A 71,552-nucleotide genomic window follows, 5' to 3' on the forward strand; every position below is an offset into this window, starting at 1 on the left:
TGGCAGACTTCGTGGCTGAATGGGTCGACACCCAGCTCCCAACAGCTCCGATCCAACCGGAACTCTGGACCATGTTCTTCGATGGGTCGCTGATGAAGACAGGAGCAGGCGTAGGCCTGCTCTTCATCTCGCCCCTCGGAAAGCACCTACGCTACGTGTTACGCCTCCATTTCCCAGCGTCCAACAATGTGGCTGAGTACGAGGCTCTGGTCAACGGGTTGCGCATCGCCATTGAGCTAGGGGTCCAACGCCTCGACGCTCGCGGTGACTCGCAACTCGTCATCGACCAAGTCATGAAGAACTCCCACTGCCGCGACCCGAAGATGGAAGCCTACTACGATGAGGTTCGGCGCCTGGAAGACAAGTTCTACGGGCTCGAGCTCAACCACATCGCCCGACGCTACAACGAGACTGCGGACGAGCTGGCTAAAATAGCCTCGGGGCGAACAACGGTTTCCCCGGACGTCTTCTCCCGAGACCTGCATCAACCCTCCGTCAAGACCGACGACACGCCCGAGCCCGAGAAGGCCTCGGCTGAGCCTGAGGCACCCTCGGCTCAGTCCGAGGTACCCTCGGTTCGGCCCGAGGCACCCTCGGCCCAACCCGAGGCACCCTCGGCCCAGCCCGAGGTACCCTCGGTTCGGCCCGAGGCACCCTCGGCCCAACCCGAGGCACCCTCGGCCCAGCCCGAGGCACCCTCGGTTCGGCCCGAGGTACCCTCGGCCCCCGAGGGTGAGACACTGCGCATCGAGGAGGAGCGAAGCGGGTCATGCCTAATCGAAACTGGCAGACCCCGTACCTGCAATATCTCCACCGAGGAGATCTACCCCTCGACCGAGCCGAAGCTCGGCGGTTGGCGCGGCGCGCCAAGTCGTTTGCCTTGCTGGGGGACGGGAAGGAACTCTACCACCGCAGCCCCTCAGGCATCCTCCAGCGATGCATTTCCATCACCGAAGGCCAGGAGCTCCTACAAGAGATACACTCGGAGGCTTGCGGCCATCACGCAGCACCTCGAGCCCTTGTTGGAAACGCCTTCTGACAAGGTTTCTACTGGCCGACGGTGGTGGCCGACGCCACTAGAATTGTCCGCACCTGCGAAGGGTGTCAGTTCTACGCAAGGCAGACCCACCTGCCCGCTCAGGCCCTGCAGACGATACCCATCACCTGGCCTTTTGCTGTGTGGGGTCTGGACCTCGTCGGCCCCTTACAGAAGGCACCCGGGGGCTATACGCACCTGTTGGTCGCCATCGACAAATTCTCCAAGTGGATCGAGGTCCGACCCCTAAACAGCATCAGGTCCGAACAGGCGGTGGCGTTCTTCACCAACATCATCCATCGCTTTGGGGTCCCGAACTCCATCATCACCAACAACGGCACCCAGTTCACCGGCAGAAAGTTCCTGGACTTCTGCAAGGATCACCACATCCGGGTGGACTGGGCCGTCGTGGCTCACCCCATGACGAATGGGCAAGTAGAGCGTGCCAACGACATGATTCTACAAGGACTCAAGCCTCGGATCTACAACGACCTCAACAAGTTCGGCAAGCGATGGGTGAAGGAACTCCCCTCGGTGGTCTGGAGTCTGAGGACAATGCCGAGCCGAGCCACGGGCTTCACGCCGTTCTTTCTAGTCTATGGGGCCGAGGCCATCTTGCCCACAGACTTAGAATACGGTTCCCCGAGGACGAGGGCCTACGCCGACCAAAGCAACCAAGCTAATCGAGAAGACTCGCTGGACCAGCTGGAAGAGGCTCGGGACATGGCCTTACTACACTCGGCGCGGTACCAGCAGTCCCTGTGACGCTACCACGCCCGAGGGGTTCGATCCCGAGACCTCCAGGTGGGCGACCTGGTGCTTCGGCTGCGACAAGACGCCCGGGGGCGGCACAAGCTCACGCCTCCCTGGGAAGGGTCGTTCGTCGTCGCCAAAGTTCTGAAGCCCGGAACATACAAGCTGGCCAACAGTCAAGGCGAGGTCTACAGCAACGCTTGGAACATCCAACAGCTACGTCGCTTCTACCCTTAAGATGCTTTCAAGTTGTTCGTATGACTCGTTCCCACGCAAAGTTTAGTCATCAAGGAAGGGTCAGCCTTGCCTCGGCAAAGCCCGACCCTCCCTCGGGGGCTAAAAGGGGGGAACCCCCTCTGCGTCGAAATTTTCCTCGAAAAAAGATCTTTTCTGCCAGAATGTCTTTCGTGCTTTTCGACTACTTCGAAAGTGGATCCTGAAAACGACGGAGTACACGTAAGCAGCCAAGGCTGACCGAGCCGAGGGACTCCTACGCCTCCGGGATACGGATACCTCACTCATCACCTTCTGCGATAAGTAACTCACGTTCGGATAGGTGATTCCGCGGACCGAACAAGTCTTTACGCTCGAAAGCTCCTCTGCCGAAACGATTCTTCGGGCCTTCTCGACTGCGTCGGTGACAGAACCCAATGGACGGGTAAGAGTGCGCGTAAGTGGCAAGGCCGACCGAGCCGAGGGATTCCTACGCCTCTGGGATACGGATACCTCACTCATCGCCTTCCGTGAAAAGCAACTCTCGCTCGCACAAACAATTCTGTTACCGACAAACAAGTCCAGATACTCGAAACAAGAGGAAAAGAACGCAGCTTTACAACACGACGATGGTGTGTTTGGGCCTCAGCGGCCACAGAAAACACACACACTACAAGATAATCCGATCCTGCAGGCTCGGATCCTGACTCTTGAAGGGAGCAGCAGCACCCTCGGCGTCAACTACACCTTCACCGAGGTCCGACCTAGCCTCGGACAGCGAAGCAGTCGGAGAATCCCCACTCTAAAGGACGACATCATCACCACGCCCAGGCCATCGCCGCCAGGGTCTTCTCCAGGAATCCGGCTCGAGCAGATGGCTCGGCCGGTCACCCCGAGGCCTCGGCCAGCTGTCCCCCGAAGACATCAGCCCGGCCCAAGGCCTCGACAACTCAATTCCGGCGTCGATCCCGCCAGTGGATGACTCGGCCAGGCTCTGGCCGACCAAGTCTTCTTTTCGAGCCAACTCTGCCTCTGTCTGTGCTGACACCGCTACCCCCGGCTTCGGCTCATCGAAGAGTGGCCGAGGGGTTCCTTTAACTAAGCAAGAGAAGCCTCAGACAGCAAGGCCGACCGAGCCGAGGGACTCCTACGCCTCCGGGATACGGATACCTCACTCGTCACCTTTGCACGGGGCGACTCACGCTTGGTGAAGCGGTTCTGTTAGCCGACAGACGAGTCTTAGTGCTCGAAATGAGGAAAAAACACGGCTCCATGCCAAAAATACACACATGTTCAGGCCTCGACAGCCACAATGAACAAAAAGACCGGCATTCAAGGTGCCATTACAAACGGAACTCCGGTTCTGTCCCCGCGGGTATGAACAACCTCCACACCGGGGAGCCTGCGGGGCGACAAGTTCCGGGCGACTCACCAGCGACCTCTGTAGCAGCAGCTATGGTCCCAGGATGGACGCGGCCACCGGAAGGCTCTCGTTCGTGTCCCCGCTCAAGGGACGCGAACCAGACATCAAAGCCAAAGAGCCGGAGGCCGACCCGTAGGCGGCACTGACGGCCTCGACGGTGGGGAAGCTTCCCCCGGCTGCCACCACGTCAGCACCAATGACGGCATCTGCCTCTCCACCAACGCCGCACCGGCGAACGCGGGCCGCTCCAAAGCGCACCGGCAGGTCCTCGCTCCCGTCCTCGCCACGAAAACGAGGAAGAGGGCGGAATGTTGCATCCTAGCTGGGCAGCAACAGTTCGCCTTCCCCGGCATGGCTGGAGGACGCCTCCTCCACAGAGCTGGGGGATGGTTTCCACCACCAGAAGCTGGAAGAGGAGGTGGCCAGCCGACCCGTGCGGGAGGTAGAGCCCTGGCTCGCCTCGCTCTCCGCCCCAGCAAGGATGGTAAGCATCCTTGAAGCTGAGGGAGGGGCGGGGGCCGCATCCCGGCTTGCTTCTCCCCATCCAGGGGCTGGTGGTCACCGTCTTAGGTGACCACCGACGAGGGGGTGTAGCCGGGCCGCGTGATGAAAATCCTTGAAGCCGAACGATGGCTGAAAGGTACCAACTTCCACGAAGTTGCGTTCCTCCAACGACGAGGCGGAAGTATTGCGGGTGTTCCCCATCTGGGGGCTCGGAAGGTGGAAAGACACGATGCATAAGGGAGCACGAAGACATGGTCGCCTTTCAAGGGGGTCACCCTCCTTTTAAAGGCGACTCTCCGTACTTGCGTCCCCAGCCGTCGTGGGCTGAGTCTTCTCCAACACGCTCCAAGGTCCTCCCCCTACGGCGCGGGGGCTGGGTCCCACGCGTCATGCAAACTGGCCCAGGGCGGAAGAAGCCAAACCGCCGCGCGCGGTGCATGCAACCGCCCAGCGGTTACAAGCATTCCTCCACTTTCGCCCAGACCAGCGGGTGAAAGGGCAGACAGCCGTGCAGGCGGCATGCAACCGCGCCAAGTGGGCGCGCCCCTCCGACTTCCAACGCACCCAGCATGGAAGCCCAGGCCCACGCGTCATGCAACCGGCGCGCCGGTTGCTACGTGCGAGCAACTGCACCGCCACTCGCGCCACTACCATGCCTCCTCGACTGCGGAACCAGTACCGCGACTCGAGGCAACCCTGCGTACGACCCAGCAGTGCCAGCCAGGCGCGACGGTCAATGCGGCCAAAAATGGGCCGGCAGTAATGGCGGTGGCAGGCAGGCAGGAGCAGCGGTCACGTCGTCAGCCAAGCTTACGTCCCATCCAGGGGCAGCGAGAGAACCCTCTCTCACGGCGTGAAGACGGCGCACCCGTGTTCCGTTCCTCGAACGGCTCGAGCACGCGCAACGGCCGCCTCGCGAACCACTCGCCCAGTCGCATTAACCCCGCGGCGGGACAGGCGGCGCCTCAGGCAGGAGAAGCGAGCGACGCTTCGCCTTCGCCATAATGACCGCGTCAAAAAAGGTACGCCACGTCATTCGATTTCATATCCTTTTCCTTTTCCTCTTTCTCTCTCTTACAACAAGGACCGGGAAAGGGGGATACCCCGAAAAGGATCCTTCTCCGTGAAGGAAACGGGCCCCGAGCCTCCCTACTGATCAGAGGTTCAAAGGCTGGCCCCTTGGAGGGGTTCAACAGCCGCCTCAGAGCGCTTGGGTTCTGCGCCCACTACTGGTCAGAGGTTCGAAGGTCGGCCCCCCGGAAGGGTTCAACGGCCGCCTCAGGCCACTCGGGATCCGTGCCCACTACTGATCAGGGGTTCGCAGGCTGGCCCTCGAAGGGTTCACAGTCGCCTCAGACACAGAGCGAGGGATGACCCTGGGTACGTTCGATACATAACCAAGGCTCGGGCTACGCTCCCGAGGTACCCTAGGACATTTTCGAGACTAGCGGGAACGATCTTGTAACGGAATCCCATCAGAGGGAGGCATCGAGCCCTCGGACCCCGTCGAAAGGGGACCGGGTCCGGCAGATCACCCGCAGGTACTTTTGAGCGCGCCTCCGGGCCTCTAGCCGACCCCTAACAAATGGGGCACGGGCGTCCACTCGGATTACCCGCCAGCAGCTCACCGGAGACACCATGTTCGGCGCCCTCTGAGGGCAACATGGCGCTTCCCCCCCTCCTCCTTGCGGAAAGGCGACACAGGGGCGTATGTAAAAAAGTCGAGTCTGTCCTTGACCGTCCTCTCGCCCTGTGCAGAGGCTTGGGGGCTGCTCTCGCAAACCCGGCTCTGGCCAAACCGTTGACAGCGTCAACATACCAGCCCGAGAACTTGGGACCCGACCGTGCACCCGGGCTACGGCCAGCTCGCAAGAGGGAACGACCAGACCAGCCGAAGCATTGCGCGAGGCATTAAGACCTCGGAGGAGACAAACCACTCCTCCGAGGCATCGGGGGCTACACCCGGCGGGTGCGCTCGCGCGCACCCACCGGAACAAAACGCAACCGAGAAAGGCTGGTCCCCTTGCAAAAAAGTGCGACAAAAGCCTCCAAGCGAGTATTAACACTCCCTTCGAGGCTCGGGGGCTACTATCGGGGACCATAATTAGGGGTACCCTCAAGGCTCCTAAATCTCAGCTGGTAACCCCTATCAGCACAAAGTTGCAAAGGCCTGATGGGTGCGACTAAGTCAAGGATCGGTCCATTCGAGGGACGCGATCACGCCTCGCCCGAGCCCAGCCTCGGGCAAGGGCAGCCGACCCCGGAGGATCTACGTCTCGCCCGAGGCCCCCCTCCAGCAACGGACACACCTTCAGCTCGCCCAAGCCCAGTCTTCACCAAGAAGCAACCTTGGCCAAATCGCCACGCCAACCGACCAAATCGTAGGGGCATTTAATGCAAAGGTGGCCTGACACCTTTATCCTGACGCACGCCCTCCAGTCGATAGAGCCAAAGTGACCGCAGTCACTTCGCCGCTCCACTGACCGGTCTGACAAAAGGACAACGCCACCTGCGCCGCTCTAACTGTTGTGCCACTCAACAGAGTGAGGCTGACAGCGGCCAAGCCCGGCCCTAGGCGCCATGGGAAACTCCGCTCCGCCCAACCCCAGGGCTCGGACTCGAGCTCAGCCCCGGAAGACGGCGAACTCCGTTTCGCCTGACCCCAGGGCTCGGACTCGGGCTCAGCCCCGGAAGACGGCGAACTCCGCTCCGCCCGACCCCAGGGCTCGGACTCAAGCTCAGCCCCGGAAGACGGCGAACTCCGCTCCGCTCGACCCCAGGGCTCGGACTCGGGCTCAGCCCCGGAAGACGGCGAACTCCGCTCCGCCCGACCCTAGGGCTCGGACTCGGGCTCAGCCCCGGAAGACGACGAACTCCGCTCCGCCCGACCCCAGGGCTCGGACTCGGGCTCAGCCCCGAAGAACGACGAACTCCGCTTCGCCCGACCCCAGGGCTCGGACTCAGCCCTAGCCTCAGCTGACGGTCTCCGCCTCGCCCGACCCGGGGGCTCGAACTTGACCTCGGCCTCGGAAGACAGACTCGACCTCGACCTCGGAGGAGCCTCCACATCGCCCAACCCAGGGGACGGACCGACCACGTCAACAGGAGGCGCCATCATTACCCTACCCCAAGCTGACTCAGGCTACGGGGAACAAGACCGGCGTCCCATCTGGCTCGCTCCGCCAGACAAGTAATGATGGCGCCCCGCACGCTCTATGACGACGGCGGCTCTCAGCCCCCTTACGGAAGCAAGAGGTTGTCAGCAAGGACTCGAACAGCCCCGACAACTGTCCTTCCGCCAGGCTCCAGCGCTCCTCCGACGGCCACGACACCACACGAACCGGGTGCCAAAACCTCTCCGGCTGCCATGATGGCATGTACTTAGGGCGCTAGCTCTCCTCCGCTAGACACGTTAGCACACTGCTACACCCCCTATTGTACACCTGGATCCTCTCCTTGCGCCTATAAAAGGAAGGACCAGGGCCCTCTTACAGAGGGTTGGCCGCGCGGGGAAGGACGGGACGACGCTCGCGTGAGGCCGATCGCTCCCTCCCGCGTGGACGCTTGTAACCCCCTACTGCAAGCGCACCCGACCTGGGCGCGGGACAAACACGAAGGCCACGAGATTCCACCTCTCACGCCCGTCTCCCTCCGGCTGCCTCCCCCCTTCGCGCTCCGTCTCGCGCCGACCCATCTGGGCTGGGGCACGCGGCGACAGTTTACTCGTCGGTCCAGGGACCCCCCGGGTTTCGAAACGCCGACAATTATGATTAATAAGAACATGAATGGGTAAAAGAAGTGATCAAGGGCATAACTTGCCTTCAACGAGCTCCTGCTCAGCAGTCTCTACCAGCTGAACCTCAGAATCATCTGTAGCTTGCTCCTGTACTCGCATCAATACAATACATACATAGTATAGCAAAAATTAACATTACACCAAACATATAAATAAAATACACAGTAATAATCTAGACATTAAAATAAGATCATAAGAACTGGAATTGTTAAATTTGGAGTTTTAGATTTTAAGTTATGAATTTCCGAAGGTTTTATGTATTTAATACAAGATTAAGTGATAGATAAATTTTAAATTGTCTTTCATGTCAAAACAGAGGCACTAATGGCTAGACAATAATATTACTAAAATTTAGGAACTGGAATGGATCAATTTGGAGTTCATATGCATTTTCTACAAATTAAACAAGTTCTAACATTTATTTATGCATTAAAAACTAATTTCTGATATTAATTTCTGATTTTCAATGCTCTCTCCATTGGGCCTCAAATTCTGGAAAGGTCAGGGGCTTCCGTGCAAGAATTTGTAAGACCCTGCGGACTGTTCCTGTGGACCGCCGGTTGGTTTCTGAGTTTCCCGAGGGCTCTTTAGCAAAGTGTACAACACGAAGGGGTATCGAAGGATCTCAACCGCACGATCACGCACTCGCGGTTGAGATTAGACCTTGAACCAGCTCTCAACCACGCCCCTCCGATCTACATCAACGGTCAAGATTTTATTTGGCCGAGATCAGCACGCATCCGTCCGATCTGGCGTCAACGGTTGGGATACAATACGTAAAGGGGTATTTCTACCTCTAATCGTGGTCGTTCGCTACATGATCGACGGCCGAGGGCCGTCCTTCTTCCTTGCTCTGTTCTCCTCTCCCCGACGGCGCATCCCGCTGCCAGAGGACTACTCCGGCGACGGCCACCGAGCTCGATACTACACCATAATGCAATTACGCGGTACTACACGCACACACTGCAAAGGCGATTAGGTCGGAAGCTCATTTACCAGGAATTAGGTGACGGTTGTGGCTGCCCACGCTACGCGCGACCACCCAGCTGGAAGCGAACGACGGCGATGAATTGTCGTCGAGCTGATGATCCCTCGAACCTCCGGTTGCTACCATGACGTGCGCAAATCCGCGGCGAACACCCAGAGCACGACACCGATGCCCAAGCCATGCCCAAACCCAGGATGGCAGAGAGGCCCTCCTTCCTCTATCGTGAGTGCTGGTGGCGACGAAATTTGGTTTAGCGGCTAGGGTTCGGTCGAGTGCGCTTTTATACGCGTGGACGGGGCCAACGCACGACGTTGATTCTCCGAAAACCCCGGCGAGATTAGCACGGCGCATGCGGGCAGCGACGACGCGCATCGGCTCCGGAGATGACGGTGGATTCGGTTGAAGACGCGCTGACAGCCCTGGCCCACAACCCAGCCAGCCAGGAAACGGTGGGTCTGGCTGCTCAGCGACAGCGTCGACGCGCGAGCGGCACGGACCGGCGCGCGGACACCCCCGTGGGCCGAGCGGAGCGTAGGGTTAGTGGGCCGAAAGTGGCATTCTGGCCCATTCAGGCGTTTTATTCATTTTTTTCATTTTGTTTTCTTTTCTCATTTTCTTCATTCAATCACCAATTTGAATTTAAATCGAATTCTGTGGCAAACTTGTCTCCAAATTAAATAACCCACTTAAATATGACCTGAGATGAATTGATATGTTTTTAATAATTTTATTTGGTGATGGCTAATGTTTTTTTCCTTTCTCCACATAAATTTAGAGTTTTGCTTTCTAATTTAAAGTTTAAATTCCATGTGTCCATTAATATATTAATATATTGTTAATGGCACCTTCATTTTTAATATCCACATATGCACAACCAAATAAAACTCAGCATGGTGCACAATTTAATGATTTTTATTAATTCTTTGTTTATTTTATGAGGTGTTCACATGCGATGACATTACAGGTACATACACATATATAAAGGGGAGCAAATTCTATTTTTATTCTTCCTTATAATTTGGGTATTACAAATAGGCAGAGACTTTAGAGCTAAGAGGAAAAAAAAATAGGAAAATGTGATAAAGCAGGTTATTGTGCATTACTGCAAAAAAAAGCAACCGTCGCTGCAAAGTAGCTCAAGCGAAGAGTCTCCGCTCAGCCAGCCACACGAGATAAAATCTCACATTACTAGAAAATAATTTAAAAGATTGGATCAAATCATTTCTCAAGAAGGATACCCCTAGCGACCATTTTAGCGGGGCTCTAAGAAAATGCCGCCTCCGGAAATCATTTACGGACGATCGACTTCAAGAATTATAAGAGATAAGACCTTGTTCGTTTGTGCCGGATTGGTGGATCAGAACGATTCCTAACCGGATTGCTTCTCTAATTTATATAAACTTTGATTAGCTGGAACAATTCTTGGTACAATCCGACACAAATGAACAAGGCCTAACCAATTATGGAGGCGATCTTCCTAGCATCATCTAGTAGTAATATGATGTCACCTCAGTAACTATTTCAGAGCACGTCCAATACATAAATATATGCATGATAGTCTTAAACAAAAAGTTTAGTTCCATGTAGGTGTTTGGTTCGTGGCTAACTGCGTTATACTTTGTCTAACCTTATACAGAAAAGTTAGATAAAGTGTGGTATGTTATGTAGCGAACTGTTAGCAACTCTAATCCATAAACTCAAACCAATAACTAGAGGAACACTACAAATCTGAGTACAACAGAAGGTGCTAGAGATAGAGGAACGGGGTACATATGAGGGAAGAGAGGAAGCAGATAAGAGTAATGAAGAAATAGAGACTTCAATTTGTAAATGGATTCTTTGATGATCCTCCATAGCTTAAACCGGTCTTCTTTTATAGCCGAACATGCCCATTTGTCACCTATTAAAGGCCCCACATGACAGTATGCTAACATTCCCCACTGTTTAAAATACGGCTTGCCCCCAAGCCGTGGATAATGTAGACTCCAGAGCAAGGAACCCATAAAGACCATGACCATCAGGTTCTCGGAGGCCATGCACAATTCCTGCTCTTGCAGCTTCCTCAGAAGTCTTGGGAACATTAAAAACAACACTACCATCAATGGATCTGAAAAGCTGAACATTCCGTGTATCTCTCTACTCAGAGTTGCAAAGAATATCAGTGTTGCGAGGACACAGAATACAGATGACATCCTTAAAAGCTTTAAAATCACCATGCACATTGATAACCACAACTAATTTACTCTATTTTTCTTTCTTGCTCCTTTTGAGGCCACAAGCTACGTGCCCACCGGCCACAGCTTTACCTCAACTATGGCAGCCAAACCTACCTGGCTAGTTGAGGCTACAAGCTATGTCGCCAGTTTCTACCATGGCATCCGAATCCTAGCTGGCTAGTTGAGGCCTGAGGGTACAAGACTACAAGCTACACCGCTGGTGCTGGACGCCAGATCGGTATATCAACTTCTAGAGCTCTACCAAACAGGCCTAGTATGCCAAATCCTGTTAAGGATCAAAAACTACCATCATCGCTCCGTAGGCAACTGACCATGCGGCTGTCAGCTGAACAGTTTGGTCCTGTTTGCAACGTCTTCAAGCACATCATCTTCGTCTTCATTCCTTAGGTAGCTGATCATGAGGCTGCGACACAAACAGTTTAGCGTTCTCCGCAACTTCCGCTTCAAGCACAGCCTCAAGGACTAGATCTGAGCCTGTTGGTTTATCTGCGGAGACAAAACAAAATGGAGATGATGTTGCTCTGCTTTGCTGTCGAGGTATAGTTGCAGTGAGGTAGCGTCACAAAATACACTTGATAAAATACATAGTTAATTAGATACTAGGGATTCCAAGTTGAGATCCAAAACTACCACATAATAAATTTGAATTTTGGTGGACTATTTTACGATGTATACTTGGGTTCACAATCTGGGATAAAATTGTGAAGAGAACTGCTTTTATGATACATTGGCAGAAATGTTAATCGAAACACAAAAGGTCATTACCGCAGTAATATGAAAGATGATGACTTGGGAAAAAATAGTAACAGAGAATCCACAAGCAGGTTTTATGTAATGCACCAAGAAATTTTAGCATTTGCTGGACCAACTCGTAGAAGTTTAATACATATAGTGAGTAGTATTACAAAAGAAATGTACAACCACACTAGAAATTATGCATAGGTTTTACATTATACATCAACCACAAGAATGGCAGTCCTATTTCTGTCATTACATGACGGCATCCCAGTTTTCGGGAAAAAAACTATGGTTTTAAGACATGCATGATTTGTTACATACCTGGGCGGCTTGGAAGTAATCCAGCACTTTCAGCTGATATTGGCAGTACAGTTAGCAGCCCATCCATCTCCTTAGATTGATCTTTGTAGTTCCCACTCAAGGAAGAATCCATCTTAAGTCCTGGGGCTTCAGATAGCCTTGCATACGTCATTGCTTGGTTGTGCAGATTTGTCAATCCTGAATTAGCCATCTTCATGTCCTACAGGAGTAAAAAGGCAGTGAATAGTAAACCAGCATTTGCTTAGAAATGTAAGAGACGATATAATCACACTTCACACCTTGGATTTCAGTGCCGTTGGTTCATCAGCCACATGAAGTTTTCTGTGTTCAGTTGTGCTCACTGAAATAGTTGTAAAGATCTAATTAGCCATGTATTGTCAAACAGTTGGTTCAGGGAAAAATATTGACAAACAGTGAGAAAAGAAATAAAACGATATCTATGAAGACAAATAGACATCAAAGTTACCAGAGTTTTGAATGGGCTGTGTTCTACAGTATTTTTCAAATTCATCGCGAATTATACTGCGAATTTCCTGACGAAATTCTTCTTGCTGCATTGCCATAAAAGCTCTATTAAGTATATCTCTTGACAAAGAAGTAAACCAAAAGTTAACAAGTAGAAGGAACCAATGTTTCAAGTGCAGTGCAAGCATTGAAATGAAAAGTTCCAACATCATGTAGCTATTGGCGACCACAACATGGTCAACACTCAGATCTATGATCTATCTACAAAAAAGTGAAAAAACATTGAACAACACATAACTTAAAAAAGCACATCCTTCGTGTGATTGTTTCTTGTGCATGTTTTAAGCCTTGGAATAATTTCAAAATGAATCATGGCCAGAATGCACAGAATAGGACTATATCAGCCTAAAATGTATCTGTACTGAAGTCACACAACAGACTGTATCTGTATGTCATAGTAGGCACATCAGGCTGCTACTTATAGCAAATTCACATTTAAGCATTTTAAATCTGTTGAAATATCAACCATTAGACCTCAAATACTCATATTAAAAGGGCAGACCCAGTGGCGGACAGACGGAGGCTCCCATATGAGTGGGGTTTGGGGAACGAATCAACCAAGACAAGCCTTCTCCGCAAATGAGGAGACTGCTTCGAACCCGCGACCTGCATTGCACCAGGCCCTTCAAGTACTTGGACTAAAACTGAAATAAAATGATATACCACCATACGTTGGTTGTAGGACCATCAGAGGAGTCAGATTTCCCTGCTTCAGCCATGCCTGCTCATGTGTAAATCAATGATGAACTTTGGAGCCAATTAACTTAAATAATGTAGTGAGAGGTACTAACCATAGAAAAATGTGACTTTATTGCCAAGTAAGATTATCATTACCAGCGTTATGTTGCTTCAACATAAACTGCCCAGGAGATAATCTTGATAAGTTCTGGACTTCATAACGGATCGAGTCTAATTGTGTCATAGCGTCTTTAAGCTCCTTATGAACCTGGATACAAGAGGAGAAATATGATTCTACCACATGGGTTTAACACACTTATATTGAATATCCATATTTCAGAAACAGTGCAAGGATCCACAATCCATGGTTATTAAAGCGGTAAAACGTTAAAACGTTATGAATCACCTTTTTAACATTTAAACGTTGAAACGTCTTTTCAGACTTGACATAGAACTTCAAATATAGAATAAGTTCATAGATAAGTTGAGTACTTGAGTTCACAAACCAAATAGCATAAAAGGAAACAGATCACGTTCAACACAAGTTCAACCACACAAGCTATAACTTGTATCTATGATCAGTAACCATCATCCAACTCATCAATATCAAGACCTAAAAGAATGATTCAGTGTGACTCAGTGACTGTGAGCAAAATCAAAATAGAGCCTAAAACATAGGAGCTGGCTGCTGGGGATGGACCGACTGGAAGGCTTAGGCGTTAGGAACTTAGGGTTTTTCCATCTTTTGGCCCAGGAAAGGAAAAGCCCACAACGAGTAGAACGTCCTAAACGCAAGTAAAACGTCTTAAAACGCACAGAGGACGTTTAAGCGTCGTTTAAATGCGTGAAACGGACGTTCTACTCCATTTTGGTAAAACGTTCGGACGTTTCAACTTTTAATCACGTTTTGTCGTTTAAACGACGCTTAAACGACGTTTAAGCGACGTTTTAATAACAATGCCACAATCAATCCATCAATTGAAATACTGATCGCAATTACAGAGGAGGAATCAGTCCACTAACAACATGTGCAGCAACAATGAATATTATTCATCAAAATAACTAGAAACTATACCGTGACTGATTATCCTAGGCTGTATTGGTGGCTATTGGCTAATGTTGAATTTCCTTTGCTTTCAGAACTACTGAAATCTATGTACAGATGAAACTATATGAACCCAATCAGAAAACTGGACGCTAAAACATTAATGCGCAAATGCTGTTTAAAATTCAGCAGATTGACGAGTGAAAAAAGAAAAAACATTACTATCCCTATAGGGACTAGAAGACGTGATTGCACGCTTGCACACAGGGTCTGCTCAGATATTAGTCAATGCCATCCCCATAAGGCCAATTAACCTATGTGAAATTCACCATCACCGCAACACATACAACTCACAGCATTTTCACAGGATCATGGCGAGAAAAGGGTGTACTCAGAATATACCTGGGTGGCTGCAGACTGGCCCAGAATCTCGTCCAGCTGCCGGCGAGCCACTATGAGCCGCCCAACCGCTCTTCCAGTCATCCGCCCGGCCGTCCTCGCAATCTTCACCATATCACTGGGCTCTGAACAAAAGCGAGGGAATCGGGGTCAGACCGAAACATCAGTTCCAAAACGTGCCGATCCCGCCATCGCCTTCCCGTCAGTCGCCGCCATCGACAGCCGCCGCCGAATGGCCGAAGCGGAAATAGCGCGCGGAGTTTGATTACTCACTCATCATGACGGAGCAGGCCCCGAGGACGACCAGCAGCTGTCCGGTCGAGAACCCCAGCATCTTCGCACGGACAAGTCGCCGCTGGGACGGGGCGGAGGATCCACGCGGCCGTTCCGGCACACGCGCACGACGGCGGCGGCTGTGCGTGACGCGGCGATGAGAGGGAGAGACAGAAAGATGACGTGGGCAAGGAATGGGCCGGGCCTCGGCTAATTGAGGCTGGAAATGGTTGAGCTGGGAGTGGGCTGGCGTCAAGAGGGCTCTCTGATGGGGAGTGTCAACCGGGCTTACATCTTTGCCTCAGTTCTCACGTACCCTTTTATATGTTTAAGGCAAAATTTGATACATACCATTAAAAGATCACATGTATAGAAATTTACCAGCAAAAGATTCACACTTAGATATTTACCATGGAAAGATTGCACGTTAGAGATTTATAGCATTCCGTTCCCTTCCGTCAATCGGATCAATGGGTTTTTTTTTATTTGGAACGATCAACAATTAGAGTATACCAATTTTACCCCTGGCTTTAGTTTTTCCCCTCCGTTCCTTGGCCCCAGGCCAGAATACGACTCCCTCGCGTGAGGCGAGAAAGGAGCAGAGGCCCGATAGGCGACGAGCTGCTCGCGGCCTTCCAGGCGGCGCGCTCGCCCGCGGCCACCCAAGTTTTTGCTGCAGCGGCGTCCTCCACCCCACGCAGTATGCACCTTTCTCCCGTTCTCCCTCATCTTCCTTCCTTGCTTTGGGAGTTCTAAATCCTAGGATTTTCTTCTCTCTTGTAGTGCTCAGGAATCGATCTGAAATTGAGGCGCATGGATACTTCTGAGGTTCCTGAAGGATAATATCCTTTTCCTCTTTGTTGAATCTTTGCAATTTCTTGTAAATTGTACAAAAGTTACTGTTTGTGAGGGGGAATAAATTTGTACAGAATAAATTGATTCATTTAGGACTGGAATTGTCATCAGTTGCTACTTACATTTGTTCTCCCTTCTATGTGTTTGCCATTGCTATTGCAGGATTGATCCGACTAGTGCATGTAGAGTTGAGGTCACTGTCAATTCTTACTTCAGTGTACGAGATGGTAGAAAGGAGTATAACCGGGGTAGGCCAGTAAGCTATGTTGTTGATTCAGAAACATATTCTATCATTGATCTAGAGAAAGATATTGCTTCAGAATTTAAATGGGCCAGTGAACAGCAGGCAAATTTCTGGGTTCTAACAGGAGAGGGTAGTCTGACATGCAAGTTGGCTTCAGATGCACAACTACTTGACTTGTTAAGGACATCCAGAGTAGTGAAGTTGTTCATGGTAGTCGGTAGCCGTGAGCAAAATGTAAGAGAGGAGGAGATGGCTGCTGCTGCAGTGAATATAGGAGACGAGGAGATGCCTACTGCAGTAAATATAGGAGAGGAGGAGATGCTTACTATAGTGAACATGGAAGAGGAGGCGATGCCTATTGCAATGGACCATAATTTGGAGGTACATGATAGAGGATTTACATGGGCAGAAGTACCTGAATATGGGGAAACAATTGGAGGGCCACCAATACTTGAGGAGGAGGAGGAGGAGCATTTCAGAACTATTGGGTGTGATCCTGATGGAGACGAGCCTGTAGGAGTAGATGAAGAGTGGAGGTACTTTAAACGTACGGAACATGTAGTCATTGATCCAGTCGATGTACACAAAAGAAAGAGGGCTGCTCTAGAATTCAGAGACTTTGATATCCAACAGAATGGAAGGGCGTATCCTAGCAAGTGTGTTGCATGAGTTGAACATGAAGAGCCGAGGGCTGCAGTATGGAATCATGAGGACTGGTGCAATGTCTGCTGAGATATCTGGAATAACAAAAGAAGGTAAGAATTGGAGAGTTCCTGTTGACATTGAGAAAAGAACTTGTGGTTGTGGACAATGGCAGATTTCTGGAAAACCATGCACTCATGCAATAGCTCTATTTTGTCAGCTTAAAAAACTTAACATTGAGAACTTTGTAGATGACTACTATTCTGTAGAGAGGTTCAAATTAACTTACCAGTATACAGCTGCTCCATTGGGTGATTAGACTCATTGGCCAAAATTTGACCTCGGGTTTAAAATGATTCCTCCAAAGCTAGAAAGACCTGCTGGTAGACCAAGAAAGAAGAGAATCAAGGCTAGTGGTGAGGCTGGGAAAAGAGGACCATATCAGTGCAAAAGGTGCTTTCAGTTTGGACACATAGAGAAGGGTTGTGCAGCTACTCAAGCTGAATTAGAACAAGAGCTTCCCCAACCACGTCCAAAAAAATCAAAAAGACAAAGGTAATTAACCTTGCCTCATGCCTCATGTGTAATTTAATGTATTATCCATCTGACCCATGTTGTGCCTCCTAGGAAATATGTATCTGAAGGTGTTGAAGCCTCTGCTATTGATGCTAAGCCATCCCATGCAGATCCAAATCTGACCTCTAGTCCAGGTGTAAAAACAAGAAGCATGTCTTCTCTTTCTCCAACTAGCCCAGGTCCTACAACAAGGAGGATGGCATCAATCTCACCTGGGGGAATTAATCGAAGGCTCATTATTAGCTAGATATGTTACATGTCCTTCTCTATTTTGTGTGAGCATGGCTGTGCAAGAGTGGGCGCTTTTGTGTGTAAATATTTTGCCGCTGTGCAACACTGATAGATTGTGTCTGTGGTACTTCTGTTGTCAAAATTGCAAGAACTAAGCTGCAATTTAGGTACTGAAATGACAACAAAGTTCAGTTATATATGTACTGAAATGTTATGTTATATCCTGGGCATATCCTGTTGAAATCATGTCCTCTTTATTTCTGTAATGTTGCTGAAATGAGAGTTGCAACGCATCTATATTACTGCTGGAATGATTATGGATTGTAGCTATATTTACTTTTTCTCACCAAGGACATAATGGTCACAGATAACTGAGAGATAACAGAGATGGTAAACAGCTATGAAGTGCTATCTTTTAATGGTATATTTCAATACATCAATCTTTTGATGGTACATAGCTATAGATGGGATCTTTTAATGGTATGGATCCAATTTTACCTATGTTTAATATATAGTCAGTTGTCCATCCGTGTATTACGACAGTTCACAATAATATTCACATAAATTATACATCAAAAAGATTTCAAGATTTTTTTATTGATTGTCTCCTCTCTCTCCACATATTTTTTATTTGATTAACTGATGTTGTTGTTTACTCCATTCAATATGTCTTGATACAACATGATCAATGAAGGGAGCGATTAGAAAAGAGTTCACAACGACTGACTGAACGAATAGAGGTAATAGAATGGCATAATTACACTATATAGAGACCAAATAAGAGGAAGTTTTTGAGCTCAAGTTTCTAAAATAAGTCACATGGACTCAAACTTATAAAAAAGATTGATCAAAATATAGAGTGGTTGTTAAAGTCAGACATCAATAAAAACTACATGTGCTTCATACAAATTATGGTACTTCGTAGCAATTACTGACGTTTAAAAATAACATTTCCTTTTATTGTTAGCGTGACAAATCATTGCTGCTACATCCAATTCAACAACCTCAAACATCATGGAGTCCATTACACCAATGTGGTCTCAGAAACGATCTAATGCATGCAAGAGCCAAGAACACAATGGACGAGCACCCTGTGGTAGTGCCCGCATGGATCTCCAAATCCTAACACGTATTTTGCAGGATACATGAGCCATCATCAAAAGAACACAAACCACATGCATACAATAAATAAAGTATTAATACACCCAAATTATGTTCAGTCCTTAGCACAACAAAAAACTAACACCCAAAACAACATAGAAACAAAACAATAATTTTTGCAATGACAGAAGGATGGGTGACAAGTACATAGAAGTGGTAGAATCATACCGAGTCGACATCGTGGTAAGGGAAAGGCCATGTAGACAGGTGATGCCGAGCCATCGAATAGGTACCATAAGCAGCAAATCAGGGACCCCCATCCCTCGCCTCCCCCACTTCTAAGGTTTCGTAGAGCGTGAAGGGAAGAGGCGGGCATACCTGTTTGTTGCCGGAGAAGGACACGATGAAGACCTAGGCATCTGGAGGCGACATAGGTAGTTGTCGGCGTTTCGACCTCGGGGGGTCCCTGGACCGACGAGTAAATTTGTCGCTGCGTGTCCCAGCCCAGATGGGTTGGCGCGAGATGGAACACAAGGGGAGAAAACACGGCTCGTGTTATCCTGCGCCAGGGGGATGCGCTTGTAGTAGGGGTTACAAGCGTTCGCGAGGGAGAGAGAGAGTGAGTCTGTTCGTCAGCCCGTCCTCCCGCGCGACCCTCTCGCATGAGGGCCCTGGACCTTCCTTTTATAGATGCAAGGAGAGGGTCCAGGTGTACAATGGGGGTGTAGCTATGCGCTAACGTGTCCGGCAGAGAGGTGCCAGCGCCCTGTGTACATGCCAATGTGGCTGTCGGAGAGGTGCTAGAGCCCTGTGCACGCGGTATCGTGGCCGTCGGAGGAGCGCTTGAGCCCTGTAGAAGCACAGCTATCGGGGCTGCTGGGACCTTGCTGACGTCTCCTTGCTTCCGTAGGGGGCTGAGAACCGCCATCGTCATGGACGCACGCGGGGAGCCATCATTACTTGTTACCGGGGCGAGCCTAGATGGGACGCCGGTCTTGTTCCCCCGTAGCCTAAGCTAGCTAGGGGTAGGGTAATGATGTATCCCCTGTGGCGTGGTCGGTCCGAGCCTAAGGTTGGGCGAGGCGGAGACTCCTCCTGAGGCCGAGGCCGGGGTCGGGCGAGGACGCGATTCCTCCCGAGGTAGAGGTTGAGGCCGAGCCCACGGGTCGGGCGAGACGGAGACCACCTTCTGAGGCCGAGGTTGAGGCCGAGCCCTGGGGTCGGGCGAGGCGGAGTCCTCCTTCCGAGGCCGAGGTTGAGGCCGAGCCCTGGGGTCGGGCGAGGCAGAGACCACCTTCCGAGGCTGAGGTTGAGGCCGAGCCCTGCGGTCGGGCGAGGCGAAGACCTCCTCCTGAGGTCAAGGCCCAAGGTCGGGCGAGGCGAAGCTTCCTATTGCACCTGAGGCTGAACTTAGCTGTTGTCAGCCTTACCCTGGCGGGTGGCACAGCAGTCGGAGAGGGGTGAGCTGCGCTATTTTCCTGTCAGGTCGGTCAGTGGAAGAGCGAAGTGACTGCGGTCACTTCGACCTTGCCGACTGAGGCACGTGTGTCAGGATAAGGTGTCAGGCGATCCTCGCATTGAATGCGCCTGCGATACGGTCGGTTGGTGAGGCGATTTGGCCAAGGTTGCTTCACTATGAAGCCTGTCCGAGCTAGGCTTCGGGCGAGTCGAGGGTGCGCCCGTTGCTTGAGGAGGCCCTCGGGCGAGGCGTGAATCCATCTGGGACTACAGTTCCCGCCTGAGGCTGGGCTCAGGCGAGGCGAGATGACGTCCCTTGAGTAGACGAAGCCTTGACCTGAATCATGCCCATCAGTTTCTGCAGCTTGTGCTGATGGTGGTTACCAGCCGTGTTTAGGACTGTTGGGGGTACCCCTAATTACGGTACCCGACAGTAGCCCCCGAGCCTCAAAGGGAGTGTTGGTACTCACTTGGAGGCTTTCTCGCACTTTTTTGCAAGGGGACCAGCCTTTCTCGGTTACACTTTGTTCCGGTGGGTGCGCGCGAGCGCACCCGCCGGGTGTAGCCCCCGAGGCCTCGGAGGAGTGGTTTGACTCCTCTGAGGTCTTAATGCCTTTCGTGACGCCTTGGCCGGCCTGGTTGTTCCCTCATGCGACCTGATCGTAGCCGGGGTGCATGGTCAGGTTCCGAGTTTTTAGGCTGGTTTGTTGACGCTGTCAACGGTTTGGCCGTAGCCGGGTTTGCGAGAGCAGCCCCCGAGCCTCTGTACGGAGCGAGAGGACGATCAAGGACTGTCCCGACTTTTATCATACGCCCCTTCGTCGCCTTTCCGCAAGGAGGAAGGGGGGAAAAGCGCCATGTTGTCCTCGGAGGGCACCGAACATGGTGTCTCTAGTGAGTTGCTAACGAGTGATCCGAGTGGACGCCTGTGCCCCGTTCGATAAGGGTCGGCTAGTGGCCCAGAGGCGCGCTCCAAAAGTACCTGCAGGTGATTTGCTGGACCCGATCCCGTTTGATAGGGTCCGAGGGCTCGATGCCTCCCTCTGATGGGATTCCGTAACAAAATCACTCCTGCTGGTCTCGAAAATGTCCTAGGGTACCTCGGGAGCGTAGCCCGAGCCTCGGCCATGTATCGGACGTACCTAGAGTCATCCCTCGCTATGCGTGCTCTGGGGCGGCTGTCGAACTCTTCCGAGGGGCCAGCCTTCGAACCCCAGATCAGTAGTGGGCGCGGAGCCCGAGTGCTCTGGGGCGGCTGCCGAACCCTTTCGAGGGGCTAGCCTTCGAACCCCTGATTAGTAATGAGCTCGAAGCCCGTGTGCTCTGGGGCAGCCGTGGAACCCTTCCGAGGGGCCAGCCTTCGAACCCCTGATCAGTAGGAGGGCTCAGGGCCCGCTTCCTTCGCGGAGAAGGATCCCTTTCGGAATATTCCCTTTCCCGGTCCCTGTAGCAAGAGAGAGAAAGGGGAGGAGGAAAAGGATATGAATTTAAATGGTGTGGCGCACCTTTTTTGACGCGGTCATCATGGAGGAGGTGAAACAACGCCTGCTTCGCCTGCCAAGGGCGTCGCTTGCCCTGCCGAGGAGTTAATGCGACGGGACGGGCGATTCGCGTGGCGACCGTTGCGCGTGCGTGAGTCGTTCGAGGAACGGGCGTTTCGCCTTCGAGTTTGAATTTCACGGCAGGTTCGGGTGAAGTGTTGAACGGACCTCGCCCGGGCCTTTATATATCCGGAAGAGGGGCCAGCTGTGGTTCTTTACTCTGCTGCTTGCCTTCTGCTTTGGTTTCCGCAACCTAAGAGAATAGCCAGAGAAAAGAAAACGCGCACCTTGTCCCCTCCGCCTCCACCCCCTTTGTTTGGCAATGGCCGACAGGGTGACCGTCATTCCGCCGCGCGATCCGTGGCCTTTCTCCACCGTCACGGTGGACGATCTGGAGGCCCTTGTCGCCGATGGTTTCTCTGTCCCCTCTCCGGTGACCCGCAGCCGGAGTGGATGGTCCCTGCGAGCGTGGCCATCCCGACTCCGCCATCGGGGTATGTGGTTAGTTTCATCTCCTTCCACGAGCGGGGGTTCGGAGTGCCAGCGAGCCGTTTCATGCGGGCGCTCCTGCACTACTACGGGGTGGAGCTGCACAACCTCAACCCCAACTCCATTGCGCAAGCGGCCATCTTCGCGGCGGTTTGCGAGGGTTTTTTGGGGATTGACCCCCACTAGGATCTGTGGACCCATCTCTTCTTCGTAGTGCTTTTTGCCTTGACGACAGGGGAAAAGAAGGTCCGCATGGCGGTGCGGGCCGGTGGCTGCACCCTCCAGTTGAGGTAGGGGCGCGCGCAGCAGTACATCCCTGCCATCCTTGTGTCTTCGAACAAGGGGTGGCAGTGTCGGTGGTTTTACCTCCGAAACGACGACGGAAGGCTCCCGTCATTTTCTCAACGAGTGGTGACTGCCGCCAGCAGCAACTGGCGCTGGGGGGCCACGCGCGAGAAACAGGAGAAACTCCAGCCCCTTCTGGAGGCCTTGCGGAAGTTACGAGATGGGCGGCTCATCGCCGCGGGGGTGGTTGCCGCCATCCATCGTCGGAGGGTGCTTCCTTTGGCAGAGCAGCGGTTGCCGCTTTCGGAGATGAAGCGGGGGGTTGACTTGGAGGGTTCATAGACGTCCTCGGCCTCCCTCTCCACCGACAACCTCCGCAGGCGGGTAGCGGGCACGGTAGGGAGGCTGGATGCCGGTGCCCTTACCCAGCCCGTGATGCGTCCCGAGTGTGGGTACGTGTCCCTGGTGAGTGTCCGCTCCTTCTCCTATTTTGCGCCGAGTTGCCTTTGATTCTTACCGTTGGGATTTCCGTTCGTCTCCAGGGGTTGGGGTTTTACAAGCCCTCCCTGCCACCGGTCCTGGAGGACGCGGTGGACCGAGCCGCGTGGAGGGTCGCCGCGGAGAAGAAGAAGGAGAGGAAGGACGCGGAAAAGGCCCGGGCCCACGAGCGGATGCAGGCTCGGGATGCCTTGGAGAGGCGCCGTCGGAGGCAGGAGAGGGACGGGCTCCCGAGGGAGCCGTCGCCGGAGACGCCTGACGACGACGACGACGATGATGATGATGATGATGATGATGCCGAGGACGACGACATGGCAGCCCGTCTTAGCCTTAGCTCGGATCTAAGGCTGGGCCAGGGGTCGTCGAGCCAGCCTCCAAATGGGCTGGCGCCGTCGGTATCTGGGGCCGAGACGTCAAGGTCCCGGTCCGAGGAGCGGGGACAGGCCGAGGAGGTACTTGACCCCTTGGTCGAGGTAGTTGAGGTGACTCCGGGGAGTCAAGCTGATCCGCCTGTCCCCCAAGAGCAGCTGCCCGTGCCGGCTGTACAGGAGGTGGATCCTCGGGCCGTCGTGACGGCGCCTGGGCAGGCCGTCCCTTCGGTGCCTCGGGCGCCCGAGGCGGGAACGACGCCGAAGCTAGCAGCGGGGCAATCCTCGGTAGCGCCTGCGGGGACCGAGGCCCGAGGGGCCTCCCCGCAGGCACAATTGGCCTTGGTCCAGAGTGGGTAAGTATATGAGGATACCCCTGTTTTGGCTCTTTCTTCGTGTGCCCTGATCCTGCTTTATCTCTTCTTTTCAGCAAACGGAGGCAAGGCTCGGCCGGTCTGGCCCCCGGAAGGCCCTTAAGACAGTGTCGGCTTCTGTAGCCGGTGCCGCAGCATGCCACGCCGGTTGGCTGGCCTCCGCACAAGACGCCCTCGAGCGGGGGGCTCAGGCGGCACGAGTTGCCATGGGGCAAGCCTCCCAGGCTGACCCCTCCATTGAGGCGGCCATCGTGCCGGGGGAGGCTGCTGGCGTGTCCGCTGCCTCGAGCCCACCTGACGTGTTGCCGGCGCCGGCACCAGCTCCTGCCGAGGTCGTCGCTGTTTTGCCCATGGAGCCACCCGTCGCCGCTGATGTTGGGATGGCTGAGGTGCCGCTGCTCGAGTCGGTGATCGGAAGTCCGCCTCCTTAGCCGAGAGGAGGCCTAGTACGTCGCCAGCGATGGTACCCGATGCGTCGACTGCAGGGGGTCCCGACGCCTTGGTGGAGGGGCGTGCAGAACCGCGACCCATCTTGGGGAGCGGCGACCTTATCCCCGTGCGGCGTGATCCCAATGAGTGGCGTGGGCAGGCGCTCCAGTTCTAGACCCACGGCGCCTCGAAACCCCTCTTCGTCCTTGACGATGAGCGGGAGGAGCAGTCTCGGGATGAGCTCCGTGAGTATGCCGAGGCGGCAATGGGGTCGCTTCGGTCGACCATGGAGATCCTTTCCAGGGACATTCCCAGGGTCCTCCAGGTAAGGATTCCAGGCATACCTTTCGCGTGACCAGGGCATTCTTTGTAACACCCTGCTTCCCTTCCTCAGGAACTGACGGATGTGAGCACCGCCAAGTCGTTGTTCATCCGCCGCGAGACCGACGTCTGGGGTTCGCTGCGGTTCCTAAGGGCCGCGCTTGCCGAGGCTAATGAACGCCTCGCCAAACGGAGCACCGAGGTGGCGGACCTTCGGCTGCTCTGTGATGAGCTGGAGTTGGAGGCAGCGGCGGCGCGGGCAGAGGCGGCGTCGGCACGGACGGAGGCGCAACAGCGGCAGCTGGAGCTTGGCTAGGTCATTGGCGAGCGGGACCAATCTCGGAGCTAGGCTGCCGAGGCTGTAGGCCGGGCTGAGGCCCTTGGGGGCCAGCTAGCCGAGGTGTCTGCTCGGGCCGGAGCCCTTGCAGAGGACCTGGCCGTGGCCGTCGGGTCTGCTCAGTCCGCCCAAGCCACAGCTTCAGAGCAGCGTGCCCGGGCTGAAGGTATGTTTCGGCCGCTTCGTGACTTTTATTCAGCTTCATTCTTCGACTCGTGTCTGAAGAATTATGTTCGGCTGTCTGCAGAGTTCGAGACAGCTCTTAATGAGTCTGTCAAGGCACTTGCCCAGGTGGCTGAGCAGAAGGAGGCCAACCGCGTGGCCATGTCCGAGGCTATCTCGGCCTTCTGCTAGGTCTTTGGCCTCGATGATGTCTCCTCGGGTAGCTCCCCCTAGAGTCGCCTGCGGGCCTTGGGCGGCCATGTGCGCAGCAGACTCTGTGGGGCGCTGCATCACGGCGTTAGGCGGGCCTTCGCCGTGCTCGCTTCCCACTATGACGTGGATCTGGAGCGGGTCAGCGAGGGGTACTATCTACCCGACAAAGATGAGGCTGCCTTAGCCGAGGTTCAGAGGCTCGACGCGGCCGTCGCGGGCCCAAGCGCGGTGCTAGCGTCCTCCTTCGAGGTGGAGATCCTTCCGCTCGCGTCGCCGTCTGGGGCCGGGCCAGATCTCGTCGAGGGTGGAGACGGCGCTGAGGGTGGAGACGATGCCGAGGGTGCCGCTCCTCCCCCGGGCGATGTCTGATTCTGCCGGAGCAGTCTGTTTGGAGCATGCATGTGTTTTTCGCGGCCGCCGAGGCCTAAACACTTATTGTCGTGTTATAAAGCTGCGTTTCTTTTCTTCTCATTTCGAGTATCCGGACTTGTTCGTCAGTAGCAGGATTGCTTATCCGAGCAAGAGTTACTTTTCGCGAAAGGTGACGAGTGAGGTGTCCGTATCCCGGAGGCGTAGGAGTCCCTCGGCTCGGTTGGCCTTGCCGCTTACGTGCGCTCTTACTCGTTTTGTAGGATTCTGCTATCGATATAGTCGGAAAGCACAAACGTCGTTTTGGTAGAAAACTTTTACGAGGAAAATTTTGACGCAGAGGGGGTTCCCCCCTTCTAGCCCCTGAGGGAGGGTCGGGCTTCGCCGAGGCAAGGCTGACCCTTCCTTGATGGTTAGACTCTATTTGTGTATGTAAAGAGAACAGGGTATATGAACGACTTGAAACATCGTAAGGGTAGAAGCGACGTAGTTGTTGGATGTTCCAAGCGTTGTTGTAGACCTCGCCTTGATCATTGGACAGCTTGTATGTCCTGGGCTTCAAGATCTTAGCAATGATGAATGGCCCTTCCCAGGGAGGAGTAAGCTTGTGGCGCCCTTGGGCGTCTTGCCGCAGCCGAAGTACCAAGTCTCCCACCTGGAAGCCTCAGGGCTGAACCCCTCGGGCGTGGTAGCGTCGTAGAGACTACTGATACCGTGCCAAGTGTAGTAAGGCCACGTCCCGAGCCTCTTCGAGCTGGTCCAGTGAGTCTTCTCGGCTGGTCTGGTTTCTTCGGTTGTCGTACGCCTTTGTCCTCGGGGAACCGTATTCTAAGTCTGTGGGCAAGATAGCCTCGGCCCCATAGACTAGAAAGAACGGCGAGAAACCCGTGGCCCGGCTCGGCGTCGTCCTTAGACTCCAGACTACCGAGGGTAGCTCCTTCATCCACCGCTTGCCGAACTTGTTGAGGTCGTTGTAGATCCTCGGTTTAAGCCCCTGCAGAAGCATGCCGTTGGCACGCTCTACCTGCCCATTCGTCATGGGGTGAGCTACGACGGCCCAGTCCACACGGATGTGGTGGTCCTCGCAGAAGTCCAGGAACTTCTTCCCAGTGAACTGGGTGTCATTGTTAGTGATGATGGAGTTCGGGACCCCAAAGCGATGGATGATGTTGGTGAAGAACGCCACCGCCTGCTCAGACCTGATGCTGGTTAGGGGTCGGACCTCGATCCACTTGGAGAATTTGTCGATGGTGACCAGCAGGTGCGAGAAGCCCCGGGCGCCTTCTGCAAGGGACCGACGAGGTCCAGACCCCACACAGCAAACGACCAGGTGATGGGTATTGTCTGCATAGCCTGAGCGGGCAGGTGTGTCTGTCTCGCGTAGAATTGACACCCTTGGCAAGAGCGCACAATCCTAGTGGCGTCGGCCACCGCGGTCGGCCAGTAGAAGCCTTGTCGGAAGGTGTTCCCAACGAGGGCTCGAGGTGCTGCATGGTGACCGCAAGCCCCCGAGTGTATCTCTTGCAATAGCTCCTGTCCTTCGGCGATGGATATGCATCGTTGGAGAATGCCCGAGGGGCTGCGGTGGTAGAGCTCCTTTTCATCACCTAGTAAGACGAACGACTTGGCGCGCTGCGCCAGTCGCCGAGCTTCGGCTTTGTCGAGGGGTAGCTCTCCTCGGTGGAGATATTGCAGGTATGGGGTCTACCAGTTTCGATTGGGCGTGACCCCATTCCGCTCTCCCTCGACGTGCAGTGCCTCACCCTCGGCGGCCGAGGATGCCTCGGGTTGGGCCGAGGCCTCCTCGGGCTCGGGCGAGGCGTCGGTCTTGACGGAGGGTTGATGTATGTCTCTGGAGAAGACGTCCGAGGGAACCGTTGTCCGCCCCGAGGCTATTTTAGCCAGCTCATCCGCAGTCTCATTGTACCGCCGAGCGATGTGGTTGAGCTCGAGCCCGTAGAACTTGTCTTCCAGGCGCCGAACCTCGTCGCAGTAGGCCTCCATCTTTCGATCGCGACAGTGGGAGTTCTTCATGACTTGGTTAATGACAAGCTACGAGTCACCACGAGCGTCGAGGCGCCGAACCCCTAGCTCGATGGTGATGCACAACCCATTAACTAGTGCCTCGTACTCGGCCACGTTGTTTGACGCCGGGAAATGGAGGCGCAGCACGTAGCGGAGATGTTTCCCGAGGGGTGAGATGAAGAGCAGGCCAGCACCTGCTCCTGTTTTCATCAGCGACCCATCGAAGTACATGGTCCAGAGTTTCGGTCGGATCGGAGCTGTTGGCAATTGGGTGTCGACCCATTCAGCCATGAAGTCCGCCAAGACTTGGGACTTGATGGCCTTCCGAGGAGCGAACGGGATTGTTTCGCCCATGATCTCCACCGCCCACTTTGCTATCCTACCCGAAGCCTCTCGGCACTGGATGATCTCCCCCAGGGGGAAGGACGACACCACAGTCACCGGATGAGACTCGAAGTAGTGTCGCAACTTTCGTCGTGTCAGAATTACTGCGTACAGTAGCTTCTGAACTTGCGGTTAGCGGACCTTGGTCTCGGATAGCACTTCACTGATGAAGTAGACTGGCCTCTGGACGAGCAGTGCATGCCCTTCTTCTCGTCTCTCGACTACGATCGCGACGCTGGCCACCTGAGTGGTTGCGGCTACGTAGATCAAGAGGGCTTCTCCCGCAGCGGGGGGCACCAAGATGGGCGCATTTGTAAGGAGCGCCTTTAAGTTTCCGAGGGCTTCCTCGGCCTCGATGGTCCAAGTGAAGCGCTCGGTCTTCCTTAAGAGGCGGTACAAGGGTAGGCCTTTTTCGCCAAGGCGCAAGATGAAGAGGCTCAGAGCCGCAAGGCATCCCATGACCCTTTGTACTCCTTTCAAGTCTTTGATAGGCCCCATGTTGGTGATGGCCGCGATTTTCTCCGGGTTGGCCTCGATGCCCCGCTCGGAGACGATGAACCCCAGGAGCATGCCTCGGGGGACTTCGAAGACACACTTCTCGGGATTGAGTTTCACGCCCTTCGCTCTCAGACACTTGAATGTCGTTTCAAGGTCAAAGAGGAGGTCAGAGGCTTTCCTCGTCTTGACTACAATGTCATCGACGTAAGCCTCGACCGTTCGGCCGATGTGCTCTCCGAACACGTGGTTCATGCACCTTTGGTATGTCGCGTCGGCATTCCTCAAACCAAATGGCATAGTAGTATAGCAGTACATGCCAAAAGGTGTGATGAAAGAAGTCGCGAGCTGGTCAGACTCTTTCATCTTGATTTGGTGATACCCTGAGTAGGCATCGAGGAATGAAAGGGTTTCGCACCCAGCAGTGGAATCCACAATTTGATCGATGCGAGGCAGAGGGTAGGGAACCTTCGGACATGCTTTGTTTAGACTAGTGTAGTCTACGCACATCCTCCATTTCCCACCTTTCTTTTTCACAAGGACAGGGTTGGCTAACCATTCAGGATGGAATACCTCTTTGATGAACCCTGCAGCCATCAGCTTGTGGATCTCCTCACCTATGGCTCTGCGCTTCTCTTCGTCAAAGCGGCGCAGGTGCTGCTTCACGGGTCGGGCTCCAGCTCGGATATCCAGCGAGTGCTCGGCGACATCCCTCGATATGCCCGGCATGTCCGAGGGACTCCACACAAAAACTTCGGCGTTTGCGCGGAGAAAGTCGACGAGCACTGCTTCCTATTTGGGGTCGAGCTCGGAGCCGATCCAGACTTGCTTGCAGGCGTCGTTGCTGGGGTCGAGAGGGATGGACTTAACCGCCTCTACTGGCTCGAAGTTGCCGGCGTGGCGCTTCGCATCAGGCACCTCCTTGGAGAGGCACTCCAGGTCAGTGATGAGGGCCTCGGACTCGGTGAGGGCCTCAGCATACTCCACGCACTCCACATCGCATTCGTACGCGTGTCGGTACGTGGATCCGACGGTGATGACCCCGTTGGGGTCCGACATCTTGAGCTTGAGGTAGGTGTAGTTGGGGACGACCATGAACTTGGCGTAGCACGGTCTCCCCAGCACCGCGTGGTAGGTTCCTCGGAACCCGACCACCTCGAACGTGAGAGTTTCCTTTCAGAAGTTGGAGGGAGTTCCGAAGCAGACGGGCAGATCGAGTTGTCCAAGGGGCAGGACGCGCTTCCCGGGGATGATCCCGTGAAAGGGCGCCTCACCGGCCCGGATCGTGGACAGATCGATCTCCAAGAGCCCGAGGGTCTCGGCGTAGATGATGTTGAGGCTGCTGCATCCGTCCATGAGGACCTTGGTGAGCCTGGTGTTGCCGATGACGGGGTTGACGACGAGCGGGTACTTTCCTGGGCTCGGCACGCAGTCGGGGTGGTCGCCTTGGTCGAAGGTGATGGGCTTGTCGGACCAGTCTAAGTAGACTGGTGCCGCCACCTTTACCGAGCAGACCTCCCGGCGCTCTTGCTTGCGGTGCCGAGCCGAGGCGTTCGCCACTCGCCCACCGTAGATCATGAAACAGCCGTGGACCTCGGGGAACTCTTCTGCCTTGTCACCCTCCTTCTTGTCGTTGTCTTGGCCTTTGCCACCTTCCGCCAGGGGCCCGGTCTTATGGAAGTAGCGTCGAAGCATGACGCATTCCTCAAGGGTGTGCTCGACGGGGCCCTGGTGATAGGGGCACGACTCCTTGAGCATCTTGTCGAACAGGTTGGCCCCTCCGGGAGGCTTCCGAGGGTTCCTGTGCTCGGCAGCAGCGACGAGATCCGCGTCAGCGGCGTCGCGTTTCGCTTGCGCCTTCTTCTTGGCCTTCTTCTTCGTGCCGCGCTGGGCGGACGCCTCGGGGACATCTTCCTGCTGACGTCCCTGAGGCTGCTTGTCCTTCCGGAAGATGGCTTCGATCGCCTCCTGACCAGAGGCGAACTTGGTGGCGATGTCCATCAACTCGCTCGCCTTGGTGGGAGTCTTGCGACCCAGTTTGCTCACCAGGTCGCGGCAAGTGGTGCCGGCGAGGAACGCCCCGATGACATCCGAGTCGGTGATGTTGGGCAGCTCGGTGCGCTGCTTCGAAAACCACCGGATGTACTCTCGCAGGGATTCCCCTGGCTGCTGGCGGCAGCTTCGGAGATCCCAAGAGTTCCTAGGGCGCACGTACGTGCCCTGGAAGTTTCCAACGAAAGCCTTGACCAGGTCGTCCCAGTTTGAGATCTGCGCAGGAGGCAGATGCTCCAGCCAGGCTCGGGCGGCGTCGGAGAGGAATAGGGGGAGGTTGCGGATGATGAGATTGTCATCGTCCGTTCCACCCAGCTGGCAGGCCAGCCGGTAGTCCGCAAGCCACAGTTCCGGCCTAGTTTCCCCCGAGTACTTGGCGATAGTAGTCGGGGCTCGGAACCGGGTCGGGAACGGCACCCGTCGTATGGCCCGGCTGAAGGCTTGCGGAACAGGTGGTTCAGGCGAGGGGCTCTGATCCTCCTCGCTGTCGTAGCGTCCCCCACGCCTGGGGTGGTAGCCTTGGCGCACCTTCTCGTCGAGGCGGGCTCGACGGTCGCGGCGGTGGTGCTCGTTGTCGAGGCGACCCGGGGCTACAGACGTTGCGTCCCGCGTGCGCCCAGTGTGGACCGAGGCTTCCCGCATGAATCGGGAAGTCGTTGCGCGATGCTCCGGGGGGCACCCTTGCCTTCGGAAGGCAGAGCTCTTGGCCCGTCGGACCGTGGCATCCTCCAGGAGATTCTTGAGTTCTCCCTGGATACGCCGCCCCTCGGTGGTGGATGGCTCCGACATCGCTCGGAGTAGTATTGCCGCTGCAGCCAGATTCTGGCCGACCCCACTCGAGGCCGGGGGCAGCCTTGCCCTGGCATCGTTAGCGATATGACGCTAGACATCCCGGGCCTAATGACGCGCTTCTCTAGCGAGTGCTCGGCCTGCCCACTCCTGCTCGATGTTTTGCTGGAGCTGCACAAGTTGTCCTGCTTCCTCATCGAGCTTGGCCTGCATCTCGCGGATTTGCTCGAGCTGTGTGTCCTGACCCCCCGCAAGGACTGGGACCACAGCTAGCTCCCACAGGATGTCAACGTGAGGCGCAGGCCCAGGGGGATCGTCATCCTCCGGCATACCAAGGTGGTTGCCTTCGTCGTGACCCCCTAGATCGATGTGGAAACATTCGCGACTTGGGCCACAACCCTCGTCGTCAAGGCTGTGGCCATCATCGGAGCAATCAGAGAGGCAGTAGTCACATGTGGTCATGAAGTCTTGCATGGCACTGGGATTACCGAGCCTGGAGAAATCCCAACCAGAGTCGGGCTCGTCTTCTTCCTCGGAACTCGGGGGCCCGTAGGTCGAGACGGTCGTCAGTCGGTCCTAGGTTGACCACATATGGTACCCCGGAAGGTTAGGATATGCCTTTATGAAAGCGCTCACCGAAGCGGGGTCGCTTGGTGGATTGAAGCTGAATCTAAAAGGCACAGGGTGGAAAACGGACGGTACCTCTCAATCGATGGATGGTGTCGAAGTCGCGTCGGGGACGGACTGCACCGTTATCTCAAGTACGAGGCTAACGCCCAGCAAGCCCTTCGCGAGTGTGCTGGCGTCATCTGTCCGCTTTGGGGCTGCCATGTTGCGGGGAAACGACACTCGTCATCGTCTCAGGCGCGAGGACAACGCCCGACATGTCCCCCCGCTGGGGTGCCAGCGTCGTCGACTCGCTCGACAGCCGACGAGGTGCCGCCTCCTACCTAGCCACGGTTGCCCCGCCTCCTCCTCCTGCGGCGAGGAAGGCGACGGGACAAACCCGGATGCTGCTCTTCCGCCACGGGGGGAAGACGTCGTCGAGTCCGCCGCCGTCGGGCGAGCTGACAGCCGCCGTTGTCGCTGTCGCGCTGCGGGGGAAGGAGTACCATGTCGTAGCTGCTGTCGAGGGACATGAACTCGAGACTCCCGAAACGGAGCAGCGTCCCGTGCTGAAGAGGTTGCTGGAGACTACCCATCTGGAACTCAATGGGAAGTTGTTCGTCAACATGCAACAGGCCCCTACCTGGCGCGCCAACTGTCGGCATTTCGACCCCGGGGGGTCCCTGGACCGACGAGTAAAATTGTCGCTGCGTGTCCCAGCCCAGATGGGTTGGCGCGAGATGGAACACAAGGGGGGAAAACGCGGCTCGTGTTATCCTGCGCCAGGGGGGATGCGCTTGTAGTAGGGGTTACAAGCGTTCGCGAGGGAGAGAGAGAGAGAGTGAGCCTGTTCGTCAGCCTGTCCTCCCGCGCGACCCTCTCGCATGAGGGCCCTGGACCTTCCTTTTATAGATGCAAGGAGAGGGTCCAGGTGTACAATGGGGGTGTAGCTATGCGCTAACGCGTCCGGCAGAGAGGTGCCAGCGCCCTGTGTACATGCCAACGTGGCTGTCGGAGAGGTGCTAGAGCCCTATGCATGTGGTATCGTGGTCGTCAGAGGAGTGCTTGAGCCCTATAGAAGCACAGCTGTCAGGGCTGCTGGGACCTTGTTGACGTTTCCTTGCTTCCGTAGGGGGCTGAGAACCGCCGTCGTCATGGACGCACGCGGGGAGCCATCATTACTTGTTACCGGGGCGAGCCTGGATGGGACACCGGTCTTGTTCCCCCGTAGTCTGAGCTAGCTAGGGGTAGGGTAATGATGTATCCCCTGTGGTGCGGTCGGTCCGAGCCCAAGGTTTGGCGAGGCGGAGACTCCTCCTAAGGCCGAGGCTGGGGTCGGGCGAGGACACGATTCCTCCCGAGGTCGAGGTTGAGGCCGAGCCCACGGGTCGGGCGAGGCGGAGACCACCTTCCGAGGCTGAGGTTGAGGCTGAGCCCTGGGGTCGAGCGAGGCGGAGTCCTCCTTTCGAGGCTGAGGTTGAGGCCGAGCCCTGGGGTCGGGCGAGGCGGAGACCACCTTCCGAGGCCGAGGTTGAGGCCGAGCCCTAGGGTCGAGCGAGGCGGAGACCTCCTCCTGAGGTCGAGGCCCAAGGTCGGGCGAGACGGAGCTTGCTGTTGCGCCTGAGGCTGAACTTAGCTGTTGTCAGCCTTACCCTGGCGGGTGGCACAGCAGTCGGAGAGGGGCGAGCGGTGCTGTTTTCCTGTCAGGTCGGTCAGTGGAAGAGCGAAGTGACTGCGGTCACTTCGACCTTGCCGACTGAGGCACGTGTGTCAGGATAAGGTGTCAGGCGATCCTCGCATTGAATGCGCCTGCGATACGGTCGGTTGGTGAGGCGATTTGGCCAAGGTTGCTTCACTACGAAGCCTGTCCGAGCTAGGCTTCGGGCGAGTCGAGGGTGCGCCTATTGCTTGAGGAGGCCCTCGGGCGAGGCGTGAATCCGTCTGGGACTACAGTTCCCACCCGAGGCTGGGCTCGGGCGAGGCGAGATCACGTCCCTTGAGTAGACAAAGCCTTGACCTGAATCATGCCCATCAGTTTCTGCAGCTTGTGCTGATGGTGGTTACCAGCCGTGTTTAGGACTGTTGGGGGTACCCCTAATTACGGTACCCGACAGTAGTATACCGCTAGATACATATAGGGAGAGAACACGCAAGCGAAGAAAGAAGCACAACGGAGCAGCTCCAACCCGAGAGGCACCCGCAACAGGCATCAGTTCGAGAAGGGCGAGAGCCTTCCTAGCCCTGGACCCGCCGAGGCGATACGACACCACCACCAACTTCTTAGCATATGTCAATTGTTGTCACGCTACGGGCCTTGGTTGTCTAATATCTCAGACCTGGACTTCTCATCGCCAAGATAACCTAAGCGTGGCAGGCACCACCGTGTCCTCCTCGGTGACATGCAAGGAGAAAGGCCAAGAGAAAGACTGGTTCGCCCGTACCCGCGTCGACGAGTGCCGGTCGGCTCGTGGTTGTGACCGTGGGCGGGGGCAGCAGTGATCATGGTTTGTTTTTCTGCCAAATAAATTTGAAAGCATCAGTTTCTTGTATCCCGGAATCTCCGGATGTAATTATTAATTGATTCGTCTTTCCCTTGTCGCAAGGCCACTAAGTCTACCAAATCTAACTCATAGTCACTGGAAAAGAAGTGATCATGGAATTTTTGTTCTAAATCCCCCCATGATAAAATAAAATTCGGAGGTAATGTGGCATACCATGCGAATGCGGTTCCTGTTAAAGATAATGAAAATAAACACACACAGAACGTCTCTATGTCGACCAATTCTCTTAATTGCGCTAGGAACTGGCCTATGTGCTCACGCGTGCTCTTTCCTTGGTCACCCGAAATTTTCGTGAATTCAGGTATCCTGGTTCCCTGTGGGTAAGGGCGATGGTCAAATCGACTATCATAAGGCCTTTGATATGACTGTCCCCAGGGACCATGCTTACTCCGAGCTTATCTCGTAACGCCCCGGCTATCTCTTCCCTCACTATATCAATGGCAGCTGGTGGGAGACCACCGACTCTTTGGTCAAACATGGGTGATGTTGTTTGGATATTAGTATGTTGTCTTCCTCCTGATTGTTTTGGGTTTTGTGGCGTGTTAATATTGGACTTATGTGGCTCATAGGAACGACCGTCTCTTCCCGGCCTTCCATGGGCCGGAAAAGTACTCAGCCCCGTGTGTTTGGAATGTTGTATTATGGTGCTGGTGTGCTGTAGGAAATGACAGGACGTTTAGCCAGGATGGATGAGAATTTGGGTAACAGTACTCATCGAAAAACTTTGTGTCGGACCATCCGGTTAGATACGCAGACCGTCCGACTGTGTGCACGGACTATACTACCATATGGCCAGACCGTTCGTTGTTGTATGCAGACCGTCCATCGCTATATGTGGACGGTCCGACTGGGTAGTTTATAGTTTGCGCAGTACGTGGCGGCTCGGATGCATGTCTCGGTAATTCATTAAAAATAGGATCGGTCGCCTGTGGTCCGGACGGTCCATGCTCACGTGAGGACGGTCCGGACATGTGCAGATCGGCGAATTTATCGCCGATGCGCGTGGGAGGCTGTGGTTGCCCATGGCACGTGTCTATCGGCATCCCATAAAGGGGTTGTGAATGGCCATGACAACCTGTAGCCGATGAATCACACGTGTTTTCCCCCAATTCAACCTTGTGCGAAGGAAAATTTGCAATAGTAGATTTATCAAACGCAAGTACTAGCCTTCTATAATCTTTTTGCATACCCCTATGATATTTTGCATTTGGTCTCGCTCTCATCTATATAATTTTTAAGAGATTGGAGCTTGTTTGTGTCGATCACCTCAGGGGTAGTCGTAGTAGGTCGGAGCGAAGCCAGATCTGTCGCCCGTTGCCGAACGACTTTGTTGTTCCTGTCCACCTTGAAGTTGGCCAGGAATTTTGCTTTCGCTTCTTGGATCAGCTGCTCCTTGTGCTCCTCGAACTAGAGTTGTTCTTCAGCCGGCAAAGTTTCCCAAGTCGGCTCGATGATATTGCTGGGGGAGACATCAGAGTTATCCCTTGAACCGGCCATTGAGGGTTGATCTTGATAGGTCTATATGTGATTTCCCCAGCGGAGTCGCCAAAAAGTGTGTTGGTGCCGATCTGAGCATCAATCACTGCGTTGAGAACCGGGCGGCAGTGCTCTCTGCGTAGGCATGAACGGTCCATGGGCAGGGGCCGGACGGTCCGCGACCTGGCACAGAGGCTGGCGTTCCCTGCCTGACGGGCCAGACGGTCCGCGCCTGGTGGCCGGACGGTCCGCGCGTGCGCAGGGGCGACAGAATTCGCTGGCAGTGCCTGAATCTCACTCCTAGGAGGGACCCCGTCGGGGAGGAGAGGTCCTAGGCTTTGTCTATGGTCGGCAAGCCGAACTAGACACCTCTAATCGACGTAGAGCCGAAGAGAAGCGGGGAATTTGGGGATTGAGAGACTAAACTAGAACTACCTCTAATGCCTAAGGTAAAAACGAGATGTAAACTGATTATTTATTCGATTGCTGATGTACAAATCGGCCGTAGCCCTAATTTATATAGAGGGGAGGTCTGGACCCATTACAAAGGATCTCCCGAGTTAATTCCGTGAATGTAGCTAACAAAACCCGCGAGAAACTCGGAACCCTAACTGGTTCTGCGCACGCGCAGACCGTCCACGCCGCCAGTACGGACCGTCCAGATCGTGGACCGTCCGGCTTTGGGACCGGACCGTCCGGGCGGTCATTTTGGTGCCCAACAATTTCAAGACCTATATTAAAAATCACTATTTCGGCGCGTATTCAGGCATCGTCCGCCCCTTCTCCACGGCACGCTGCACGTAGAAGCGGCTCGGCATGGAGACGCTGCGTCGCCACCGCGCGTACAGCCGCACCATCTCCCTGGTGTCGCCTGTGGACAATATGGGGACCAAGACCTATAGATGGCTAATAAGCACGAGACCCGCGAGCCCGGCACGAAGCCCGCTGTTTGGGTCCGGTCCGAGCCCGCTGTTTGGGCCCGGCAAGAATAAGCGGTCTGGGCTCGGACAGGAAACTAGGCACGGTGGGCTAGCCCAGCACGACCCTTTTACCTCTAAGCCCGTTAAACCCGCTTTTTGCATTAAAACGTGCTTACCGGCCCGCTTAACTCGCTTTTGGGCCTCTTTTTTGTGCTAGGCCCGTTTAGACCCGCTGCGGGTCGGGCTCGGACAGAAAATCAAGCCCGCGGGCTTAGACGGTCCGACCTGGTCCAGACCCAAAACAGACCGGACCGGACGGCCCGTTTGGCCAGACGAGGCGGGGCATGGCCCTCAGCCGAGTACATCCATGCCCGGTCCCCCGGCTGGCGCGTCAGGCCATGCGCGTCGCAATCGTGTTGTGCCACCTCCTTAGACGGTGCCGGTGCCGGAGCCGGGCCGCACGGGCAGCAGGCAGCAACACGTTTGCGCCTGCTTCTGCTCTTCGGTTTCGTTCTTGCCTTCTTGGTAGGAGGTGGGGGATGCTCGTCGTCGTCATCTGCTATGCAAGACGGCCACGGCGGGGACGGCATCCGCCTTTTCTTGCCGGCCTGCTGGTCGTCCGAGCGTGGCCACGAGGAGAACTGCGTCGATGCCTGCTTCTGCGCAAGCCGCTCCATGTGCTGCTCACCAGAGATTGGCTCCTCGACGTCGAGGCCGTCGTCAAAGGTGAACGGCGGCGGCGTCTCCTGAAACCGGCCAGGCGTTGTCGTCCCTGCACAGCATATTCGCTTGCAACTGGAGGGACACTAATGGTGACGGCGGCTGGAGACTGTTCGGGGAGAAGGACAGCAACTCGCGCTGGCTGCTCGGTACGGCTTGGGATTCCTCCTCCGTGAACAGCGTGTCTTGTGCACCTTTAATTTCTTCGCGAGCACCGGCAGCGGCAGCATGGCACCTGATGATCGATGCTCGTGATAGGCGGGAACAGCCGTGGAGGAGCGGCGTGCGGTTCAGGGCCACGGCAGAGATTACCACGGCCTTTGCCCGCAAGGCTAGCTGGCCGTGTTATACGATGCCCTGGATGTGGATGGGCACTATTGAAACTAGCCCCCATTAAAGCTGGACGAAATACTCGTAACTCGATAACTCGCTCGACTCGGTTCATTAGTAGCTCGACTCGTTTTGATTTTGTAGCGAGCCAAGCTAACATTCTAGCTCGATTCTCTAATGAGCCAGCTCGGGTTAACTCGTGAGCTAGCTCACGAGCCAAACGAGTCAAGCCACAACACAAGTTTGTTTAGTCGTTAGTGTCGTTTCATCTCCCATAGTCTTGTTTTCTCGTAGTTATGATCTATGATATGGACATGTGTAGATGTGTCATGTGCTTAACTATTTGCATTATTGCATGGCTACATACCTACATTACATATTTAATATTTGATTATTGGTTATGTTTTTTGAACTTTATTTCTAGCAACATATGATGTTAGTGTTGTGCAATAAAATGTTACATGTTTGTGGAATAGATGATGAATTGCTTTATAATAATGCTTGTTGCTGTCTTATTATAATAAGGGTTTGTAAATATGTAAGTTAATACATATTTGGTTATTTAATTTAATATTAAAAGTTAGAAGCTAGTACGATGATATGATAATAATATTATAAATGTTTTGGGTTTGTAGTGTTAAACACTTAAAATATGTTTTTTTGTTTATATATATATCTATCTATGTACATAAATTTTTATATTTAGTTGTGTGGCTCGCGAGCCTAACGAGCTGGCTCAAGCTTCCTAACGAGCCGAGCCGAGTCAGATGTTTATCTCGCTAGTATAACGAGCCGAGCCGAGCTGGCTTGTTACAGCAACGAGCCATAACGAGCCGAGCTGGCTCGATATCCACCCCTAGCCCCCATCCAGTCCGTTCTTGGCAGGACCGGAAGTTAAGTTGATCTAATCTAAAAAGCAACAATGAGAAAAAAGATCAATATCTCAAACCTTGTAGATCACCAAAAAGATGCCTTAGTAATGATCTATATCTATCAAAACATCAGAAATAATTGAAACAAAAATCCAACCAAGAATCAAAACTAAGAATACAATTAATTAATCAAGAAATAGAAGAATATTATTGTTATTATCATACTAAACTTATGTGCTCCTTTGAGGCGGCAAGGCAGCCCATGCAGTGGCCTGTGGCGCCTTGGCGGTGAGTCGGCCTATGCATCGTAAGCTCCTTTTCCTTTCTTCTTTTTTTTTCTTTAATTCATGCACGCATAAAACGCCGCGCTACACTCGCTCATGTTTCTTCCTCATGTGACGTATCTTTCTCAGGCTTAAACATCTGCGTGATATCCTTGGCTAATAGGACATCAGTTCGGCTCTAAACGTAGTCCCGAAACTTCAGTTCCTCATGCATGAACCTAGTCTCAACAGTCCCTCACCGACCACATTTTATCTCAAGCAACACCTACACCGCGTACGAGCATAAGTCCTTTGCTTGACTCAAGGTTAATCCACGCAACATCACTCTATACCAAATATGTTACAACAATATCAAAACGCTTGTGAACACACATGCAGAATGCAACATTAATATATTTGTATGCCAAAAACATGTAAATCATTTTTGTTAATATAAAATGTTGTCAATTTTTACCATAGCCTTCATATATGTTATCATGATATCTTACTAAGTTTCATAATTTTTTGAGTTCGTTTGCTTTTTATACAATTTAAAAACACCTAGACTGCTAGCTCGTGGTCATGTTTTGTGAACAAGATGTTTGAAATTTCTGGCCTGTCAATGGATACGTCCTCAACTTATACTCAATAACATGAATATCATTTTTTTCTATTATTCAAATGGCTTGTAGTTTAAAATTTAAATTATTCAAAGAAATTAAATTAAATAAAATAAATTTCCAAATATAGCAAACAATTCGAGAAATATGCCAAAACTGAACGTATATGTAGTTCCAGAGCTTGTAGTAGCTAGCGTGATGCAATTTCACTATGACAAAATGGAGATCCACAAGGTTTCCCTTACTAATTAAGATTCTATTACAAAGCAAAAGTACATCAAGGTTTCCCTTACTTAATTAATAAGATTCTATTACAAAGCAAAAGTACGAGATACAATAGGACAATAAAACGTGCTTCGAGCCATAATTATACATGTGATACTTGTTTGCATCTTCACATATGAATCAAGCTGCAGGATCTATAATCTCGTCATATATATATTGCTGGTACGGTGGCGGCTCTCATATCAGCACAATAAGCAGGGACGCGCTTGAAGCCCACCGCCCGGCCTCTCCTCCAGCACGTACGGCATATGCGTGCCGAAGAGCTTGTCCCAGGTGACAAAGAAGGGCTGCGAAAAGTTGAACCTGCTGCCGCGCAGCTGGTGGTGCACGTCGTGGTACGCCGTGTTGTTCCAGAAGAAGAGATGGAACAGGTTCCCCGGCAGCCAGAGGCCGCAGTGGTCGTCGACGCCCTTGACGGTGCAGAGCGAGAAGAAGAAGATGGAGGCGCGCGGCGACATGCCGGAGACGACGAAGGCCAGCGCCCCGCCGAGCGTGTCGAGCAGCAGGCCCTCGACGGGGTGGTTGTACTGCGAGCCGAACGCGTAGGGCACGACGAGGCGGTGGTGCCACGAGTGGATGTGCCGGTAGAGGAAGCGGTTCAGGTGCATGTACCTATGCCACGCGTACTGCCACCCGTCTAGCACGACCATGGCCACCCCGAACTGCCGTGCCACCGTCAGCAGCAGGTAGTAGGATGCCTGATGTGCTGCTTCTTTATTATCGTATGATGATGAAACCCTGCTGCTATCTCCCGTGACCTGCTTGTGTTCATGTGTGTTCAAAAACTTCAGATATATGCATGGTAGGTACCAATGCATACGATATATACAGAACGTAAGGAGACGTACGTACCGTGAAGACGACGGCCGCCACTCCCGCCTGCACAAGCTGCTGCAAGAGAACGCCCTTGATGACTTCCCGCTTGGACACCAGGTTCTTGCTGTCCTCCTCCTTCCTCGGGTGCAGCCTGTACCTGTCCATGGACTGCCCAAGCGCCATGTACATGCCCGAGTAGACCCAGTACACCAGGATGGGCACAAAGATGGCCAATGCTTCGTCGGAGATGAACTCCATGGACGTGAGGCTAATGGAGGAATTATGACTAGCTAGCTAGCTACACAGCTTTTGCATACTAGCTGCATGCATGGTGGAAACAAACTCCGGAGTGAGGCTTGTTTAAATACAGCTAGCAGCTCGCTGCAGCTTCTAGCTGGGATGTTGGTTCCAGGGACCGATAACGTAAATGGAAATAGAAAACACCGCCTGCCTGCTATTCAGGGACAGCTAAAGGATGATAGTTCCTAAGCAGCAGCTAGCTAGCGTTATCAGTTATAACAACTGGAGTCATCAGCCGGGGGGATCACACAAGTACATAGACCGTCGTTATCGGATTATTACAGGGTATTATTTGATTATTCCAGGTTGAGCCAAACCAAACATCTGTATAATATTTGTATTTAGTAGCTAATCAACTTTGAACAAGCACGCATTGATCTGCCATGCATGCATACAATACAGGATGGACCGTACGTGCAGTAAATTAGTAATAATAAGTGGCCGGCCGGCGCGCACGCATAACTTGACAAATTTGCATGTTTTTATTCTGAAAGGACCATCATCCTTTCGGGACTGCATATATGTCGTCGTTTCAGTCTTTAAAAAGTTTAGAGACGACTCATATGCATTTAACATAAAATCTTATGTCTAGGTTAATTAGGTTAAATAATATTATAATAAATTGGTGTTTCTGTGAAGACATTTGTTATTACCGAGTAATTGATACATAAGGGTTTTATTACTTACTTGTACCAAAATGTGATGCACACAATTGTCTCAGATATTAATTTAAATTTCTCTTAAATGCTGGCGCCTTTTGCAGTTTCCACCGCGCGCATGACAGAGACATGGCCCTCGAAGCCACTAGCATTAGAAGAGAGAGACGTCGTCGTCCACACACGGTCAGTGATAACGATATAATTTTTACGTAAAGAGTACGAGTAGATTAATGTTGCTGGACGGCGGCGACTCTTACCCCACCATCTACGTCTAGCTAGCATTTGGGGAACGAGTCCAGTTCGCAGCGCTGCATCACTAGGGGGACTGCTGCTGTCACTACCGAAAACGTGTTATTTACAAAGTGTTCGGAGCTTTGCCGAGTACAAAATCGTAGGCACTCGAGCAGAGTGTTACTCTCGGCAAAAAATGACACTTAGCAAAAAAAAACCACCTTTACTGAGTGTAAAACACTCGGTATATAAAAACGCTCGACAAAAACGGATTTATCGAGTGTCCAGCTTTCAGCATAATGTAGCCCTCGACAAAGTGTCGTCAGCAGCCGTCTACAGTTGATAGTCTTAACTATGCCGAGCAGTGGCGGATCTAGAATTTTATCTAAGGGTATGCCGTTCAAATTTTTCATACATAATCTCGGTAAATTTATTTTTTAATTGTATAATAATTATAGAATTTGCATCGTGATTCATTATTGATGCACTAAGTAATGCAATAAGATCTAAATTCAAGGATTAAGTTAAATCATCCATTAAATACAATATAAATGGTTTAAAATTCATATTGATAGTTCAAATACAACCATAAAGGAGTATTAGAGATTTACACATTATTTGTTGACTGCCTTTCAAAGGAACATAAATGTTTTAGATCTCATGAGTGTCACGTGGATCCCACGAGTGTTTATGTCCAGTGGCATGTCAATATGTATTGATAACACACCAAGCTACACACTGCACACAAGGCCTCTACCGTCAGCTGCCCGGCCACAAGGTCGCCGTGGCCACACCAACTTGGGAGGGGCAGGCCGGGCAGGCAGCAGACCGCAGGTAGCAGACCACAAGTAGCAGGCCGGACACAGGCTCAGCGGCAAGCCACAGGTAGCAGATGCCCGCAGCCATACCAAAGGGACCGAGGGAGAACATCCGCTCACAGGGTATGCCGTGGCATATACGGCATACCATGTAGCTCCGCCACTGATGCCGAGTGCCAGGGAGGACACTCGATAAAGTTATATCTTTGCCGAGTGTCACCAACATACACTCGACAAAGAAGATATTTACCGAGTGTCTTTTTTTGACACTCGACAAAGTATATTTGTTTTTTTCTTTTTTCCTAAACTTTTATAATGTCTTTAAACAATCACCGGATACATGTTTAATTTTGACAGTACAATTATTAAAGTGTTTGCTATACATATTAGATTTAATTCATTTAATTGAATTTCTTCAGATAATTAATATTTAAACTGCAAGTCACTCGAAAAATAGAAAACAACGAATGCAAAAATGATATTCATGTTATTGAGCACTGTCACACCCGTTTCCCAAGGGCAGAACCGGGTGCATCGCATATGTGTGCCAGGATCTATTTCCACACATACGTTGACGTCACAAGTGTAATATATCAAAAAAAAACAATGCATAAAAGCGTAAATAACGATTATATTAACATATTACACTTCGAACAGACATAATGTCTTAACCTTTATTCATCAAAGTACAGCGAAACAAGGACACCCATCCATAGGAAGATGACCGGGGGTATCACTAGACTAGCATCCATGGAGTTCAGCATCATATCTTCATCTGCAACTTCTGATCACAATTAAGCAAGGGTGAGCTCACTTATGGTCGGGGCTCAGCAAGTGGGGGAAAAACTAATGCAAGTCTAACAAGGTGAGGCTGAGGTTGAGCAGTAAGCATTTTAGTTGGTCAACATTTTATTAACAACACATATCTTACTAATAAGTGTGGATCCCAAGTATTCCCATTAAGCAAAGGTACAAGAGTATTTCAAAAACACTTAAGTGAAACCACTTAAGCAAACCATTGGCAGATCATCGTATCTAGATTTATTTCCATCTTCAAGTTCAATTATCATGTGAGGAGTCCAGGCTGCTCATAACCGTGAGCACGGCTGATATATCAGTTTTACACTCTGCAGAGGTGGCGCATCTTTACCCATGAGTCGCGATTCCCTTCTAGCCCGGGTTAGCCAGACCCGTATTCACTTCCGAGGTGAATGGCTAGGGTCTCACTACGAGGCTTCTCCCTAGAGTCCTCATTACGTAGATGCTGGAGATGGTCAAACTTCATAAGGCACACCTACCGTAACCAACTTATAGTCCAGACTACAGGGTAAAGCTTTGGGAACTATGCACGTATCCAATCTGCCTGAGCCGGTACTGTAAGCGCTTGCCAGATGCCCCCGTTTCGGTCGACCACGACCAACACCCAACATAAGACTTCCCTAGTTATTTAGCCAAGACCAGAGCCATGATAGTTCTCATGGTAGCACTGTTTTCCCGGGTGGTCACTCCATGTTCCAATTAATATGCAATAATCTTGTTTAACCATCGGGTTAACAACAATAATGTAAACTTACCATTTTGGAACATTAATATCATAAGCGGGAGTGACTGCATAAAGTTAAGTTGTAGCAATAGCATAGCTACTTGATTAAATCATAATCCCAGGTTAAACAAGGAGTAAGGTTGAAAAGGTTATCTAAATAGGTAACCCGTCAAATTATGCATATATATCCAAAAGAATAAACTTTATTAAATGTATTGTTTGGGATCAAACAGAATATGCAGAGGGAGAAGTCCACTTGCCTTGCTTATTGAAAACTTGAGGTTCTTCCACGGATCGGAATATATCTTGATTCTTAACTACTAGATCAACCACTGAATATCACACAAACAAACAAGAAGAACAAACACCACTCAATAACATACAACATTCACCATACGTAAAGCTAAAAGAAAGCCTAACGAAAAGAGCATTCGCTTTTAAAGAACATCGCAAGTAATGGTTATAATAAGAGGGTATTCTTTTCAAAAATATGTGATCTATACTTTATAAAACAAGACATGAGCTTAAAAATATCTTAATTAAAATATACAAATATTGGGTTCATCAATTCCAATCTTTTATAAAACGACATACGTGATATGTCTAGATTAAGGGTTTATAACGCGATAAAACATGTTATAACAATATTAAACTTTTTTTAACCTTTTAGAAAAGATATATGTTATATATCTAAGGTTAATGGACGACTAATCACGTTATAAATTTTAGAAGCATTATGGAACATATAATTCATTGTTAAACCTATCACTTATGATAAATTAAGATATAAGTCTAAATAGGTTTTATGTGAAAAGGTCATTATTATTATTAAACACCTATTTATGGAAAGTTATGGTATATGCCTTAAATGAACTTTTATGTAAAAGACAATGAACAAACAACTATCTTTTAATTTCATTTAAAAACACATAGCCTATATTATTATATTCGAAGTATATATATAAAGTAACCTTTTAGTTATTACTTTATTTTACCCTTTAGGAAAAACTAAATGATTTATATAACATGGACTAAATGTGATAAAATAATTAATCAAGCCCATATAACTAGTTTTGAACAAGTTGACAATAGGTGTGACTAATAAATTATGATGATGGGTAATTAATCTATTAATTATCTTTAATTCTATTATAGGAACAAATGATCTAGATAATTAAAATGAATACTATATTTATTGGTATTAACTATCATTTAAGTTAAGACGGTGTGAGCACTTAATTAAGCCATTATATCATTATTAGAAAAGTTATATGACATATTACTATTTAGTACGACTATACTTAAACATCTATAACGAATCTTATTAAATCAAAATCATGATGTCTATTAAAAGTCATTTTAACATTAGAACAAAGTATTTACTTCATTAGCAAGAAACCTATGTTTATCAACGTAACTATCAACTGTATTAGAAAAGTATGAGCGTCTAATTAGGTTATTTTAATATTATTATAAATTCTACTATTTCGTTTTTCTCCCTTCTTTTCTGGATACAATTTATACGTATAACTAAAAATTGTTTATTTAATTTCTCGAACATTAATATACCAAGAATTAATTGTAAATTACTAAATGAGACTTTTAATAACAAATTCATTGTTATTATGACATAAATAAGCATTTTACTATTCTAAGTAATTAAGTGCTATACTTATGAATACTTTTATTATGAATAGTAACATCTATATATTTTTATTCGACCGAAAATACGTGGCTTAAACTCCTAATTCAATTTCTTATTATACCTATATCAATACTAACCAATTATCGCTCTACACACTAAAGCAAAATTCAATTATAAATATTTCTAGTATGAAAACCACTAAGTTAGTGAATAGTAACTGTGCTCATAAAATCGTACGCATTTTTAAAGTATTGTCGCGGGGTTTGATTTTGGCTACACGTATACATCGCATTTCTAAAAATCATACACGTGAATCGTCAAATCACATCAATATTACAACAATAATTGATAAGATCAATAAAGTAATTCAAACATGATTTAGAAAATACATTAACGGGTTGAGGTTGTCTCCAACCTTGAGTTCGCTCATATGTAGGGATGAACGTCGTCGAGGGGGTTTCGACCGTGCAGGGGAGGACAGTGGGTTTGGCGTCGAGCAGGGAACAACACAATCCTCGTGCTGCGCGGGCGAAGCTCCGACGGGGTTCCACGGACTCCGGCGAGTTCCACGGGCGGCGAACGGCGTGCGGATGCGGATGGTCCGGCGACGAGCTTCACGATGGCGAGCTATGCACGGCGCGAGCAGGGCTTGATGGCGGGTACGTGGCGTTGCTGCGGGTGCCGGGGTGCTGTGCGGATTAGCTCCGACGTGGTGGACACGAGCTCCGGTGACAGCATTCGACGACGCGGGCGTGGCCTATGGCAAGAGCAAGGAGAGCGAGAGAGAGATGGCGAGTTCGGGGAGGGAGAGCTCATGGGCACCACTGTCTAATTTATAGAGGGGAAGAGGGAAGATGAGAGGGTGCCGGGGAGGGAAGAACGGGCGGCCATAAGCACCAATAATGGCGCCGAGAAGAGAAACGGCGGGGTGGAAGGAATGGAGGTGTTATCACCATTAATGGGAGATGAATGGGAAGGGAGAAACGGCAGCCGTTAATGGCTCGGCATCAATGGGCGGAAACGGTCGAGTTAACGAAGGATGAACGGACTAAGCGCGACGTTTCGGTTTCCTGGTAGCGAGGTCGCGCGGGTGCTGTCTTCGGCGCGGTTGGGCAGTCGAGTCGGGCTCCCGGCGTCGCGGGTGCAGGGCGCTGCGCGGTCGGCGTTGCGCGGGGTCGCGTCGGGCTTCTGGGCGCCGGGGTGGCCGCGGGACTCGGCGCACATGGCGCGGGGTCGGGGTCGGGTTGCGCTTGGTGCTAGGGCGGGTCGCGCGTCCTGGCGGGCGGTGTTGGGTGCAGGCGGCTCGCACGGGGAGGTTGCCGGGGCACCGTCGGGTCCTAGGCTCGGGGGAAGGGGAAGAAGGAGGCGCGGGGCTGCTCGGGTGGCGCGCAAGAGAGAGAGAGAAGCGAAGGGGAGGAGAGAGAAAGGTGCGGCTGGGAGAAGGAGAGTGGCGGCGGCTAGAATTAGGGTAGCCAGGGAGAGAGTGGCGGCCGACCCTTACATGGGCCTAATGGGCGCATTAGTTTAGGTTTGTTTTTTTCTTTTTTTTTCAAATTTCAAAATACCTATTCAAACAACCATAAAAATTCATAATATTCAACCAAAATTATTTATAAATAAAATATTAATTCTTATACTAATATTTATTATATTATTCATGTGAATTTTAATTTAAGAAGAAATGATATTCAATATTCAAAATTACTTATGAGCAATCAAAAATCATTCCGAATGAAATAAATAACAAACACTTCAATGGAAAATTTATTATCATAAATACCATTATTAACTAAATGTATTAGTTTTATTTAATGATTTTCATAGTGTCACAAATCTACCCCTCTTAAAAAGAATCTCGACCTCGAGATTAGGGAAGGCTAGCAAGAAAACAATGGTGATATACGGTTACTCGTAGGTTCTTGGTTCACATTGAAATCCTCTAAAATTGAGGAACTTATTGTTTTCTTTGCTCCGCAATGACTACAAATCAAGCGATCTTCATCATCGTACTTATAACTTGTTGGTCTTCTGGGTTATTATTTGGATCTTGCTTGGCAGCTTTCTTCTCTAGTCGGTCTAGACGCTTCTTGGGGTATTCGCGAATAATATGTTCTTCATTCTTGCAGTAGAAACAAGCACCTCTTGCTTTGAGTTCTTTGCGAGTCAACTTTGCTTGACCAACCGGGGGTGAGGGTTGATTGGGTGTCTGTATCTCAAATGGCTGAGCCTGACTTGATTCTTCTATTTGGGTATCCATGTGTTTCGGGGCTTTTACTTGTGGTTGAGGTGGACTACTCATGTATCCAAAAAATTTCCTATTCCTTTTGTTGTTCTTCATGATGTTGATAGAAGTTTCTGTGCATTTTGGTTCATATCCCATGTCTGGAGACTGAGATAGCTTTATCTCGGAGGTATCCGGTAGTGAACTCTTCTCTTGACAGTTACGGAAGTAATGACCTTCACGTCCACATTGATAGCAAGCTTTTCTTGAAGTTATTTCTTGACTTTTTCCATGTTTCCCTTTTTGTTTCTTGGCACTGATGCGACGACGAGGCTGAAACTGTGTGCAGGTGATAGTCCACCCATCAATGTAACACTCATTTGCTTCTTTTTGGAGCTGAGCATCCTTGTGATGTTTCCTTTTTGGAAAACCTGGCAATTCATCGTCTGACAGTGCATCTGCTACTAGTTGTTTTTGGGAAGACCATTGACTTTTTATACCAGAAAACAAAATCTGGTTCTTCTGTTTTGTAGTTTCACTTTCGTTTGTACTGATCTGGCGACAAGGAATTCCATAGTACTCACAACAACAACATGTTCCAAGATCATTTGTCTGTTGGTGTGCATCCTTTTGTTCATCAGTTGTTTCATTTCTAGTGACGTTTCGACTTGCCAACACTTGCTGGTACGAGGAGGTGAGTTGAGATGCTTTCTGTATTACCAGAGCTTGTGCATGTAACAGCTTTTCTAAGTCAACTATCGAGGGTGATGTTTGTGTCATATGGTTACCGGTAGTCTGCTCAGGTGCTATAAATTCTGCTAAATCAACTTGTTGGAGTCTAGCTACCACTTGAGATGTTGCTTGCAGAAAGTGTGCATGTGCCTTCTTGAACTGTTCCATCTGAGACTTAGCTGGAGGAGTTGCTAACACAATGTATTCTTTGCACTTAGTAACATCACTTGCAATTGACATTCCAAGGTCTCACATCTATATGATATAGTAAGGAATGAAGGGACGAAAAGATTGAGCTAAGACAGATTATAAAGAGTAGAGGGAACCCAACTATCTAAGGTTTAACCTAGCTAACTGTTGTCATTGTGGACAAAAGTCACACAATACAACAACAATCATTACAAAGAAGCAAATCAAACATAGTCACAAATATAACTAACATGAACTCAAACATATCATCACAACATAACTCGATGTTATTCATTCAATCAAAAGGCAATCTTGCCTAGGGAAAACAATTTCTTATAGTTTTTTTAAAGGTGGCACAAGGTTAGGAATAAGAAGGATATTATAAAGTCAAGGAGTCAGGTAAGAAATAGCAAGGAGTTAGACAAGACATATTTGTCGGTGGTCAATAGTGAAATAAGATAATCATGAACTATTAAAGTCAGGATAAATGATACAACCAAGGGTATAAAGTGAGTTAGGGAGAAAGCATTATCAAGGAGTAGAGAGCCAAAGGTTTCATACATCAAGGTAGATATTGCGCAAGGGTGGCAATACAATGGCACAAAAGCAAAAGATAAGAATTCAATAGGGAGAAAGCATTATCAAGGAGAAAAGTAGAGAGGCAAAAGTTTAATATATCAAGGTAGATATTGTCCAAGGATGACAATACAATGGCAAGAAAACAAAAGTATAATAAGTCAAGGGTTATATAGCAATATTAGGGATTAGAAAACCACTTATAATATAATATAATATCGCCATTACCGATCTAGTCAAAAATTTTAATACTAAAGAACAATCCTATCAACCTTACCAAGAAGTCAAATAAATAATAGATCCAAAAGATCCATAACAAAACTTCTTGCGGAGTGGGGATAAGACAAAGAATAGGGCGTTGTCGATAGCTTCGAAAAGGTTTCTTCTGGCAAACTTCGCTTCAAGTTCCGAAATCCTAGCTTGATCATCTTGCAATGCTTCTCATTAGAACCTTCTGATAGATGAAGAATCAGACAAGAAGGGTTGAAGATAAAAGAGATGAGTTTTGATATAAAGTAAGTTTTTTATGGAGACAATTAAGTCAAGTTTTGAACGACTGACTAGGCTTTCCATTTCTAACTAATCTAGCGACCTACGGTCACATTGGGCTTTGATACCACTTCTGTCACACCCGTTTCCCAAGGGCAGAACCGGGTGCATCGCATATGTGTGCCAGGATCTATTTCCACACATATGTTGACGTCACAAGTATAATATATCAAAAAACAATGCATAAAAGCGTAAATAACGATTATATTAACATATTACACTTCGAACAGACATAATTTCTTAACCTTTATTCATCAAAGTACAGCAAAACAAGGACATCCATCCACAGGAAGATGACCGGGGGTATCACTAGACTAGCATCCATGGAGTTCAACATCATATCTTCATCTGCAACTTCTGATCAAAATTAAGCAAGGGTGAGCTCACTTATGGTCGGGGCTCAGCAAGTGGGGGAAAAACTAATGCAAGTCTAACAAGGTGAGGCTGAGGTTGAGCAGTAAGCATTTTAGTTGGTCAACATTTTATTAACAACACATGTCTTACTAATAAGTGTGGATCCCAAGTATTCCCATTAAGCAAAGGTACAAGAGTATTTCAAAAACACTTAAGTGAAACCACTTAAGCAAACCATTGGCAGATCATCGTATCTAGATTTATTTCCATCTTCAAGTTCAATTATCATGTGAGGACTCCAGGCTGCTCATAACCGTGAGCATGGCTGATATATCAGTTTTACACTCTGCAGAGGTGGCGCATCTTTACCCATGAGTCGCGATTCCCTTCTAGCCCGGGTTAGCCAGACCCGTATTCACTTCCGAGGTGAATGGCCAGGGTCTCACTACGAGGCTTCTCCCTAGAGTCCTCATTACGTAGATGCTGGAAATGGTCAAACTGCATAAGGCACACCTACCGTAACCAACTTATAGTCCAGACTACAGGGTAAAGCTTTGGGAACTATGCCCGTATCCAATCTGCCTGAGCCGGTACTATAAGCGCTTGCCAGATGCCCCCGTTTCGGTCGACCACGACCAACACCCAACATAAGACTTCCCTAGTTATTTAGCCAAGACCAGAGCCATGATAGTTCTCATGGTAGCACTGTTTTCCCGGGTGGTCACTCCATGTTCCAATTAATATGCAATAATCTTGTTTAACCATCGGGTTAACAACAATAATGTAAACTTACCATTTTGGAACATTAATATCATAAGCGGGAGTGACTGCATAAAGTTAAGTTGTAGCAATAGCATAGCTACTTGATTAAATCATAATCCTAGGTTAAACAAGGAGTAAGGTTGAAAAGGTTATCTAAATAGGTAACCCGTCAAATTATGCATATATATCCAAAAGAATAAACTTTATTAAATGTATTGTTTGGGATCAAACAGAATATGCAGAGGGAGAAGTCCACTTGCCTTGCTTATTGAAAACTTGAGGTTCTTCCACGGATCGGAATATATCTTGATTCTTAACTACTAGATCAACCACTGAATATCACACAAACAAACAAGAAGAACAAACACCACTCAATAACATACAACATTCACCATACGTAAAGCTAAAAGAAAGCCTAACGAAAAGAGCGTTCGCTTTTAAAGAACATCGCAAGTAATGGTTATAATAAGAGGGTATTCTTTTCAAAAATATGTGATCTATACTTTATAAAACAAGACATGAGCTTAAAAATATCTTAATTAAAATATACAAATATTGGGTTCATCAATTTCAATCTTTTATAAAACGACATACATGATATGTCTAGATTAAGGGTTTATAACACGATAAAACACGTTATAACAATATTAAACTTTTTTTTAACCTTTTAGAAAAGATATATGTTATATATCTAAGGTTAATGGGCGACTAATCACGTTATAAATTTTTAGAAGCATTATGGAACATATAATTCATTGTTAAACCTATCACTTATGATAAATTAAGATATAAGTCTAAATAGGTTTTATGTGAAAAGGTCATTATTATTATTAAACACCTATTTATGGAAAGTTATGGTAGATGTCTTAAATGAACTTTTATGTAAAAGACAATGAACAAACAACTATTTTTTAATTTCATTCAAAAACACATAGCCTATATTATTATATTCGAAGTATATATATAAAGTAACCTTTTAATTATTACTTTATTTTACCCTTTAGGAAAAACTAAATGATTTATATAACATGGACTAAATGTGATAAAATAATTAATCAAGCCCATATAACTAGTTATGAACAAGTTGACAATAGGTGTGACTAATAAATTATAATAATGAATAATTAATCTATTAATTATCTTTAATTCTATTATAGGAACAAATGATCTAGATAATTAAAATGAATACTATATTTATTGGTATTAACTATCATTTAAGTTATGATTATTAGAAAAGTTATATGACATATTACTATTTAGTACGGCTATACTTAAACATCTATAACGAATCTTATTATATCAAAATCATGATGTCTATTAAAAGTCATTTTAACATTAGAACAAATTATTTACTTCATTAGCAAGAAACCTATGTTTATCAACATAACTATCAACTGTATTAGAAAAGTATGAGCGTCTAATTAGGTTATTTTAATATTATTATAAATTCTACTATTTCGTTTTTCTCCCTTCTTTTCTGGATACAATTTATACGTATAACTAAAAATTGTTTATTTAATTTCTCGAACATTAATATACCAAGAATTAATTGTAAATTACTAAATAAGACTTTTAATAACCTATTCATTGTTATTATGACATAAATAAGTATTTTACTATTCTAAGTAATTAAGTGCTATATTTATGAATACTTTTATTATGAATAGTAACATCTATATATTTGGCTTAAACTCCTAATTCAATTTCTTATTATACCTATATCAATACTAACCAATTATCACTCTACACACTAAAGTAAAATTCAATTATAAATATTTCTAGTATGAAAACCACTAAGTTAGTGAATAGTAACCGTGCTCATAAAATCGTACGTATTTTTAAAGTATTGTCGCGGGGTTCGATTTTGGCTACACGTATACATCGCATTTCTAAAAATCATATGCGTGAATCGCCAAATCACATCAATATTACAACAATAATTCGTAAGATCAATAAAGTAATTCAAACATGATTTAGAAAATACATTAACGGGTTGAGGTTGTCTCCAACCTTGAGTTCGCTCATATGTAGGGATGAACGTCGTCGAGGGGGTTTCGACCGTGCAGGGGAGGACAGTGGGTTTGGCGTTGAGCAGGGAACAACGCAATCCTCGTGCTACGCGAGCGAAGCTCCGACGGGGTTCCACGGACTCCGGCGAGTTCCACGGGCGGCGAACGGCGTGCGAATGCGGACGGTCCGGCGACGAGCTTCACGACGGCGAGCTGTGCATGGCGCGAGCAGGGCTTGATGGTGGGTACGTGGCGTTGCTGCGGTTGCCGGGGTGCTGTGCGGATTAGCTCCGGCGCGGTGGACACGAGCTCCGGTGATAGCATTCGACGACGCGGGCGTGGCCTATGGCGAGAGCAAGGAGAGCGAGAGAGAGATGGCGAGTTCGGGGAGGGAGAGCTCATGGGCACGACTATCTAATTTATATAGAAGAAGAGGGAAGATGAGAGGGTGCCGGGGAGGGAAGAACGGGCGGCCATAAGCACCAATAATGGCACCGAGAAGAGAAACGACGGGGTGGAAGAAATGGAGGTGTTATCACCATTAATGGGAGATGAGTGGGAAGGGAGAAACGGCAGCCGTTAATGGCTCGACATCAATGGGCGGAAACGGTCGAGTTAACGAAGGATGAATGGACTGAGCGCGATGTTTCGGTTTCCTGGTAGCGAGGTCGCGCAGGTGCTGTCCTTGGCGCGGTTGGGCAGTCGAGTCGGGCTCCCGGATTCGCGGGTGCAGGGCGCTGCGTGGTTGGCGTTGCGCGGGGTCGCGTCGGGCTTCTGGGCGCCGGGGTGGCCGCGGGACTCGGCGCGCATGGCACGGGGTCGGGGTCGGGTTGCGCTCGGTGCTAGGGCGGGTCGCGCGTCCTGGCGGGCGGTGTTGGGTGCAGGCGGCTCGCATGGGGAGGTTGCCGGGGCGCCGTCGGGTCCTGGGCTCGGGGGAAGGGGAAGGAGGCGCAGGGCTGCTCGGGTGGCGCGCGAGAGAGAAAGAGAAGCGAAGGGGAGGAGAGAGAAAGGTGCGGCTGGGAGAAGGAGAGTGGCGGCGGCTAGAATTAGGGTAGCCAGGGAGAGAGTGGCGGCCGACCCTTACATGGGCCTAATGGGTCGATTAGTTAGGTTTGTTTTTTTTTTCTTTTTTTCAAATTTCAAAATACCTATTCAAATAACCATAAAAATTCATAATATTCAACCAAAATTATTTATAAATAAAATATTAATTCTTAGAGTAATATTTATTATATTATTCATGTGAATTTTAATTTAAGAAGAAATGATATTCAATATTCAAAATTACTTATGAGCAATCAAAAATCATTCCGAATGAAATAAATAACAAACACTTCAATGGAAAATTTATTATCATAAATATCATTATTAACTAAATGTATTAGTTTTATTTAATGATTTTCATAGTGTCACAAGCACAAGTTACAGTCTATTTCGGGAACAGACCAAAAATTTCGAACAACATGTTCATGAAACATGACCATGAACTTGTGATCCAGTTGTTTTAAAATTGTATAAAACACAAACAGTTAGAACATCATGAAACATTTCGAGATGTCATGACATCATATGCAGAGACTGATAAAAAATTGACATTGTTTCATGAAAGTTGTCATGCACCATGAATACAATCCTAGCCGGCCTCCGTAGAAGTATCATGATTTCATGTGAAGGCCGACTAGACACTCAACAAAGTATTTTTTAAAAGTTCTAAGAAAATCTTTGTCAAGTTCCCGTGAGGGGGCACTCGGCAGAGTATCATTTGTCAAGCTCCAGATCCAAGACACTCGATAAAGTATATTTTAAAATTAAAAAGATCTTTGTTGAGTGCTAGATCTCGAGCAGTCGGCAAAAAAATGTTACCTTAACCTTAACCGCGCGCCCGCGGTCCCTATTATCGGGAGCACCAGCTTCGTAGCCGAAGCAGCTTCAGCTGAGTTTTGGACGAAGCCATCAACTCAAAAGTGGAAGTGAGTTCATCGGAGGTGGGCGCCAATGTTGGAGACTTGCTCTCAAATGCTATGAATCAAGAACAAGGCAACACAGTGTTAAAGGTTAATATCCTTCGTCCTTCGGAGCATTATTTCCCTTAGGATATAACGATCTTCGGAGGAAGGTCATAAAGGACGTACCTTCATCATCATGATAAGTGATAATGAAAGACAAAGCATATGAAACATGAAAGATAACACGAACAATCATATAACATTATTCACATATCTTCATTACATAAATTCAAATGTTAAATATAAAATTTAATCACATTTATACCTTCGGCTTGACAGAAGGCAAAAAATCCAAGCGTTGCGCACGAGCGAATACAAGATAGCGTGAACAGCACAGGGGTACTGTTCATCTATTTATAGGCACAGGACGCAGCCTATGAGAAATTACATTCATGTCCTTTACAAAGGTTTACAATCATGATACAAGTTATCACGGGCCAATTGGTCATTTCATCTTTAAGTTGGTGCATTTGGAAATGTACTTCGAAGCCCTTTGTGCCAGTCTTCCGAAGGTGTTTCTTCTTATGGGACCTTCGGCGACGAAGCAGGACCCCAACAGCCCCATTCCTCTCATTTCCTTGCCATCACTGCCTCCATGCGCTCCCTGCTGCCGCCGACGCTCGTGGCTGCTGCTCCTTCTTCCCCGGCTCCAGCCATCCCCGACCCCGCCTCTTCTCCCCGGCTTCGGCCACCCTGTCCCCGCCCCTTCGTCCCCGATCTAGCCCCCGAAGGTGAAAATATGTTTTTTCTTTGCAAGGAAAAAATCAATAAAATTACTTGATTATTGCTCAGTTTATTGTTATAGATTACTTGAATGTTGCCCGGTTACTATTATAGGTTAAGATTGTAATGGATAAATTACAAATTGTTATTGTTATTGTGAATTGGAGCCAATATTGTTATTGATATTGTAATGGACTTCTTGTATAGTGCATAGATTGATGTATATGTGGGTATTGAGACATTGATGTATATGTGTGGATGCCAACCATCGGTCTATTAGCTTTATTTGCAGGTTTTGAAAACCATACCATGTAGGAGAGGTGCTGTCCAAATTTTGTGTTAACACTTTTGTTCTTTTTTTTGTAGAGAAGGTACTTGACTTTCTAGTCGGTGCGGATCTGCTTGCACCTCGTCCACTCTAGGTATAATCTCTATTTATGTATCATGGTCGTAGATCACATAACCCAGCTAGACATCTCTCATTCGAAAGAGATACGATTGCAAATATGCAAAATTTTGCATATCTATAACCGTATCTATTTCGAATTGTCCATGTTTTTTGGACAACCCGCGATTGCGTAGATGGGGTTAGTTTCCATGCTCTACTTCGATCCGAGACAGAGTTTTGGCATCAACTCCCTGTCGTTCTCCAAATACACACTCTCCCTACCAGGATGTGTATTTTGAGAACTGCGGGGAGGTGCTACCGAAATTCTGTCTCGAATCAGAGTAAAGCATGGAAACTAACCCCATCTACGCATTGTCTCACCACCTCCTTGAGAGAGGAGGTGCCGGCCCGCCCTAGAACTCAAGTGCAGGGCATGAGAAACAGTGGGAAGAAGGATGCTCCCCAAATTGTCGATCCGACAGCACAATGTATTCCTAGTGATGTAGTCACATCTAGGCCGCAAGAACCTATGCAGTTCTATGAAGGTGGATCCGAAGGAAACCAAGGTAAAAATAAATAAAGAAATAAACAACTAGGATGTCGACACCTTCCCCTTTATCTTACAGAAGTACTCGTTTATGGCATCAGGCGTGTAGGCGAAGGTGGTGGAAGCCTTCGACATCAATGACATCGCCAATAACGTCTATGAACACAACTTCAATCACCACCCCTACCCGGTGCTCTCCACTCTGACCCCAAAATCTTACACTCTTTCGCAGTCCTAAAACTGAGATAGAATGTGGTAGTACATGTACATGTGTCTAGTGCAACCTAGGTGCAAGGCAAAAAATTGTGAGATTTTGAACAAGGAAAAATTGCAGTTGTGTTGACCCCCTGAAGATTTAGCCAAAATCTTGGCTATGCTGCCTAATGTTCAGATAACATGACACTTTTTGCCCTGTTTTCTTGGTACCATGGCCCCAATATTGCTCATATATTTGCATTTTAGGATTTTATAAGAAAGTATCTATTGCTAAGTCGACTTTAATTGAGGATGCCTTCGATCTTCATTGCGATTTTTTTCATAACTATGTCACAATTTGGCACATGGCTTAAGCAAAATCCTGATTCCGCCACTGCTTTGTAACAGTTGCTTGAGAATGCAAATATGGACATAATAGTCATAATCCAAGTCACAAAAGCGAGGATGGTCACATTTGTGTGCTCGTGCAATGGTTCCTCGAAAGCCCTATGGAGCTTCAAGAATGTAAGGAAAATGGACCCTGGGCCATTTGGCTCAAAAGGTTTTGGTGTTTGGTGATCAACATAATCTGTGAACTAATAAGTTTGCTAGCGTCTACGATTGTAGTTCACAGGATGCTAAAGTACCTTGGACAACGGCATCGAGGAAAGCAACACCTCAAAAGAAGACATTATGAAGATCACAAGTGAAGATCAACAAGTATCAAGCAAAGTCCAAGAAATGAAGAAAAGTGTTGCCACTGGCAGACTGTCCGGTCGAGGACACCGGACTATCTAGTGCACCAGGGAACCATAGCCCAACGGCTAGTTCCTGGTGGCACTGGTGGAGAGAAGCCACCGTACTGTTCGGTATGACGTCCAGACTGTCCGGTGTAAATGCCTGCAGCGCCAACGGTCACCTGCATGTCAGATCCAACGACTAGGTGCATCGGACTATCCGGTGTGCCACAGAGCAGCAGCTTTTCTCCAACGGCTAAATGTGTTGGGGCATATAAATACCACCCCAACCGGCCATTTCAATGTGTGGGAGCCCAAGCAACATACCAAGGCATAGTATAGACATTTCCAAGTGCTCATACAGCCAAGTGCTTAATAGAATCACTTGGTGATTAGCGTAAGTGCTTTGCGAAGTGCTTAGGTTAGTTAGACCGCTTTAGCACTTGCTCTAGGTGAATCCTAGATAGTTGAGTGAGTTTAGAAAAACCACACAACCCCTTGGCTCTTGCGTGAGCCATTGTAATTGTACCGAGTGGGGCGAGAGTCTTATATGACCGTGACAACCGTATTTGTGTCACGACTGCCACTGTGTACCGGAGGGAACGAGGCCCACTGCGTTTTCGGCCAGAAGCTCGATAGTGGAGACGACGGGGAGCGTCCAAGAGGAGCAGGAAGCGGAGCACCACTTGCGCGTGGAGAAGGCCCGCGTCTCTCTACGGATTTACTCGACCATGGTGCTTGGCCCTCACATGGGCTTCCCTTTGCGTAGGGGCACCAACGAGGATTTGTCGGGACCTTGCGTGGTTTCGGATACCTCGCTAAAAATATCGGCTCATCCACGAGAGTTTGCATCTCTACCTTGCTCTTTAGCTTCCGCATTTATATTAAGCATTTAAGTTTCAATCTTGTCTTTATACTTAGATTGTTTATGATTGAAACTTAGACATTGCGTTAGAGATAGCAACACTTGGACAAAATCTAGTTTACACATTATAGATTGTTTATTTGCATAGGTTTTGCTCTAGGGATTTATTTGTGGCCTAGTTTAGAGAAAGTTTTAGAAGTCCTAATTCGCCCCCTCTTAGGCGTCACTTGTTTCCTTCAATTGGTATCAGAGCCTGGTTTGGCTCATTTGAAACGCTTTAGCTTCACCGCTAAAAGAGCCGACGCTTTTTAGAGAAAGGGGATGGATACCCATAGGCCACCACACTTCGATGACACTAACTTACCATATTATAGTGATAGAATGGCTTGTTACCTAGATGCCATTAATCTAGGTTTTTGGAGATTCACTCGTGATGGGATGAAACCACTCAAAAATACCGAGAAACCCACCACGAATGAGGAAAAAAATTCATTTAAATGCTAGAGCCAAAAATTGCTTGTATGAATCTCTTAGCATGGATATTTTTAATCAAGTTTTTACTTTAAAAACTGCTAATGAAATTTGGCTAAAATTGCATGAGCTCCATGACGGCACATCCAATGTCTATGAGAAAAAACATTGCCTAGTCTTAAATGAGTATAATTCTTTTGCTATGAAGGATAATGAGCTTGTTAAAGATATGTATTCTCGTTTGAATCTATTCATCAATGAGCTCAATTCTATTGGTATTAATAAGCTAGGTGATGTGGACATTGTGAGGAAGATTATCTCCCTACTACCACAACAAAGATACAGGAGCATCATCACTATTCTTCACAACATGGAGGACTTGAGTACAATGACCCCGACCATTGTGATCAGAAAAATTGCAGCATTTGAAATGTCGAGAAAAATGGGTCGACAAGAGGAGCCAACTTCTTCAAGACCATATGCTTTTGCATGTGATTAAAGAAAAGGCAAAAAGAAGGCTCCCACTCCAAGTTCCTCAAGTAAAGAAGAGGAAGAATAAGAAAGTGATGATGATGAAGATAATCAACCATCAACATCATCCTCCAAGGACAAAAAAAAAACAATTCGACGCGTCGGAAAGGTAATGGGGATGATCCGCAAGATTAATCTAATGGGTATGCCCCTACAAGTCGAGGATCTTCTCTTTAATATTGACAGGAAAAAACAAAGAAAGAGAGGATTCTTTGCATACAAGGAGAAGGGCCACTTTAGGGACAGCTGTCCAAACATGGCCAAACCCAGTAGCAAAGGCAAGATGCTTACATGTGTCAAAACTTGGGATGACTCTTCAAGCGAAGATGAACCTCCAAGGACGCGCAACCACCGATCATCTTCACGCTCATCGCAGTCATCACACAAGTGCCTTATGGAAAGAGGTAAAATGAGTATTCCATCCTCTAGTGATGATAACAGTAGTGGTGATGAAGGTGAGGGAAAGCCCTCCATATACATGAGCTTGTGGAAGCCATTAAATTTTTCCAGGATGTTTGCACTAAACAAAAGGCTCAACTCAAAACTTTGAAAAATAAGTTGATTAGCTCTCAAAATGATTATAAAGGCTTGCTAGAAAAATTTGAAACATTTGCAAATTTAAATTGTGAGCTATCAAATAAAATTGAGCAATTAGAGTATAGTGCTTCATCCACAGCTACCGATGATGGCCTTATTAAAAAGAATGAAAAACTTAAGGCTAAGTTTGCTAGCTCCTAAGAAGCCATTGAAAATTTGCTAGGAAAAATGTAGATTCTTAGCATACACAATGACGAGCTAACTACTAAGCTAGAAAACATTGGTAGCACCCCAGAAGTATCTTTGGTTGAAATACCTAAAATTATTAAAAAAATGCTTCTACTTCTTGCTTTGATTTAATTGATAATTCTAACCCCTGCAATCAAGTTCTTGTTAAGAATGTTCTCATAGAAACATGTTTGGACGATATTGCAATGAAGAATGAGCAATTAAAGCAAGAGGTGGCTCGCCTTGAAAAGGCCTTGTATGACAAGAAAGGCAAAGCCAAACAAATCCAACCCCCTCAGGATAACACCACTGCAGGAGTGAACAAGCTTGTGGAGGGTGAAACTGTGATTTGTAGGCTGTGTCACAAAGAAGGCCACAAGTCTTTCCAATGCAAGGCGAAGACCGGGGATAAGCAAAAGCCAACAAGCAAAATGTCCAACACATACATCAATAAGGTGAACAAAAAGGTTGCTACACTATACTTAATCAAGAAGAAAACGAATGGAAAAGTGATAGCAATCAAGGCCAACAAGCAAGCCAACAAAGGAAAGGGGGCCAAACGCATCTGGGTGCCAAAGGAAATTATTTCAACCATGAAAAACACCAAGAAGGTTTGGATTCCGAAAGGGAAGTGAGGAGTCCGAAGGACTTCGGTGAATTTGGAGACTTGACAAAATTATGATGTATATCATGGGATGCATCATATTGGATCAAGTTCATTGCCAAGTGGGTTAGTGAATACTTTGGACCTAAATTCCCCACCCATGACTAAGGCAACTTGATTTATTGTAGTTCTTATTTTTAGATATGCGTATCTATTCTCATGTATCTAGTTTTACCTTTCATACCTAGTGCTACAATTAGTATTTACTTTTGTTTAAAAATGCATGCATACTTGGTAACTCATATGGTAGGATTGCTCACTTTAAATTCATATTCTTGAGTAAACCTACATGGTTTAAAATGTCAAATTAAGCACGGCACATAGCTTACTTAACATTCCTAAGAAAATGATACATCAATTGATATTTTCATATACTACAAGTGGAATAATACTTCAATTGTGTTTCAATTTGTATCATTTAACTTATATGTGCCAAAGCTCAGATTATAGATAATTTGCCCCTCTTGATATCAAATCAAAGTGCATGTCTCCTGCAAGTATTCAAAACTTGTATGTACACTTTCAGGGGGAGGTTACTCTATAATCTAAGTCTTTGAGACTAATACTTGTTTTCAAGTCTATTATATGTCTTAGTCTCATTGAAAGGAAAATAGAGTCCCCGGAGATAGACAATAAGCTTCCACCGCAAATCTACAAGAATTATTATGTCTCACAAGCCTGCCATTGGTCTTCAATTGGCTTTCAATTGGTATGTTTGAGACTACATTTGGTATCATTTACATGTCTTCTCCAACATTTGGTTATACTATATTTCATATCTTATACTTCCCATGTTACTATACATGCATAAGTTGTTAACTCATATCTGTTACCTATGCATAAGGGGAGTCAGTCTATTCAAATCATGTCTTGCACCTCTATTTCTCACATGATTTTTCCTAAAGTAGAAGATCTCTGTCAGGGGGAGTATTTCTTCATCTCTAAAGGGGGAGAAGTTTCTTCCAAAAGGAGAACACTCATTTAGGGGGAGTAATAATTTTACTGCTTCAATTGATATCATTGTTAAATCTTTTATGATGGCAAGTCTTATTTGCTTCCTACATGTTTTTAAATGGCTTCCTTTTCGGTGGTTGATGCCAAAGGGGGAGAAGTTTAGGGACCAAAGCAGTGAAAATGATATCAAACACCAAAAACCACCAATTTAAATTTAATCTTGCAAGTGGTTTTGGTCTTTTGGTCTATAATAGGAAGGAAGTGAATTATGGAGTTAGGGGGAGGCTTAAGTCCATAATCTCACATTAAAGGGACACTCATGCATTCTAGCAAGTAGATTGCATATCATCATTCAAATGTTTGTTATATTTGCTTGCTTTGGTTGTGTTGTCATCAATCACCAAAAAGGGGGAGATTATAAGGAAAATGGACCCCGGGCCATTTGGCTCAAAAGGTTTTGGTGTTTGATGATCAACATATCCCATGAACTAATAAGTTTGCTAGTGTTTATGATTGTAGTTCACAGGATGCTAAAGTGACTTGGACAAAGGCATTGAGGAAAGCAACACCTCAAAAGAGGACATTATGAAGATCATAAGTGAAGATCAACAAGTATCAAGAATAGTCCAAGAAACGAAGAAACGTGTTGCCACTGGCGGACTGTCCGATTGAGGACACCGGACTGTCCGGTGGCATACGCCGGACTATCTAGTGCACCAGGTAACTTTAGCCCAACAGCCAGTTCCTGGTGGCACTGGTGGAGAGAAGCCACAGGACTGCCCGATGTGACGTTCGGACTGTCCGGTGTAAAAGCCAGCGGTGCCAACGGTCACCTGCGTGTTAGATCCAAAATCTAGGCGCACCGGACTGTTCAGTGCCTCCACCGGACTGCCCGGTGTGCCACAGAGCAGCAACTTTTCTCCAACAGCTAGAATTTTGTTAGGGCCTATAAATACCACCCCAACTGGCCATTTCAATGTGTGGGAGCCCAAGCAACAAACCAAGGTATAGTATAGACATTTCCAAGTGCTGATACACCCAAGTGCTTAATAGAATCACTCGGTGATTAGAGTAAGTGCTTTGCAAAGTGCTTAGGTTAGTTAGACTACTTTTGCAGTTGTTCTAAGTGAATCCTAGTTAGTTGAGTGAGTTTAGAAAAACCACACAAGCCATCGGCTCTTGCGTGAGCCGTTGTAATTGTACCGAGTGCGGCGAGAGTCTTGCGAGACCGTGACAACCGTGTTTGTGTCACGGTCGCCACCGTGTACCTGAGGGAACGAGGCCCACGACGTTTTCGGCCGGAAGCTCGATAGTGGAGACGACGTGGAGCATCCGAGAGGAGCTAGAAGCGGAGCACCACTTGCACGTGGAGAAGGCCCACGGCTCTCTACGGAGTTACTGGACCGTGGTGCTTGGCCCTCTCGTGGGCTTCCTTTGCACAGGGGCACCAACGAGGATTAGTCAGGACCTTGCGTGGTTCCGGATACCTCGGTAAAAATACCGGCGTCATCCACGAGAGTTTGTATCTCTACCTTGCTCTTTAGCTTCTGCATTAGTATTAAGCATTTAAGTTCCAATCTTGTCCTTATACTTAGATTCTTTAGGATTGAAACTTATACATTACGATAGAGATAGCAACACTAATACAAAACCTAGTTTGCGTATTATAGATTTTTTATTTGCATAGGTTTTGCTCTAGGGATTTATTTGTGGCCTAGTTTAGAGAAAGCTTTAGAAGTCCTAATTCACCCCCCTCTTAGGCGTTACCTGTTTCCTTCAAAGAACTTTAAAACATCTGGCGCAGGTGGATCCTCAAAATCTTTGGGTGGAGGTGGATCCTCAGAATTGTGGGTAGAAGTTCATGGCATATATCCTCAAGCATCTCTTACATCATATTATAGCCCCCTCCTCATTTGCTTAAACTTCTGATATATTGTGGTGAGGTAGCTCCTTGCCATGGTGCATCCGCACCTTATAGCCAGACATAAGTTATTGCTATAAATATCTATTGGCATAGTCCTCCCGTCATGGAAATAATTGTTCCAACACTAGTTATAGGGGCAACTAATGCCGGTACTGAAAGGGAAATGTGCTCTCGGGCCATTTCTATATTGTTTAGGTGATTAGATGCACAACACACTATGTGAGAACTAACAAAATGTTGAGCAAAGGAATATCTAGATGAATCAAGTATGAATGTAAATTCTAGACACTTAGTCATTTGTTTTAAGTGCCAAGAACTCAATTAAGTCAAGTCCAAATGGAGCAAAAAGAGTTAAGCTGAAACAACGAGACTTGCACCAGCTGCGGGTGCACTGGACACTGTCCGGTGCCCAGGCTGGCGCGGCGACGAACTCGTTGCTCTTGGGAATCGCCAAGAACGATGTGGCTAAATTTCACCGGACTGTCCAGAGCGCTAATAGCGTCCACGCCAACGATCGACAGCGCGATCAGCGCGCAATCAACGGGCGATGCGTGGCCAGAGCCAACGGTCACCAGGCTGCACCGGACTGTCCGGTGTGCACTAGACACTGTCCGGTGTGCCAAGGGAACCACGGCTGCAACGGTTGGCTTCGCCAAACAAGGAAATAAATCACGCAATATTCATGTCCAGTGGTGCACCGGACTGTCCGGTGCGCCCACAGACAGAAGGCAATAATTGTCTACCAAATGGAGCTCCAACGGCTCCTAGCTGCCTTGGGGCTATAAAAGGGACCCCTAGGCGCATGGAGCAGTACACCAAGCCTCTATTGAACATCCTAAGATGCCTAGACTTCGCAAGCACACATCTGATTCGTTGTGTTCGAGATTTGAGCACTTGTTGAGGTGTGAACTAGTTGCGCTGTGTTTGTGTGCTTGTTTCTTGACTTTGTGTACGTTGTGTTGCTGCGACTCTAGCTGTTGCGTGTGTTTCTATTCCCTCCCTTACTCTTGTGGTTTTATTGCGATCAATATTGTAAAGGTGAGAGGCTCCAACTTGTGGCGATTCCTCACAAAGGGAAACATCTTCTATAAGGAAGAAAACCGTGGTACTCAAGGTTGATCATTGGATCACTTGAGAGGGATTGAGTGCAATCCTTGACCGAAGGAGGTCACCACAACGTGGAGTAGGAATTGGCCGAACCACGGGATAAAATCGTGTCTCTTGTGCCACTTTTCATTGTGATTGATTTCTTTCTTAGAGTTCTCACTTAATCACTTGTGCTATTGTTCCTAATTTCAATACTCTTTCTAAAGGAACAATCAAGTGAAGAGTTCTCTCTATATTCATAGCACCTTGGTTTTGACTTCACTAACATTTCATAAACCAAGTTTGTGTTGTTTAAGTGTTGAATTTCCCAAGATCACCTATTCACCCCCCTCTAGGTGCTCTCAATTGGTATCAGAGCCATACTCTTCATTTAGGACTAACCGCCCGAAGAGAAGGATTCTTAAGGTAAGGGGATGGTGATCAACGACAAGGAGAAAGAGACCCTCTATGTCGACAAGCCAAAAGGCGACAAGCCCACTGACTCAGGCTCAAGTCACAAGAAGAGGGATGGGAAGAAGAGGAGGCACATAAAGAAGATCATCTACTACGACAACGACGCCTCCTCCTCTTCACTAAGGGATGACGACGACGAAGACTCTTCATCAAAAAAGAAAACAGTTAATCAAAACTATTCTTTTGATTATTCTCATATCCCTTATAATTCGAATGCACATTTATTATCTATTCCACTTGGAAAACCCCACACTTTGATGGAGAAGACTATTCATTTTGGAGACGTAAAATGCGCAGTCACTTATTTTCTGTCCATCCTAGTATTTGAGAAATTGTTGAAAATGTAATGCATTTCGATAGCACTGACAATCCTGTATTTATCAATGAGAAAATACATAAAAATGCCCAAGCCATTACTGTCTTGTTAGCATCTCTATGCAGGGATGAATACAACAAAGTCAGCAGCTTGGACAATGCCAAGCAAATATGGGACACTCTCAAGATCTCTCACGAGGGTAATGATGCCACCATGATTACCAAGATGGAACTAGTGGAAGGCGGGCTGGGGAGGTTCGCCATGATAAGAGGAGAAGAGCCAACTCAAACGTACAACAAGCTCAAGACCCTGGTGAACAAAATTCGAAGCTATGGAAGTACAAGATGGACGAATCATGACGTCGTTCGACTAATGCCAAGGTCATTTACCGTCATTAATCCTCATCTTGTAAATCTTATCCATGAGAACCTAGGTACATCAAGATGACGCCCGAGGAAATTCTTGGAAAATTTGTGAGCGGGCGCATGATGGGGAAGGAAGCGAGATACGTGGATGATGCTACAAATGGACCGCTTCCTCTCTACAAGCCGCAGCCCGTTGCTCTCAAGGAGACGAGCAACAATGAGGTGCTACCTAGCAAGGTAGCACAAGTGGAGACCGCCGAGCTCAACGAGGACGAAATGTCGCTTATAATCAAGCGCTTCAAGACCACCTTGAAGGGATGCAAGGAGTATCCCAACAAGAACAAATCAAGGGGAAAGCGCTCCTGCTTCAAGTGCAATAAGTCTGGTCATTTCATAGCACAATGTCCCGATAATGACAATGACCAGCCCCAAGAAAAAGAAAGGGAAGAAGGAAAGGAAGAAGAACTATAGGAAGGCAAAGGGCGAGGCGCACATTGGAAAAGAATGGGACTCCGACTGTTCTTCATCCGACTCCGATGATGAAGGACTAGCTGCCTCGGCCTTCAACAAGTCCTCTCTCTTCCCCAACGAACGCCACACATGCCTCATGGCTAAGGAGAAGAAAGTACGTACACGAGATACACCTAAGTACACTTCTTCTAGTGATGAGGAATCTTCTGATGATGAAGTAGATTATAGTGATCTATTTAAAGGATTAGATACATCCAAGGTAGATAAATAAATGAATTGATTGATGCTCAATAAAAAATATAGGCTACTAGAAAAGCAAGAAGATATTCTCTATGAGGAACATGATAAATTTATTAGTGTTCAAAAATCTCTTGCTCTAGAAATTAAGAAAAATGAACTATTGTCTTCTAAGTTGTCTACCTGCCATGATTATATTTCTAGCCTTAAAAATTTGAATGCTGGTTTAAATACTAAGCTAGAAAAAGTTAATATGGCTAGTTCATGTGTTGAGCATGTTGTTATCTGCAATAGGTGTAAAGATTTTGATGTTGATGCTTGCAATGAACATGTCTCTACCATTCTTAATTTAAATAATGATGTTGCAAGTTTTAATGCTCAACTTAAGACTTGCAAGGATAATTATGAGAAATTAAAATTTGCTAGGGATGCCTACACCATTGGTAGACACCCCTCTATTAAGGATGGACTTGGTTTCCAAAAGGGAACCAAGAACATAACAAGCCAAAGGACTTCCAATGTCAACAAGGATAAAGTGAAGGCCCCTATGGCTAGTAGCTCTCAAAAGAACCATGCCTATCTTTATGCTCATGATAAGAAAGTTACTAGTATTGCTCATCTTGATAGGTGTCATAATCACGATGTTTCACTTGTACGTCATAATGCTACTTTTAATTCCCATGCCATGTTTGCATCTAGTTCCTCATATGCTCATGGTAGGAATAGATCTAGGTGCCATCATATTGTTTCTAATGCGCCTAGGAAGGCATCAAGTGGACCAACTATGATTTATCAAACATGTGATGTTTCATTTGTTCTCTTATGTAAGAATGATAAAGTAGTTGCTAGAAGTTTGGGTTCCAAAGTCTGTTGTGACTAACCTTGTAGGACCCAACAAGAGTTGGGTACCTAACACCCAAGCTTAATTACCTTGCAGGTTTATGCATCCGAGGGTTCAAGCTGGATCATTAACAGTGGATGCACAAACCACATGACGGGGGAGAAGAAAATGTTCACCTCCTACGTCAAGAGCAGGGGTTACCAAGATACTATCATCTTTGGAGATGGGAACCAAGGCAAGGTCAACGGATTAGGCAAAATAGCCATCACAACCAGGCATTCGATTTCAAACGTGTTTTTAGTAGAATCCCTCGGGTACAATTTGTTGTCTGTAAGACAATTATGTCATATGGGCTATAATTGCTTAATTACAAATATTGATGTATCTGTCTTTAGACGAAGTGATGGCTCATTAGCTTTTAAGGGTATATTAGACGACAAGCTCTACTTAGTTGATTTCTCAAAAGAGAATGCCGATCTAGATGCATGCTTAATCGCTAAGACTAATATGGGCTGGCTCTAGCACCACCGTCTAGCACATGTTGGGATGAAGAACCTTCATAAGCTTCTAAAAGGAGAACATGTGTGAGGACTAATCGATGTCTGTTTTTAGAAAGACAAACCTTGTGCAGCGTGCCAGGCAGGGAAGCAGGTGGGAAGTACTCATCAAAGCAAGAACGTGATGACGATGTCAAGACCACTGGAACTCCTACATTTGGATCTCTTCGGGCCCGTTGCTTATCTTAGCATCAGGTGAAGATAAATCTGAAACCCAAGAAACTCTAAAGCTCTTCCTAAGGAGAGCTCAAAATGAGTTTGAGCTAAAGGTGAAAAAGATAAGGAGCGATAATGGATCAGAGTTCAAGAACCTTCAAGTCGAAGAATATCTTGAGGAGGAAGGCATCAAGGACGAGTTCTCCACTCCCTACACACCACAGCAAAATGGTGTAGTAGAGAGGAAGAACAGGATGCTAATTGATATGGCGAGGACAATGCTTGGAGAGTACAAGACACCTGATCGGTTTTGGTTGGAAGCTGTTAATACAACTTGCCATGCCATAAACCAGCTCTATCTGCATTGCCTCCTCAAGAAGACATCATACGAACTCCTAACCGGTAACAAACCCAATGTTTCCTATTTTCATGTATTTGGGAGCAAATGCTACATCTTGGTAAAGAAAGGTAGACATTCGAAGTTTGCTCCCAAAGCTGTAGAAGGGTTTTTACTAGGTTATGACTCAAATACAAAAGTGTATAGGGTCTTCAACAAATCATCAGGATTAGTTGAAGTCTCTAGCGACATTGTATTTGATGAGACTAATGGCTCTCCAAGAGAGCAAGTTGATCTTGATGATGTAGACGAGGATGAGGTTCCGATGGCCGCAATACGAACAATGGCGATAGGTGATGTGCGACCACAGGAACCACAAGGGCAAGATCAACCTTCTTCTTCTACATTGGTGCATCCCCCAACTCAAGATGAGGAACAGGTACCTCAAGATGAAGGGCTGGATCAAGGGGGAGCACATGAAGATCAGGATAAGGAGGAAGAAGCACCACAAGCTCCTCCAACTCAAGTCCGGACAACTATTCAAAGAAATCATCTAGTAGATCAGATTCTGGGTGATATCAGCAAGGGAGTAACCACTCGCTCACGTTTAGCTAATTTTTGTGAGCATTACTCATTTGTGTTTTCTATTGAGCCTTTCAGGGTAGAAGAAGCCTTGCAGGATCTGGACTGGGTGTTGGCCATGCAGGAAGAGCTCAACAACTTCAAGAGAAATGATGTTTGGAGCCTGGTGCCACGTCTGAAGCAAAATGTTGTGGGAACTAAGTGGGTGTTTCGCAACAAGCAAGATGAACACGGTGTGGTGATAAGAAACAAGGCTCGACTTGTGGCAAAAGATTATGCTTAAGTCGCAGGTGTTGGGGTCTTCTTCTCCGTCGAAGGTCCTCAAGATAAAAACACCTTCGGCAAAATGATACAGAGGTCCGCCCTCCTTCTGTCGAAGGTTCTCAAGATGAAGACCTTGCGTAAAAGCAACGATGTTGAAACACCGAAGCTACCATCAGCTTGGGCTCAGATCAAGCAGAGAAGGAAAATACTAGATAGACCCTAGTAATCTAAGTTGTCTATATACAAATGTTTAAGGGCATAAATGTACTTTTACCCGGGCTACGTCCCGTGCCTATAAATAGGTGAACAGTACCACCATACTGTTCACGATGAATTGTAATCACTCTCTCGCGTCTACACCTTCGAGCAAGACGAAGGTATCAATGTAATATTAATTATGTTAATATTTGTTGGGACTATGCTTCGTCGCCGAAGGTCTTGTAGGAAGAAGCGGCTTTCGGCTGAAGCTATTTGTATGAGATGGCCGAAGGTTCCTCTTCATGAAGCTTCGGTATTACAAACCGACTTAAAGATAGAATGACCTTTTAGTCCATAAAGGTCTGAGTCAATGTTGTAAACTTTTATGAGGGGCATAATTGTAATTCTTCACAGGCTGTGTCCTGTGTCTATAAATAGTGAACAGTATTCCTTTACTGTTCACGCATTCTGGGAATTGTAATCGCATCATTCAGGAACCAAACTTTGCCAAGGCAGAGAGCATTTGAGAACAAGTCCTCAACATTGGCGCCCACCTCCGGTGAACTCACTTCCACTTTTTTGAGCTGATGGCTTCGTTCAACGATCAAGCTGGAGCTGCTTCGGCTCCGAAGCTGCTACTCCCGATAACAGGCGGTTCATGTTCAGAGCCAGCCAACAAGAAGCAGAAGAAGGAAGCACAGAGAAGGGTACAACATGTTGGGGTGCAAGGACCCTTCATCAAGTCAAGATGGTCTCACATTCCTATTACCTTCTCCCAAGAGGACCTTCAACTCAAGGATTACCCACACAACGATGCCATGGTTATCTCTTGTGTTATCAAAGGATTTCTGGTCCACAATGTCTTGGTTGATACAGGAAGTGCAGCTGATATCATATTTGCTAAGGCCTTCAGGCAAATGCAAGAGCCAGAAGATAAGATTCATGATGCTACACACCCTCTCTGTGGCTTCGGAGGAAGACAGATTGTAGCACTGGGCAAGATCACCATGTCAGTGACCTTCGGGTTCATCAACAACACTAGAACTGAGCAAGTTGTGTTTGACATTGTTGACATGGAATACCCTTACAATGCAATTATTGGTCGTGGCACCCTCAATGCTTTCGAAGCAATTCTTCATCCTGCTTATCTTTGCATGAAGATACCTTCGGATCAAGGACCCATCGCTATTCATGGAAGTCAGGAAGCTGCCAGAAGGGCCGAAGGAAACTGGACTGACTCAAAAGCAATCCATAACATAGATGGAGCTGAAGCTTGTGAACAGTACAAATTCAGAAGGGAGAAAGTAGCTTCAGCAGATCAGCCGAAGCCCATGCTCTTATGTGAGGACATAACAGAGCAGAAGGTGCTGTTGGGCTCTCAATTATCCAAAGAACAGGAGAAAACCTTGATAAGGTTTTTGTTCAACAACAAAGATGTTTTTGCATGGTCAGCCAATGATCTCTGCGGAGTTAATAGGGATGTTATTGAACACTCGCTTAATGTTGACCCATCCTTCAGACCCAGAAAGCAGAGGCTTCGAAAAATGTCTGATGATAAGGCCGAAGGTGCTCGTAATGAAGTCAAAAGACTCCTCAGTGCAGGAGTTATCAGAGAAGTAAAGTACCCAGAATGGCTAGCTAACACTGTTATGGTAAAAAAGGCCAATGGCAAAT

General features: G+C 48.3%; 3 protein-coding genes across 3 annotated transcripts; 1 reads left to right on the forward strand and 2 right to left on the reverse strand.

Annotated features, from left to right (window-relative positions):
• Positions 1 to 10,786: 10,786 nt before the first annotated feature.
• On the reverse strand, positions 10,787 to 15,172 carry LOC100274044 (uncharacterized). The gene is made up of 8 exons (NM_001148425.2): positions 14,930 to 15,172; positions 14,660 to 14,781; positions 13,369 to 13,480; positions 13,206 to 13,255; positions 12,476 to 12,560; positions 12,288 to 12,349; positions 12,010 to 12,208; positions 10,787 to 11,436 (listed from the first exon to the last, which is right to left on the reverse strand). The coding sequence occupies exons 1-8, from the start codon at positions 14,988 to 14,990 to the stop codon at positions 11,327 to 11,329; spliced, it is 801 nt and encodes a 266-aa protein (NP_001141897.1). The 5' UTR covers positions 14,991 to 15,172; the 3' UTR covers positions 10,787 to 11,326.
• On the forward strand, positions 15,156 to 17,219 carry LOC103655902 (uncharacterized). The gene is made up of 2 exons (XM_020552321.2): positions 15,156 to 15,241; positions 15,947 to 17,219. The coding sequence occupies exons 1-2, from the start codon at positions 15,156 to 15,158 to the stop codon at positions 16,695 to 16,697; spliced, it is 837 nt and encodes a 278-aa protein (XP_020407910.1). The 3' UTR covers positions 16,698 to 17,219.
• A 22,783-nt stretch (positions 17,220 to 40,002) lies between these two features.
• On the reverse strand, positions 40,003 to 40,894 carry LOC103655903 (sphinganine C4-monooxygenase 1). Its single transcript, XM_008682577.1, has 2 exons — positions 40,673 to 40,894; positions 40,003 to 40,578 (listed from the first exon to the last, which is right to left on the reverse strand). The coding sequence occupies exons 1-2, from the start codon at positions 40,892 to 40,894 to the stop codon at positions 40,003 to 40,005; spliced, it is 798 nt and encodes a 265-aa protein (XP_008680799.1).
• Between the last annotated feature and the right edge of the window lie 30,658 nt (positions 40,895 to 71,552).

Source organism: Zea mays, chromosome 4 (assembly GCF_902167145.1).
Source record: "Zea mays cultivar B73 chromosome 4, Zm-B73-REFERENCE-NAM-5.0, whole genome shotgun sequence".
NCBI lineage: Eukaryota > Viridiplantae > Streptophyta > Magnoliopsida > Poales > Poaceae > Zea > Zea mays.

Excerpts from the sequence above, each read along its gene's own strand:
- LOC100274044 (NM_001148425.2), bottom strand. The coding sequence starts at position 14,990 with ATGCTGGGGTTCTCGACCGGACAGCTGCTGGTCGTCCTCGGGGCCTGC. Across the intron at positions 13,256-13,368 it reads GTTGAAGCAACATAACGCTG|GCATGGCTGAAGCAGGGAAA; the intron begins GTAATGATAATC and ends ACACATGAGCAG. Across the intron at positions 12,561-13,205 it reads CTGATGGTCCTACAACCAAC|CAAGAAGAATTTCGTCAGGA; the intron begins GTATGGTGGTAT and ends ATGGCAATGCAG.
- LOC103655902 (XM_020552321.2), top strand. The coding sequence starts at position 15,156 with ATGGTTGAGCTGGGAGTGGGCTGGCGTCAAGAGGGCTCTCTGATGGGG. Across the intron at positions 15,242-15,946 it reads ATCTTTGCCTCAGTTCTCAC|GATTGATCCGACTAGTGCAT; the intron begins GTACCCTTTTAT and ends TTGCTATTGCAG.
- LOC103655903 (XM_008682577.1), bottom strand. The coding sequence starts at position 40,894 with ATGGAGTTCATCTCCGACGAAGCATTGGCCATCTTTGTGCCCATCCTG. Across the intron at positions 40,579-40,672 it reads TGGCGGCCGTCGTCTTCACG|GTCACGGGAGATAGCAGCAG; the intron begins GTACGTACGTCT and ends GAACACAAGCAG.